This window comes from Aulonocara sp. 'chitande type north' Nkhata Bay, linkage group LG12 (assembly GCF_057382095.1).
Source record: "Aulonocara sp. 'chitande type north' Nkhata Bay isolate Kocher_YH1m ecotype deep benthic linkage group LG12, A_spYH_male_GT1.1, whole genome shotgun sequence".
Lineage (NCBI taxonomy): Eukaryota > Metazoa > Chordata > Actinopteri > Cichliformes > Cichlidae > Aulonocara > Aulonocara sp. 'chitande type north' Nkhata Bay.
Genome location: NC_141355.1, coordinates 4489987 through 4562075, shown reverse-complemented (window position 1 = coordinate 4562075; position 72089 = coordinate 4489987). Strand labels below are relative to the sequence as shown.

At 40.4% G+C, this 72089-nt stretch overlaps 1 protein-coding gene and 1 long non-coding RNA gene across 3 annotated transcripts; both read right to left on the bottom strand.

The window, feature by feature from the left end:
• Nucleotides 1-36203: 36203 nt before the first annotated feature.
• On the bottom strand, nt 36204-47008 carry atad1a (ATPase family AAA domain containing 1a). 2 transcript variants are annotated; one of them, XM_086313258.1, is made up of 10 exons: nt 46884-47008; nt 46273-46473; nt 45916-46014; nt 45726-45846; nt 43662-43862; nt 43172-43278; nt 42969-43058; nt 42280-42330; nt 41865-42037; nt 36204-39475 (listed from the first exon to the last, which is right to left on the bottom strand). In XM_086313258.1, the coding sequence occupies exons 2-10, from the start codon at nt 46444-46446 to the stop codon at nt 39346-39348; spliced, it is 1146 nt and encodes a 381-aa protein (XP_086169384.1). In that variant the 5' UTR covers nt 46447-46473; nt 46884-47008; the 3' UTR covers nt 36204-39345. The 2 variants fall into 2 exon arrangements, with proteins under 2 accessions (XP_086169384.1, XP_086169383.1); XM_086313257.1 differs by having other exon boundaries at nt 45726-46014.
• A 13604-nt stretch (nt 47009-60612) lies between these two features.
• LOC147316700 (uncharacterized) lies at nt 60613-62384 on the bottom strand. The gene is made up of 3 exons (XR_015131642.1): nt 61640-62384; nt 61443-61554; nt 60613-61362 (listed from the first exon to the last, which is right to left on the bottom strand). It is a non-coding gene; the product is annotated as an uncharacterized LOC147316700 (long non-coding RNA).
• Nucleotides 62385-72089: the final 9705 nt, after the last annotated feature.

Here is a 72089-nt window from a genome sequence, read left to right as displayed (position 1 = left end):
CTATTCTTGATAAACCCTACTTGATCTTGATGAATAATTTGTGGTATTACAACCTCCAACCTTGTTGCTAAAACTTTGGATAGAATTTTGCAATCCACATTGATTAAACTTATCGGTCTGTAATTACCTGGATCAGTTAAATCCTTGTCGCCTTTTGGAATTAGTGATATCACTGCCTGATTAAAACTTGCAGGGAGTCGTCCAAATGCAAAAGCTTCATGTACTTCATGTACAGTATTCCTTTCTTCTGCTTAGCGGTCATGAGAACTTTTTCTCGTGTAACGGAGAAATCTCACCAGCACGGTTCGAGGTGGCTGACCAGGTCCCAGGCGTGGTCTCGTACTTCTGTGGCATCTTTCCAGCTCATATTCCTCCCGTCGTAGACCTAGGCCATCCGCGAGTATCTTCATCACATAATCATTTATGCTGCCACCACTTTCCAGACCCTCTTCCAGATCGATAAGCCGAACATTCTTTCTGCGGTTTCTGTTTTCCTGGTCGTCTACTCGGCCCCATAGTTGTTCGAGCTTTTTAGCGTTTTTGCCATTATCTTCTGTTATGCTCCTCATTTTGTCTTCCACATCTGAGATGCGGCCCTCAGCTTCGGTCATCCGTATTTGGATTGCACTTATAGCATTTTTAAATTCCAAATTTTTAATTTATTTTAAAAAAGAGTTTTATTTTTATAAATAATATTGCAGTTATTCCAAATAAAACAGTTTTGTGGAGAGAAATTGTGTTTGTAAATCAGCGCCCATGCCAAAAGAATTTGTTGATGAAAGTGAGAAAGTTTCAGTGGTATTTGTGGAATACTATAATTACAGAGCAGTAGGAAGTTAAGGCGCCTAAATTAGAGAACACATGATGTGAGATAAAGTTCCAGATAGAAGTGGGATTTTTTAAATACTTTTTAATCCACTTTATTTTAAAAGTGCTGTTAAGAGCACTGAAATCAATAAAATTTATACCTCCTTTATCATATGAATTTAAAGCTACTGATTTATGCAAGTAGTGAGTTTTATTTTTCCATAAAAAATTGTATAATAATTTGTTAATTGACTTACAGGTTGTATTATCAACATGTAGTGACTGAGCAGCATAGGTTAGACGGGAGATACCTTCAGCCTTCGATAGCAGAACTATTCCCTTCAACGACAGGTCTCGCTGTAGCCAATAATTAAAGATTTTTTGGGTTTTATCTATAATAGGAGTGAAGTTTGTGGAGCATCTGGATTGCTCGTTTTTTATCATTTGAATTCCAAGGTATCTTACAGAGTTTCTTACAGGTATTCCATGAATTGAAGTTGCTAAACAACTTTTACCTGGTAGAAGTTCACATTTATGCAGGTTGAGTGAAAGTCCGGAGGCTTTAAAGAATGGCTATATTGTTAATGGCCACTGAAACTTGCGAGGCGTCTCTGAGGAAGAGAGCTGTATCGTCTGCCAGCTGACTTATGAGTATTTCTCTGTTAGCAATGACCAGGCCTTTTAAAGAACTGAGTTTAATGTGTGAATTAAGGAGTTGCACAGAAAGAAGGAATAAATATACGGATAGGGGGCAACCCTGCACACTCCACGCTTTAGAGAGACTCTCGGGGAAGTACCAGTGGCAAGCTTTATGGAGCTGTTACAGTACAGTGTCCAAACGGCATTACAGAAGGATTGACCAAACCCAAATTTATTTAAAGCAGTAAAAATAAACTCATGCTCTAAGGAGTCGAACGCCTTGTAGAAATCTAAAAAAAGAATAAGACTATCATCCTGTACAAGTTCTGGGTAATCTATTATGTCTAGAATTAATCTTATGTTGTTTGAGATATGACGATTCTGCATGAAACCAGACTGACTCTCATCAATAACTTTATCTAATGCAGGTTTCATTCTATTAGCCAGAATTTGTGCCAATATCTTATAATCATTATTCAGTAAAGAGATTGGTCGCCAATTGTCTAAGAGCAAAGGATCCTTTCCTGGTTTTGGAATGAGGGTGATCAAACCTTGACATAAAGTGGGAGGGAGTGCACCTCTATCCATACTTTCCTTAAAAACTTCTAAAAGAAACGGGGCTAAACTGTCAGCGAACTGTTTGTAAAACTCGGCAGTAAGGCCGTCAGTTCCAGGTGATTTGTTAATCTTTAGATGTTTTATAGCATCTGCAACCTCATCAAAGAAATTGATCTGTCGCAAAGCTGACTTTCCTCATCATTCAGCTGAGTAATTTTGTCTAAAGAATTTTTAAAAAGTCAGACAAGCTTCAGGGCAATAACTGGAAGAATAAAGTTTGCTATAGTAAATGGTCTGTATTTATATAGCGCTTTACTAGTCCCTAAGGACCCCAAAGCGCTTTACATATCCAGTCATCCACCCATTCACACACTGGTGATGGCAGCTACATTGTAGCCACAGCCACCCTGGGGCGCACTGACAGAGGCGAGGCTGCCGGACACTGGCGCCACCGGGCCCTCTGACCACCACCAGTAGGCAACGGGTGAAGTGTCTTGCCCAAGGACACAACGACCGAGACTGTCCAAGCCGGGGCTCGAACCGGCAACCTTCCGATTACAAGGCGAACTCCCAACTCTTGAGCCATGATCACCCATATATAAAAGTTTGAAAAATATTTTGCTATGGTATCCTTATCATTACAAATTGTCCCATTAATATTTAGTTGTAGGATAGAGTTGGTGTTAGATTGATGCTTTTCAAGTCTGAAAAAATAGGCTGAATTCTGCTCTCCTTCTTCGAGCCATTTTCTGCGAGACCGAATAAATGTGCCGTCAGCTTTGCGTTTGTAAATCTCATCCAACCTGTGCTGCAGGTCAACCAGTTCTATCTTATCAGATTCACTGAGGGTGTCTATTGGTTTGGAAGTAAGGCATGTGATCTTTTGTATCACTTGCGTCTCATCAGATCTTCTTTTTTTTTTTTGCCAAATCACTGCTATATTTTCTAAAGAATTTTCCAATTTCATATTTCAAAAGCTAAAATGTATCAGTTTAACTCTGATCGTTTTATGAGTTCAACAAAAAGAAAAAAGAACGGCAGTGAAACCAAGTTAATCTTAAGATACTTCAGTTTTCACCTCAAAATACCTTGGGTCAAATTATAGTCTCAGACTTCTGTTTAATCAGTTTTCTGTTTAACGTTTATTCAGCTGTGTGAAAATCCCGGATGAACCCACCCGATGTATTAATAAAGTTTTATTTAATCTAATAACTTTGATCTCAGCCAAACCGATTTACTCCGGAACAAATAAAACACAGAAAAAAGGCAAACAATTACATTTTTATGTCATCCGAGTGACTTATATATCATGTTTAACCTGAGTAGCGAAAGACAGCGGGATTCTGAAAACAATGAAGCCGGGAGTCCACTGCTCTCGCCGGCTCGAGTGACCATTGAACCCCCCGGTTTGCTATCAAGCAGGTGGGTAACAGACGTCTCCGAAAACACTTTTGCAAATATACGATGTCTTGATAAACCAAGCAGATATTTGTAATTCACACCGCTACTTTCTCGCCTGAAAATATGTTAAAAGTTTATTTTGCGACCCAGAAAGATTAACAAGAGTAATTTTAAAACTCAGTAGCGGCCGCCATTGTTGGAAACTGGAATTTGGCTCGGCCGCGCTCTGAATTCTGGGATATGGTGGGCCACGAAGGACACACCCAACCCATCCTTCAAATTCGGGGAAATGAAGGACGCATCTGTCGGCCGCATTTGAAGGAGTCGACGAATTGGGACCGCCTTCGTCGCCTGGCTGTGACGTAATCGGCCTTCAAATGCGGCCTCCGGAGGATGCAGCCGACGTTTTGGGACACAGCTACAATCCTTTGTTGATCTGCACACAGCTGTTGCCACTAACGTCGCACTCGCTTACATCATTGTCATGAGACACTCTCGCCAAAAAAAAAATCCAAAAAAAAAATCACGGTTTTAGTAACGCAGCGTGCTTACGGGAAAGTAACAGTAATTTAATTACCTGTTTTGCAATAGTAATCCCTTACATTCCCTGTTACTTAAAAAGTAATCTGATTACAGTTACTGCCCATCTCTGGTTGTGAATTTTAATCAGTGACAAATTTTGGCGTGTACTTACTTTTTGACTTCTACTTGTTTTTAAATTTAAAACAATGAGAGAAAGCATACGACTTTCACATGACTGTATTTTTAGAAGAGACCCAGTGTAGGCCGTGTCCGAGCCTATGCAGCTGAATTTGTGAATGTAAAATTGTCATGTTTCGGCTGTGTGGCAGGCAAGAAATAGGACCCAAACGCAAACTCACGGGAAAACAGGACTGAACTCAAAATACAGCTTTATTGCTGACAAAAGATGACAAAAGATAACAGCGATACAAAATAACATGAAACTAAACTGGGAAGTACTAAGGAACGGACTTACGAGGAAACACACGGAGGGGCACACAGTCATGAGGGAGAACGCGACACCGAACTGAGGGAGACGCAGACATAAATACACAGAGGGTTAACGAGGGAAGTGGGAACACACGGGGAACACAGCTGACACAGATAACCATAACGAGACAGGGCAGGAGTGAACACAACATGACGCATACTGACGAGAGACTGTCAAAGTAAAACAGGAAGTACACGGAGGTTCAGACAGGAGGAGAGAGAGCACGGGGAGAACACAGACATAACGGGCTGGGGAGAACATGGAATAAAACACAAGGAGAGACGAGGGCTCACAGATATACAGGGGCACACAGGAGGTAACCAAATAAGGAACATCTTAACTAAATAACCCAGGAACCAAGGCATAAATAGGGAACAAAATACAAAACAAACAAAAACTAAGAATACTGGGCCAACATGGCCCAGGACCATGACAAAAATACGTCATTTCGTGTGCATTTATTCCTAAGATAATTAGGGCTCCTCATGTGATGCAACTTGGAATAAAGCTTAATGTCTGTGGGTGAAACAGAGTAATAAAAGTAACATTTATTAATAAGCAAAAATGTGCAATTAACACTTTGAAAGAAGGCGCTACAAACCTTGGCCCTTCACTACTAACTGACTGATCCTGGTTCCATTGATTTGGAGCGAATGCAATACACACAATTATCACACAATTTCATGAAAAAAAACAACAACAAAAAACCCAACACCTCTCCGTTTGACACCCTCAGTTTTCACACTTTGTTGTTTGTAAGATTTGAAAGCAGCATAAAAGCCTCACAGTTGATTTTCTCATTTGTGCATGAAAATGTTTTCTTCCTCTCACATCCAACAGATATGGATATTGAAAATGTAAAGATCTTAAAACACACGAAGAAGCCGTCATGGAGAAAAGAAATCCAGTTACAATGAAGAGTGTAGTGGAAAATACTTAATTATGTTCAAAACACATATGCTAATAATTGATGAATATGAAAAAAAATGTGTATAAATGCAATTCAGCTCAGCAGACTATCACAATACAAATACGTGTTAGTTCTAAAAAACGAATTAAATGGAGCTAAACTGATGAATTGAACTGAAATTTGTTAATTTCTATGAAAAAAATAGTTCATCCTGAGAAGAACTAACTACTGGTTAATACATTTATTCAGGCCTTAAAATGAAAATGAAACACACACCACTACTTGACCAAACAAACCAGTTATTACACTCTTACCAAATCACGAATGCGGATGACCCACCACCTAAAAAAAGACTTGTGTACATACTCTTCTACTCTACAATACGCCTTATATGTTCTTGTGGACAGCTTCCAGCAGCAGGAGCGTACATATTTTTTATGATTGCAATATTAACAATGTAATTTTTGTTATTTTGACATCAGACACCATTTTAACATTGTGTATGATAAGGTTTTCTGTATTTAACAAATCTTAAATTGTTATTTATTATTTAGATTATATGTGAGAATGAATTTTAAGTCCTGGTTAATCATGTCAACCATTCCGTTCATTACTCTCTAACTACTCTATGTGCTGTACTGTTGCTGGAAATAGTGGGCTGAAAAATGCCACCACATCCTCACTGCCCTGCCAGATGTTTCTTCATGCTGTTTCCACATCTGTTCGTGGAATTCTTAGGCTCAGCAAGATCATGTTGTTTCCCACCAGTACACCAGATGCTTCTCAAGATAACAGCTCAAGATTAGGTTAAAAAGCTCTGTCACAACATGTTTCTTCTTCCTCCTTGTCCTCCAGTCAGATTTAATGCAGTGACTCTTTGAATGTATGAATAGAGCTAGACTATGACCTCACTTAGTTCTACAACATATTTTCATTGGTCAGCACAACTAAACACTTGTAAGTACTCTGTGTACATGAATGCCTTGAAGATATAAACATAGTGCACATACCATCATACAGCTTGCCTCTGAACATTTACCAGTTAAACCATTTCCTTGGTATAAGTAATAATAATTCATAATGGGATAAATTTGGAGAAACTAATCATTAATCATTATTTGTCCAGCGATTTGTTTGTCCTAAAAAAACAAACAAAACAAACAAATACATTTTAAAAAAGCAGTTAATTAAAACCCGGTGGCAGGGTCTATTATAATAGCAGGGGGCTTAGGAAACACAAATAACTAAGGCCCTTAATTACATGCCAGAGAAAAACAATCCCGTGTAGCTGTTGGGCTTGCCAAAGCGGCGAGACTTTCTGATTTCAAACAATCTTTTGTTTGGTTAATTTGATTTAGAATAAGCAATCCAATAACAAGAACTGCTGTAGTTTCCTGCTTCATCCCTTACTAGAAAAAAGTTTTAAGAATTCAAAAAAGTCGTGACTGCATTAGTTAATCAAACCTAACAATCCTGATTATTTCCATTTCCAGCTGCAGTTGGCTGCTGCAGCCTGTAAGTTGCCATCTGTGCAGTGACGCCTCAAATTCCTCCTGCAGTCAGTGTCTAAGAAGCATTTTGATGAGACGTTTGAAAGGGGAACAAACTAAAAAATGCTCTTATTAAAAATCTGAAATCCCACCGATTTGAAAAGACAACACAACACTCATAGTTTCCACGGATCTTTTCCCCATAACCAATAGTGCTACTTTAAGCCCACTGAAAAGCTTAATTATTGTAAACAAAGAATGCTTTCAGAAATATAAATGATTGTTTATTGGCCCCAAAGGTATTCTTGCAGCAGGACAATGGCCCCACATGTCACAGGCCGCGTCTCTGACCCAGCGTTTTGAGTTTTATTTTGTAATTTTGAAGTTTTCATGTAAGTTTGGTGTTTATAAGTTTGTATGTTATTTTTATTTAGGGTTTAGTGGAGGTTTAGGCCAGCAAATATGTATGATCTGTCTCCTTGGTTTCTGTGTTTGGTTCCTTGTCTAGCCTGTCATGTGTTTTAGGTCTGTTAAGCTTGTGTTATGTCCAAGTCTCCATGTTTCCTGTTTTATTTAGAAAGAGTCTGGTGTTCTTTGCTCATTGTATTCAGTTTCACTTCCCCTGTCCCGTCATTAGGTTCATGTGTGTCAGCTGTTTCCCCAGGTGCCTCCACTTCCCCTGATCACCTCATGTGTATTTAAGTCCTCTGTCTCCCTCTGTCACGTCGTCTGTGTATCTTCCTCTTGTCATAGAGATCATAGTCAGTTCATACCTGTCATAGTGTCTTAGTTGATTTATAGTTTTCTTTGTTAGGTCATGGTTTCACAGTCTAGTTTGTTTTGATTTATGTTCCACGTATATCAGCCATAATAAAGGCTTGTCTTTTGTTTAAAGTTCAGTGCCTGTGTCTGCTCCTGGGTCCACCTCACTCACCCCACCCGGGCTGCCCTGCAGACCACAGTCATTAAGAACTATCTTCAGCATAAAGAAGAACAAGCAGTACTGGAAGTGATGGTATGGTCCCCACAGAGTCCTGATCCCGACAACATTGAGTGTGTCTGGGATTACATGAAGAGGCCAAAGGTTGTGAGGAAGCCACATAAGCTCTGTGGTTAGTTCTCCAAGATGTTTGGAACAACCACCAGCCGAGTTCCTTTAAAAACGGTGTGCAAGTGTACCTAGAAGAATTGATGCTGTTTTGAAGGCAAAGAGTGATCACACCAAATTTAGATTTCTTTTGTTCATTCCCTGCATTTTTATGATTGATGAAAATAAATGAGTAACACTTCTATTTCTGAAAGCATTCTTTGTTTCCAGCATTTGCTCAGTACTGTAAACCGTACGGTACATGACCACAAACTGGCATAAATCCCAGATCTGATGAGGACATCAAATCTTTCTTTTAGTGTTTACGTTTTAACATGCAGCTGACAAGTCTAGGTCACAGAACGCTTTATTTCAACATTTTTCTGACAACAGTGATTCTGCTGTAGAAACAGGCGCGTGTAGAAATAGAGGCTACAATGACACGAGGCTGACTGCTTTCCTCTGGTTTTGTTACTAGTTGAAAATCAAGCTTTGGCTACTCGGTTGGTCTGAATACACTCGGCTTTAGTGCGTGTCTGGGTCGCAGGCTATATGCAGCTAGCTTTGTGTTAGCATCTTCTTTGTAGATGGTTTGAAAGAGATGCTGCTGTGTTAGCGGTAATGTTTGCAGCTGCACTCTTGTCCACTTCTCTACTCCTCAAAAGCTGTAGAGCTCTCGACACATTTTTTTCTTCGCAGGAACTAAATTGAGCTGATTTTAATGCAACTGTGCAGGAAAAGTGAATAAGTGAATAACTTAAGTAATGCAAGGAATGACATAACTGTTTGATTACTTACTGTAATATTATTAGTGAATTTATCACAGTAAAGGTATAGAAAAATATGTAGGTGATACTTTGGAGCACTTAACATTTACAACAAATTTTGTGAGAATTTGCATTGTTAGACAACGAGCTGAGGGAGCTGTAAGTAAGTTATACTTACACGATTTAGCTGGAGCTTGAAATTTTATCTACAGTAAGTGGGTTTCAGATCACAACAATTTACTGCATTGTAGAGAAACACTGAACTTCACCAGCCAAATAGATGTACAGTGAAATGTATTGGAAACAAGCATGTCTGTTCCATTTCAGGAGAGAAGCTTTCTCAGTATCTTTAGTCCTCTTGTCGGCATCCTCAACATTGACACTAATTCACACTTACGTCTTAGTCATTTGGCAAGGTTCTTATGCAAAGCAACTTATAATCAGTGCTACTCAACTAGGAGAGCAGCTGTAATCATAATCACTGAAAGCAGTCATTAAAAGATGGGTCCAGGAAAATAATAAAATAACCGTATGGTTAGTGGTTATGATACTACATTTGCAGTAACAGCTGATAGAGCATGTGTGTCAAAAAAATGCAAAGTAGGATCATGCATTAAACAGATAATTCCCTTCAGGGTCCATGCGGCTTTTGTTGCAAAAATTCACATTATTTCCTGACTTAATAAGGGTTAACATCTGAGCGGCGAGATATGCAAATCCTTGCCCCAATTGTCCTATTCATTTCCCAGGCACAATTATATTCAACTTGCACATGAATATTCCGCTAAAGTCCCGAAGCCTAATAAGAAAACATGATTGAGGTGGCCAGGCAAGGTGGCACAAGTGATTGGAGGAACAGCTACTCTGTCACCAATTCAGTTCTGTAATCACTGCTGGATGATGCATTTCAATGCTTCGGGTATTATTTTGTGTAGGCAGAAAATATCAAACGGTGCACACCCAATAGAGGCATGGATTAAGTCTTGATTTGTGAGACAAAAATATCAGTACACTGCATCTCTGTGCGTTTTAGAAAATCAGGGGATTTATATTTAGTCAACAAACTCGTGTAGCTGCTGATTGGTTATGTCCGCTTCACCTTATGCTGTGACACTGTAGCAAACAGGTCACAGGGAGGTGGTAGGGGTTGATGGTGGGTTGTTGGCCCTGCATGCAGTTAGGTTTACGCTCATAGTGACACCATGTTGTTGAGTTTTGAGGTGTGAGTGACACAGTTCACTCATGGGCCTTTGACATGCAACATCACACATTATTAGCCAGTGACCATAGCCTGGCTAGTCCTGGTTTATACAGTACAACTCCATGCCGAATCCAGTGTAACCTGAAACTATACACTGAGGCTGTAAACATATTAGATAAGAGTTGCAACCAAAGTCACAGAAGAAGTGAGCCGAGGGCAGTTTTCCCATAAACTTCTACACAACCAGAATTGTGTGATACTGTCAGTGATACACCTTCATGCTTCTCTATCCTGTGCTCCATCTTGGCCTAACGAGAACCCATGAAACCTGAAATTCTTCACTTGCTCTAAAGAAATATCCTCTTTGGCAGCTTCCTTCCTTCCTTCCCTCCCGTGTTATTTTGTAAAACTACCTGAAACACGTTGTCACATAATTACCATTTAACAACATAAACCTACAGGCTGCAGTCACACACACCAACACAAATCCCCATCCTAATGGTGACACACATATGACTTTTCTCTTAATAGTTAAGTATGAACACAAAGTCAGCAACACAGAGCAAAGATGAAAACCAGCAGAAAGAGACTTCAAAGCGATCGCTGCAGTGATTCTACTTTAGCAACATGAACAGGTAGAATCGGAGGCTGCAGCTGGACTGCTCATTGCTGCTTTTGTTATTTGGTGAAGTTCAGGGTCTGGCGGCTGTGCTTGGGTCGGCATTCACTCAGCTAACATCACTGTGGGTTCTTGGCGACCTTTGAGTTAGGTTGTATAATGCAGTTGTCTCTGCCCTGGATGCAGTTTCCACTTTACCATCACAGTTTTGTTCTTTTGTGCAGTAAAAATAAAAGTAATGTCCATATCAATGCTGTAGACTGTGACACTATTTTCCTACTCCAAAACACGAACTGAAATCAGCTGATTGTAGTGGCAGTGGAACCTTTAAGCAGAATCGACAGGCAGGTGTGAATAACAAGTGTTGAGACAGTAGCACAAAAAGTGGCTTTAAAAATGCAAAGAAAGATTTGCACATGTACAAATAATCTTTCAAGCATGGAGCCAGTGTTTAATGCTCAGGGATTTACCTATCTGTACAGAAAAAGATTAAATAATTATATTGTAAGAAAATAGGTTCATTTTTCATTCACTAATTCACTAATATCATTTATTTCAGAAGGATATATACAACATTAACGTTGGGTATTCCCCAAAAGGAAAGCTTAAACACACTATAAGCAAATTCATTCATACTGCAGAGTGCATTGGTTGTCAAATGAGCTTAAACATGGTCACAGACTGCTTGAAGGCTCCACATAGCTGAGACTGTAATAAAAGTGTAGAAATGTCTCCGTAGCGTTTGAGTGCTCCATTTACAACGGTCCTACTAGTCCTTAAGGAAGATCAAGTGTTGCATTGGAGTGACAAGAGAGCCAAGACCCGGGAAGGGGAAGGATTTTTAGCTGCGTGCACATCATTTGCTCTACCTGACCATGAATGAAAACAATTCATGTGCAGGAAGAGTGCTAGCAGTAGAAGAATAAATCCATGCTCTTACAGCTGGTCACATTTGGGTACTGGAATGTTTCCTAAATATTGGATTAAATGCTTTTCCTGATACTGTTTTCATCATACTGTGTTCAGTGACAACTGCTGTCTGATCTAGGCTGAGAGTTTCCCATCTGTTGTATCATGTACTACTTCTAAGCACTCAGCAATGGCAGTGGAGGGGTCAGCAGAAAACTGCTTTATGCTTTATGCTCAACAAGGGAAGAGTCATAGTCGACTTTCCCCACGCAGATTCTCTCAGCTGGTGTGGCAGTTCAGTTTTGACTGCCAACATCATCACAAAGCAGCAGAAAAACAAGATTTTAATGGCAGAACATCACATTTTTGCCATAATACAGAATGAGGGTTTTTCAATAAATAAAGAATAAAGTGTCAAGATTTAGCTAGAACAATGGTTTAACTAGCAAGCACAAACAAAGCTCCATTTAACCCAATCACACTGAAAAAAGCATAGCAAAAATGATCCATATTGCACTCGTGTGGACACGAAGGTCTATTTAACTGTTAACAAGTTGAGTATACAGTGAGTTGTCAGTTCTGATTTGCAGAAATTCATGCAAAAAGACCACTGAAGAAACCAATGTGACCAGCACTTATTGTTTTTAGCTACAAAAACATGATTGGACCAGCATTAAACCCGGACGTCAGTGTGACAAATAAAAATAAAAGGTATGTTTAAACTAAATATTCATTCTTTATATTAAACTCTGTTGTGCAAAAAGCAGCCAGGCAAGTGTAATTTTGATAGCACTTGCATGCAGTTCACTGACGTCAATTATGACATATTCTCTTGTTTCGGCTGCGTCAAGGACATTTTATTTGTTGTGTTCTAGGTGTTGACTGTGATTACGCTTTCACAACGGCTGTGAGCAAGTCTTAAAATGCAGAAGTAATATTCATGCAGTGCGTCTATATTAAAGTGGGGAAAGGAAAGTTCTGTTTTTCCCGTAGTTGAAATGCGAGAAATGTATTTGCATTCTCAGTTCCTTTTTCTATCAGAGTATAATTGTGTGCTCACCTGGACTTCGCGCAGGGAAGTGGCTTTTATCCAAAAGGTTGCCTCTGCAGTGGCACAATCCTCCACCCACACCTCTCGCCAAGGGGCCTCGCCTCAGGTTTTATCTGGGATGCCAGCCCCACTCTTCACACTTTACCGTACAAACAAGCACCGGCACACATACACTCACTCAGGGCTGTAATTACTGTCAGGGCAGCCAGTGCAGAGAAAACGGGCTGCAGCCAACTTGCTATAAAGTCTTTCCAGCTGGCTCGTTGTCCATGTGGATTCACTTTATTCCGGCTATTTTAAGAACAACAGGAATGCGCCTGATTGGAGATCTGTTCAGGGATTGGATTGTTGTCACAGAAAAGCCTGTTATGACGTTAACATCCTCATTTATTTGTCTCATTTATGTTTCCTGCCATTATTAGGAAGTTGTTTTGCAACAGAGACATTATGTCACATCTCCAACTCCTGCATCAATCAGCCCTCTGTTTCTTTTCTGAGCACATCAGAAGAAAAACTTGCCAAAACACAGAATTCTGATTGGTGAATGAATGAGGAAAAAAATACTGGTTAATCTTTTTCAAGCTCACATGTCCAGTGGTACCTAATGGACAGGTAATGATGAAGTAATGCTTTAGTACTGAGTAAGCACTCAGTACAATGAACCACTCTGCTTCACAGTAATGATGAGATGACGACGATGAAGTGACGAGGGTCCATTTCATTTTATATCTCACTGAACGGGATGCTCGAAAACATTAACACAAAAAAAGCAGTAGACATAGAGGCTTCACAGATAACGATGAACTGATCATTGGAAAGGTACTTATTAATAAGTCATCAATTCTCAAGGAGCTCTGATTAATTCCTAAGCAAATTTTGAATGAACTTATCTTTAAATAACCATGAATGTTTAATTTGAAGATACTTATTAACTAACAATAATTATCATTTGCCACTGGTTCCATGCAAATAATCATGATTTTGTCACTTTGATCACATAAAATTTTATTATTACACACTGCATGACCTGGTGTGTTCTCCCATCTTATAATGTCTCCCAGTATAAACCAGGACAGGAAACTCTTTTCTTAGAGAGATGACTGGGTATCACATTTGTGTTATCACCTGGAGCACACAGAGAACGTGGCTGTCACAACTTCTTTCATCTTCATATTTCAGGTGATGGTCACTTTGCTTCTACTAGCAAAAAAAAGGCCTGTCTGTCTTTGTGTGACAGCATAAATGACAGTCATAGGTTGCATGATGTGCATGGAGTCATAAGCTGCATGCATTCTAAGTTGCATACATTTTAACTACAAATTTTCATACTGACATCTTTACAGTTAATGAAATCACAAATAAGCAGTCTGAAACTAGGATGCCAGCTTACAGCAGTTGGTTGTCATAGTTACACAACAGTCCCTCAGCAGTTATAAATAGTTACTGTCTAAGCAAGTGAAGAAAAGATTTGTCACTGTAAACAGACCTCAATGAAATGCTGACACACATCAGCCCTGATCGTAGTTTGACACACCTGAGTAACAGCAAGCCAAAAGGAATCAAACCAGATCTGGGTTACAGAATTTCCTGAAGAGTAGAAAACTTGCAGTCCCACACCAGAGTAACTCATCCTCAACACAGCATCCCTTTACTCCAGCTACTCGTCCACATTTCTTATTAAATGAATAAATCCATAACCACTAACTGCAGATGTGCTGATAATAACTCTGGAGTTAACATCAGCACAAAAACTGATTGAGTCTCCTTGTCTCCTGTGGGTGTAATGTGTACATTGCTCAGTACTTTTGCCCATGTAGTGTACATTTTGTTCACTCTGTGGAAATCCTCTGTCTGACCACTTACACGAACAAATCTGTGATTACTCCATGCACATCAAACCTTATAAAGAAAGCATGTATGAGCTTCTTTGTGAAACTCACCTCACTTTTTTGTTCTCGATGAGTCGAGGCCAGAGCCCATACACCACACAGCAGAGTTTGTAGTGGAAGAGGAATTTAACTGACCAGGCTTTTTAGTAGTTTAATAAGTTAGATTAGTAAAAAGGTCCATACAGGAAGAATATTGAGGTGAAGGCAGAACCTGTTTTTAAGTGAATTTTATCCATTTGATCATATTTTGGCCTTTTTGCCACTATGAGAAAAACAGGCCACTCTATTAATTACACAGTATGCTGTATTGAAATATCATATAATCTCCTGGTTTTGGTTAAAGAATTCATCTATCTCTGAGTTCATCTGAAAGGGCCAAGAAAAGTAATTCATTGATGATGTTACAGCTTACACTGAATAGATGAGAGTATTTGCCGTGCAGTAAATTATATATGCTCTAAGCTGAACAACATTCCCTTGACAGCTTTGTAGAGCTGCAGGGCAGTGCACACTAAACCAATCAAAGTAATAACAAGAAAGAAAGGGAGGATATAAGAGGGAGGGAAGAAAGGAGATAGATACAAGCAGCTTTTGCTGATGAGGGTGAGCCAGTGGGCCGCTGGCTGTTTGTTCCACATCAGAATGTCAAGCAGGGCAGCAGCAGCCTGAGCTGAGTCACAGAAGTGAACATAATGTTGAGCGTTGGAGAAGTTTGAGTCTTTTAAGATTCCCAGGACCCACAAGTCAGCCACAACTCAAAAGGAGTGCAGATAAGGCTGAGTACTGCCCACACTGAATCGTCACAGCTAGGATTTCCTCCTCCAGGAAATGCGTGTGTGCTTAGTTGAAATAACCTTGAGTAAACAGAGCTCGATGCATTCAGTTCTTGCTTTCTGTGAATGTAGCCCAGTAGGCTACGGACGAGAGGCTGCAATAATGCTTTGGTGTTTTCACACCATAAACCATAGGTTGAACCAGCTGTCAGGTGTCATTTCAACGAGCACAGACACATTTACTGGTATATGATACTCACCTTGTGGGAAAGTTGTAAAACTAAAGTTGAGCAGAGCAATGAATAGGAGCAATTATGTATCTGTTATTACTGCAAATCCTGCTCATTGCTACACCACCACTGGCACTAGCTTACAGCTGGCTCAGATCAGCCACCCAACAGCACGTACCGTTGCTGCTGTGGGTGGTGTGAAGATTGTCACTCCTCAAGGAGTCCAGAAACCTGGATTGGATCATTTTTGTGTGAGAGTATCGAGTCTCTCAGCAATCCATGACAAAAGTGCCTAATCCAATCAGTCATTGTCAGCTCATATTGAGGCCTGCATTTGTAGTGTGGCTCCCAAGAACACCAAGTGAAAAAATCAGGCGACAGGGTGCATGAATCTGCATTTGTTGACACTGATGCAGTCTGAGTGCAGGGCTAAGGTCCTGCTGCTGGCTAAGCAAGGTATATGAAAAATAACAGGCATTTTTATGTTTTATATTTTAACAATCATGCTTACAGTATATTTAAACATGTAAGACACAATAGATGTTTTAATCCAGGATAAAACTGCACGCTAGCAACTTATGCTAACACTTTCCCAAAGAAAATGAGCATGCTGTCTTAACAAATTTAGCATGTATGTTTAGTACAATGCTAACATTAGCTAATTACTCCTTAAAGATATTACAGTTGAACCTTCTACTAACATACATGCTAAACACAAGACAAAGTTTGAAACAATGTGTGTTATTGTTCCATGCACAGTACCAGATGTTGTGTTTTAAAGCATGAGTGCTTTCTCCAAATCTTCTCAAGGATAGCTTTCAGTTTTCAGCCTCAAGCTTAGTATTTGACAACGCTACCTCAACAAAGGTCATGGTTAAGTCTAATATATTTTCCTCTGCAATGTCATTAAGTTAACTCAATGACAGGTTTGCATTGGTATGGTAAAATGCAGAAGCTATAAAGCAATACATTAATTTCTGTGTTGGTTCCACCCTTGGGCTTACATGCACCTGTGCAACCTAAAGAGCTTCACATTCAGGTTTTGTGATAGTTTTATGGGTAAGTTCAATAAGGAAGATCTACAGTCTCACAGAAGCACAGGCCGAGGGGGCCGTGTGGCAGCAATTTTTCACACCAGCCTATTAATCAACAAAAGACCAAGACAGACTTTTAATTCATTTGAAAGCCTGATGCTTAGCCTCGTCCACCCCAGCTGTAAAACTCAGAAACCAGTCTTACTTGTTATCATCTATCGTCCACCTGGGCCTTACACAGAGTTTCTGTCTGATTTCTCAGACTTTATATCTGATTTAGTTCTCAGCTCAGATAAAATAATTATTGTGGGTGATTTTAACATCCATGTAGATGCTAAAAATGTCTCAACATGGCATTTAATCTGTTATTTGGCTTCTCTCAAAATGTAATGTGTAAATGTGTACATTTACAATAATTGATTACACAGCGGTGGAGAGTAGACTTTATCAAAGTAGATGTCTTTTTGAAAGCGCTGTAACTACGTTTAAGAATATAATCCACCCACTGTTATCATCTTCAATGCCCTGTACCAACATAGAGCAGAGCCGCTATCTGAACGCTACCCCAACAGAGGTCGATTATCTTGTTAATAATTTCACCTCCTCACTACGTACGACTCTGGATACTGTAGCTCCTGTGAAAACTAAGGTCTCTAATCAGAAGTACCTGACTCCGTGGTATAATTCTCAAACACGTACCCTAAAGCAGATGACTCGTAAGCTGGAGAGGAAATGCCGTGTCACAAATTTAGAAGATAATCATTTAGCCTGGAGAAATAGTTTGTTGCTTTATAAGAAAGTCCTCCGCAAAGCCAGAACATCTTACTATTCATCACTGATTGCAGAAAAGAAGAACAACCCCAGGTTTCTCTTCAGCACTGTAGCCAGGCTGACAAACAGTCAGAGCTCGTTTGAGCCAACAATCCCTTTAACGTTAACTAGTAATGACTTCATGAACTTCTTCACAAATAAAATTTTAATCATTAGAGAAAAAATTACCAATAATCATCCCACAGATGTAATATTATCTACAGCTACTCTTAGTACCATTGATATTCATTTAGACTCTTTTTCTCCAATTGATCTTTCTGAGTTAACTTCAATAATTACTTCCTCCAAACCATCAACGTGTCTTTTAGACCCCATTCCTACAAAACTGCTCAAAGAAGTCCTGCCATTAATTAATGCGTCAATCTTAAATATGATCAACCTATCTCTAATAATCAGCTATGTACCACAGGCCTTCAAGCTGGCTGTAGTTAAACCTTTACTTAAAAAGCAGATTACAGAAATGACAATAATGGGGGTCGGTATCAAAGCAGGGTCTGTTTGGACTTCATTTATGGAAATGGACTGGCTTCTGTATAATGCTTTTCTAGTCTTACTCACCGTAGAGTGAAAACCAACAGAATCATAAATTCACACAGTGCTTTATTTTATGCAGTTTAAGGATTTTATCTACCCGACACTTAACATAACATGCATTTCTTTGTTGCTCCAAAACCCTTAGTTTTAGAGCAACATAATGTCTCCTTAGTGTCCTCGACCTTTTCCATGATCTCTTGATGTGTCCAGAAAACCTCACCTGGGATACATCCAGGACGCATCCTAGTCAAATTCTAGTAACCGCTTCCTTTAGATGTGGAGGAGCACCAGTTCTACTCTGAACTCCTTACCCAGCACCTATGTTTAGTTCAGACATCCTTAAGAGGAAACTTATTTTTCCCCACTCCTTGTATAAGTCATCCTAATCTTTCAGTCAATACCCACACCTTGTGGGCAGAGGTGAGGTTAGGAAAATGAATCAACCAGTAAATGGATAACTTTACATCAGCAAAGCATCTCTTGCTGCACATTAGAGCACCACAGTCTCAGCATCCCTGCTTATATTACACCTATCCATCTATTATTCCCCTACTCCATTCTTTCTCCCGCCGATGAGCAGACCCCTAAGATACATGAAGTACTTAAGGCAGGGGTCAGCAACCTTTAAGACCCAAAGAGCCATTTGGACCCTGTTTCCACAGAAAAAACACTGGGAGCCACAAATACTTTTTGACATCTAAAATGAAGATAACACTGCATACATTTTTTTTACCGTTATGCTTTGTATAAACAACTACAGTGTGTTGCTTATGAAATTCATGAAGTGCTAGAAAGAAAATGAAATTTTATTGATGTAATGAACACATTTTGAACTAAAATTGAAAAAAATTATAACAAAAAAGAAAAACATCCAGTTGAAGGTCACTTTTAAATGAATTAAAAGCTGAACTTAAATTATCCATATAGTCAACAGAAACTGAGCCGTCATCCTTATATCACCTTTGGGCTTTCGGAGCCTGAATTTTAAAAATAATTGGAAAAAAGCACTATGCTCTTAAAAAACCATTCTATCATTTTATTTTTATATTTCATCATGATAATCTTCCAATTTAGAACTACAAGTTAAAAAAGAACTAACACAAATAAAATACAGTTCAGCTAAATACTTTTACAATTTCCAAACCACGGAGCCGCAGGTTGCCGACCCCTGCCTTAAGGCAATAACTTAATTCCAACTTAAACTGGGTGATCCACTCTTTTTGGCTGAAGACTTGGAGGCTCTTAACCAACCATTTCACACTCTGCGTCAAACTGATCCGGTGGCCACTGGTGACTTGCTTGATGAAACCAACAGGACCACATCATCCTTGGAAAAAAGAATAAGCAGTTTTTGAGGCCACTCATTCCTCTGGCTACACAAAAAAACATATGAACAATGGTAAGACATGGACAGTCAGATTGAAAATGTCTCCATGAGGAAACTTTAACGAATTCAAGGTGAATCTCATCCATCCCTGGATTCCTGCCATCAAGGAATTGTATTAAATACCTCTGTAATCATAACCCAATGATGAGCCAGTTGTTTCCCCAGATTCAGTTGTGTCTTCTCTTTTTAGGCCATCAACTGGATTTAGTAGATCCAGTAGATGTACCAGTAGAATACTTGATCGAGTAGATCAAGTATTCTTTCCACCACTATGTCCCAAGTTAGCAGCACTACCAAAGCTGCACTCTGCTTTGCCTGTCGGTACCTGTCAGCTGCCTTCAGAGGCTTGACAGGACTCTTCATCTCAATCATTCCCCATCTGTCTCACTGCTTGCTGATGCAACATGCACCAACAGCCTCACAGCTCAGTGCAGCCTCCTTAGCAAAAAAGGTACACATTATGTATTTGTGTGCACCAGACCTGGTACCACGTTTCAAATAGGCCACTTCATTTTCAGAGTGCAGGCTTACTTGTTGTTCGTAGACTCAGAATGGGACACAGCATTTTTAAATAGAAGGCTTTTCTCCCGTGTTACTAGATCTACTAGGGCTAAAGCTTAAATCTTTAACAAGCTCATAGTTAGAGCTGGCTCATGTGACTCTGAGGTAGCATAGTCATTTGCACATGTATTTCAATAGATGTAAAGATCCTTACAATAATCCTTTGTTTTGTTATACATGATGTGTTTATTCAAAATTCTAATAGCCAGATCTTTGATTTGACATCAATATAGGAAACAAAAGAGAATAAAAAATGGGCATTTTAAAATGATATAAATCACTGTTATTACCTTTAAGGTAGCAAAAGATCTTCCATTTACAATCATCAAAGAAAAGAGCCCTTACCTTAATAACACAGATTGTGCATATGCCTATTAATAATCATCTATAAGTGCAATTAAATGCTAGACTGACTCTGGAGGTCACACACTCAGTGACGCACCATAGACCTTCTTTGAAAGCATACAAATGTTTAAGTATATACACGTTGCTGTATAATTACAAACATTTGCAAATGATGGAAATACATATTCAGCAACCAGTGTCATTAACAACTGGAGCTGCTTTTACAGCCCCATCCTTTAAAATCCCTTTCAAGTACCCACTTGAATATTGATTAGTGAACCTAACTACTTAAAGTTGTTTGAGAAATCCCCTTCTTGTATTCATCTAGTTAAATGACTGCATACATGCGTAATCAACAGCGCCTTTGAATGTTACTGCTAAAGAAGACATGCAAAGCAGCTTATGCATACTGGGATTCAGTGCTTTTCCTGACAGCCCATTCTCATGCTTTGGACACAGAGCCTTGTTTGCTAAAAGCTTTTGAGGAGTCATTACACAAAGCTTTTGCTATAATTTATCTCTAAGTGCAGTGCCATTAAGTCAAAACGTTGTGATATGCAAAGCCAACCAGGCCTGCAAGTCTATTTATATCTTACTATTGTCTTTTTTATTATTGCTATTTTACTTGCGAAGGTGTAGACCACAGAGCCTGTCAAACTGTCAGCAGTTATAAAAGCAACTCACAGCAATCAAATGTCAGGCTACCAGTTGGATAGCATAGAGGGAGCAGAAAAAAAAAAGAAAAAAAAAAGGTAATTACAGTGCTGAACAATGCAAGATAAAAGTTTAATGCATTATGTCAAGAACAAAGCTGGTTTTTCTTAAGTTTTGTAGTTTCTTGTGCAGCAAAATAGGAAGAAATTCTTCTAATGCATTATTTTTTATTGGGTTTGCAAAAGTGAAACCACAGTAAAGTTCTACCATGCAAAACAAAAGGAAGGCCACTGTCAATTTTTTAATGCTGATATCTTGAGATCAAGATCAAGCTTGGAAAAACGTAACGCTAACTGTCATATCCTTATTAAAGTAAATTAGCAAAGGATAACCCTAATGCATGAATCATATATTAATACTTGCTACATTTTGAACCTGATCCACAAAATGCACAGAAAAAAGCATGTGTCCATATTTCAGGGGATTTCTCCTTGGCTGCTATTTAGTTCTCATCTTTCTGAGATATAACTGCTAATGTCTGATAACCTTTCTTTGATGAATGAATGAAATGTTGACATTAATTCTAACTTTAATGATTGCAAGTTCTATGGCTTCCGTACAACAACGTCCTTAAAAACATGTTATTGACCCAAGAGTGAAGTCAAAAGACAACAAGGTGGTATAGACTCATTTAAGCACTGCAGATCTGTCTGTTGCTGCTGGTACCGTGTACACACGTCTAACTTACTTATTGTGACAGTAGTACAAACACACACTTCATGATCTGAGCCTCATTCAGATAAAGGTCAAAAGTCTTTACTGAGCAATGATTTGGTACACAAAAATGTATTCTAAGGCTAAAGCAGAGCGAAGGAAGAGTCAAAAACATAAAAGCTTGATTCGGTACCCCAAGGAATACACAAGTAATGGCTGGACCACCAGACTCAGAAGTAATAAGTTGACCTGGCACAGGGGAAGAGGAACAAAGAAGCTAAATATCACAAGGAGGAAAAAGTAATTAGAGTAGGGCAGAGATAAAATAAGGTGGGAAATACAAGAATAAGGCAAGGTATCTGAAACAAAAGTTGAGTAATTTAAAACAACCAAAAAAAGAATTAATGAAAAGCATAATCTTTTACAGCAGCATGCAAGAGCATGTAGCACAAATCCACTATATATAGTAATACACAGTGTTGGGAAGGTTACTTTTAAAATGTATTCCACTGCAGATTACAGATTACAGAATACATGCCCCAAAATGTATTTTGTAACGTATTCCGTTACGTTGCTCAATGAGAGTAACGTATTCTGAATACTTTGGATTACTTAATATATTATCATGTTTTTTTTACAACTACATGAATGTACTATTGCTGTGTGATTTATTACTATTACTGAAGGCTACTCGCCATACCAATACCAACTAGATTTTTAAATCTCCAAATGTTGATTCTGTTCATCTGGATGTAGCGTTTTGTGGGAGAAACGTTTCGTCACTCATCCAAGTGACTTCTTCAGTCTCAGCTGACTGCAGGTTTCAATCTTATAAACAGTACATTTGCATAATGACTGAAACCAGCCCACTGAAGGAACAATGGGCTGGGAGGTCAGTTCCTTAATCATAATTATGCAAATTCTCATGACCATTGATCAACAACCACTGACCAAAACCCGCTGATCAATGGCCATGAGTACCATTCACAGAGAGTTGGGGAATGGCTGCAATCACAGCATTGTAAGATGGCAAAAGATGTACCCTTAGGCCCCCTCCTCGATTCAGAGATGGTCTTTCCCTTTTCACGTAAATGGCCTCCCTGACTCTGCGCTCAAACCAGCGTTCCTCCCTGTCCAGGATGTGTGCATCCTCATCATTGAAAGAGTGTCCACTGGCCTGTAGGTGTAAATAGACTGCAGAGTCCTGGCCTGACGAGGTGGCTCTTCTGTGTTGTGCCATCCGCTTCGCCGGAGGTTGTTTGGTTCCCCCGATGTGTAAATCCTGGCAATCCTCCTGCACTTAACAGCGTACACTATGTTACTCTGTTTGCGTCGGGGGACCCGATCCTTGGGGTGGACCAGTTTTTGGCGCGGCGTGTTTTGGGGTTTAAAGGTCACAGAGACCCAGTGTTTAGAAAAAATGCGTCTCAACTGCTCCGATACTCCTGACACGTACGGGATCACTACAGGTTTTCACTTGGACAGCGGTTGTCCTTCTCTCCTGGATCGGCTGGAGCTTTCTCTAGGTGCCTTTCCCGCTTTGACAAAAGTCCAGCTTGGATAACCACATTTACTCAGGGCCTTCTTGACGTTCTTCTGCCTCCCTGGCTGCTGTGTCTGTGGGGATGGTGTTCGCTCTGTGTTGTAGCGTCCTGATGACACTCAGTTTATGCTTCAGTGGATGATGAGAGTCAAACCTTAGATACTGATCTGTATGTGTAGGTTTACGGTACACGTCAGCTTTTAGATGTCCCCCATTCCTGATGGAAATCTCACAGTCTAAGAAGGCTAACCTGCCACTTTTCATATCCTCCCTGGTGAATTTGATGTGTCGGTCCACCGAGTTAATGTGATCCGTGAAATGTAGTACGTCCTGAGATTTGATTTTCACCCAGGTGTCATCCACATATCTGAACCAATGGCTTGGTGGTGTTCCAGGGTAGGATACCAAAGGCCTCTTTTCCATTTCTTCCATGTACAAATTGGCCACGATGGGTGAAACTGGGGAGCCCATGGCACACCCATGTTTCTGCCTGTAGAACTGACCCTTGTATGTGAAGTAGGTTGAATGAAGACACAGTTCCAAAAGCAAACACACACGGTCGATGCTGAGAGTGGTCCTGTTGCTTTAGATTTTTAAATCTTAATAAAAAATGAGTAACAGTAGGTGGACATTAGGTAAGGCTGCACTTTTTGCAGTCATCTCGTATAGAAAACTATTCCGCGCGTATATAAAACAGGTCTGCGGCTCCGAACTATAAAGGGACCTCTGGCTAATACGTCGGGTTCGTGCCGGGCTCGTAGCTGAAAACTAGCTTTACTTTGTTGTCTGGGTCAACTTTGCTAGTGAGAGACAGAGAGAGGCGTTGAAAGGCTGCTCCAACGGAACTTATTGTTTTCGGAGGAAAACACGAACACGCTGTACAGTCGAGTCTTAACAGCTTACTTACAGCTGGGCTGGTCAGGCTCTCTTCTTGGCTGCAGTGGTTGTTATTATATTTACATGCTTCCAGCTCCCGTTTCTGCTCCGTGACAGCTCGTACTTTTCCTTTTTCTCCCTCCTTGCTCACAGACACATAACATGTATGGCAGTCCATTCTCCCTGCAGCACGTACTACACTGCCCATCAGGCTGCATTCTTTAGGGCGATGCCTGTAACACTCTGCTATTGCCTTCATATGAAATCATTTAAAAAAATATTTCTTTACGTCATTATGAGACGCGAGATTGAGACACAGGCATTTGAGCCTCTTAATGCGTGTTTTGTTTGGATTTCCACCGGCATGGAATTACCAAAAATAGAGAGACCATAGCCTAACATGTGAAACAGGAAAAGACTGCCGTGTAATCCCTTTACTTCAGCAAAGTAACTGTATTCTGAATACCACCTTTTTAAATGGTAACTGTAATGGAATACAGTTACTCATATTTTGTATTTTAAGTACGTAACGGCGGTGCATGTATTCTGTTACTCCCCAACACTGGTAATACATGAGTGTCAAACATAAGCCCCAGGGGCCAGAATCGACCTGGCAAAAACTGCAATATGCCCTGCTGCCTGTGTTTGGAAAATGTGTAGAACAGAAATTATGGACTTGTAATTGTATTGTCCTGCATTTTACAGATTTTCCTGCTAATAAACCTCTCCCCTATGGCCAGTCACGTTACACCAAAGTAATTAAGTTATAGTTTTAACATTGAATCCCAAAGAGTCATGCTGACGGATTTCTTTCTGTTGAAATAGCACTTCAGTTGTTAAGATATCTCAGGGATTAAAAGTGTAGTTAAACTCCTGTACACAGACAGAAAGGGCTGGCCCCGCCCACATAAACTCAATGTGGTGGTCCGTGATATTAAAGGAGTTTGAAATCCTTGAAATAATGAACCTATATCTTCTGTACTTTATGTCACGGTCTGGCTGGCAGACCGTGGGGATGTGAGAAATGAGGACCCAAAATGCAGGACTTGGCGCTGAAGGCAGTGCGTTTATTTACAGTGGTGACAATCCAAACAACAATAAATTCCCCGTGCAATCCCAACTCCCGTTCCGTGTCTTCTCCTTTATCCCGTGCTCCGTGCTCTGTCTCCGTTCCCTGTGTACTGTACGTGTGCTGCCTCCTGGTCGCCACAATTCCTCCTGGGGAAACACGCATACAAAAGGCAGTCGTGAGTACAAAACCTAACGGCAGACTTGCACTAACCTTGCACGATAAACTAAGACTGACGGGAAGTCACTCAACGATCCAGCGTCGAGGAGCTCTCAGCCACACTGTTTTGAAGCTCCTCTGACGAGGCTTGATCGGCGCCAGGTGTGTGTGGATTCCTGGGTGGGACCGGTCAGCTGGCAGGGCCACACCCACCAGGCCTAGAAGTGCCTGCCACGACCGCACCCTCACACACATGCACACACCCATAAACACATGACAGTACACCAACACGGAAAACAGGACAGCAGACACAACCATAATAACAATAACCACAATAATAATGATAATAACTACCATAGTAGTCCAGACTGCTCACGGACCCCGAATCCCTGGAACTGGGTCCGTGACACTTTAGTTTATATCTACACGTTATATGTGTTGTGCTTTCTGCAGATAGCAGAACTATACAGTTGTGCTCAGACAACCATGGGCATGAATGTCATGGTAATTTTGGACTTCTTCTTTGAAATGTTCCTTTGTCAAGAAGAAATGACTGCACAGCATACACCCTTAGTGACTTAAAAATGCAGTAGTTTGAATTCATATAGAACTTTATCAGATCCACACATGATCAAATACTAACATTCCTGCACATGATGAGTGCATGTGAGCTTTCTGCAGAGGTATGCTACAGGCTCTAGGATAAAATCTTGTGCATTAAACCAGACTACTCATGATCTAATACCTTATACTAAGGTATGCTACAATATTGAGCCATTACTAGATCTGCATTTGCATATCAGCAGCATCTGGTGGAATGAATTTAAAACAAAATCCACTGAATGTTGGGTAATTTAATGCCCACGAAGTCTTCGTGCAAAGCCTAGTAAATCCAGATCGAAACACAAAAGTTTCACCTGAAAAGCTGAGTTGATACAAGGAGCATAAAATGGAAATACTCTGCGCATTACTCGAGCTAATGCCATTGAAAGACACCGCGGTCTATCTTACATATAAGTAGAAGGTTATTTAGCATTGCGATATTCAACCTCACTTTTAGACACACTCTCCCTGACTGGGTTGTTGTGCCTACTGGTGCTGCAGAATTCAAAGGCTTCTCCCAACTCATGGCATGCTGTGTGAAAATCAGTACATTACTTACTAATGGATACTGCATGCACACCATTTGGGGACCATGCAGGCTTTTCTCTAATAAGTGAGAATTATTCAAAAGCATAAAAACTGGGAACAAGAATAATAATAGTTTGTTGCTTCCACTGCTTATTCATTTGTGTCTGAGTCTGTGGATTTTCGTGGGAACTTTTCTAACGGATAAACATGCTTTGCAATAACAGATGTTATTTTAGATATGCACAAGGGGTTAATTAATACAAGAGTTGCCCTGCTTAAATATTCCTTAAATACCTCTCTTTGAGTGGACCTCACTCGTTTGGATCACTGGCTCAGACTTTTAAAAGGAGTCACGCTGAGAAACCCGTGTCTCACTTCATCTAGCTGCCTACTATGTGGAGATTTCAGCGGGAAGTGAGTCATTCCCTCCTGTTTCTGTGCTGCTGGTGAAGAGATGAGCTACACGACCCCGGCGCATGATTAATTAGTGATCATTATCCCATCTCCGCTCCTCTCAGTGGGTGGTGTGCTTTTGTCCTTGCATTTATTAGTATAGCTAGCTACACAACCAGCCGCCTTTGGCGTGACTGTGGGGCATGGGAACGTGCGTGTCACAGAGGTCTGGCAGAAACTGTCCGATTTTGCGATCATGCGTCTTTCTTTTATTTTAGTGTTGCGCTTTTCTCTGCGAGATCAGGACAAAGAGGGGAAAATGAGGAAGGAAGGGAGGAAGGAAATGTTCAATGGGGTGACAGCCAGGGTGTCATTAGACTCCTTTCAGAGTGGGGTGAGCGGCAGTGTTAATGCGCTTGAGCTAAAAAGCAGCTCATTCATTAAAAAATAAAACTGAACAAAGTTTCAAATGAATGTTCATTCACCCCCCAAAAATAAAAAAATAAACATTGGCTTGGACATTTTGAAGAAATGTTGCTTGCCTTCAGTAAAGGTGTTGGATACGTGCGCAATCAGGTGCCTCTTCTTTCTGTGCTGATTATAGCGCAGTATAATTCAGACTACTACTGTAAGGTGACAACTCTCATGATTATTTCACCCAAATAGCTCATTTGAGTACAGGGTAATTACCCAGTGACATCATGGATACGGCACCCATATTCTGAAATGTATTCAGGATTTAAATGACTGGCTCACCTGGGACCAAGGCCTACAACGACGGCTATTACCTAAAAACAAATGTGAAAAGTAAAGCCTGGAATCAAATTAGAGATTAAAAAGATTCTAAAACATACCAATTATAATGTTTTCATTTTGTTTTGCCACCGTTGATCTGCTCTTGCGTGTATTCTTCCGCTGCATTCAGAGTTCGCTGAATGTGTGTGCGCGCCTCTGTGGATCTGCTTTAGAAGATTCGATTTCTTTAGCTGTCTCATGTTTTCCTCTAAGAAACAGTCTCGTTAGAGTAGATCTTTGAAATGGGAGAACAAACACAAGTAATTTTATAAATGATAGAGATTTAGTTGAGATTTAAAAGGATTAAAAGAGTGACTTCACTCCTGACTTTAGCTTTAACATTTTTAGGGCAGGGTTGGAGTAGTGCACCTTGGATGGATTTTTTACCTAACTGAAAATGATAAAGCGTAGTATAAAACATAGATATTCAAGTTACTGTGGTATTAACATTTATAGTGATTTTTGTACACTACGTCCTCTACAATTTCACTTATGGAAAAGATAAGCTGTGCCTCTAATTTTTGAGTGCTCTCAGTCCAGGGGGGGCTAATCCATAAAAGCAGCCCCGAGCCCTTAAAGCTGACCCTTCTCTTAACACCTACTCGGACAGACTGCACACCTTCTGATTACCTCTCATCTGGTGTGCTGCGGCCATCAGACTCTTCAATTACATCTGCTAATGGAGCAGCCTCTCTTCTAACCTGGCCTTCCATCTAGTTACGTGTGAGGGAGCAAATGTGAGACAAGAAAAAGCAAGATTGCTAGAACTCAGGAGAGAGGTACTTGTTGCTTTATAATACTCCTTTCCCCCGAAAAGGGAAGAAAAAAAGTGAATTTGCAATGAAAAATCAGTTCACACAGTTTGGAAGAACAAATAAAAAAATGTAGATGCATTTAAACCCCTAATAGGAGTTTTGGTTTCCTGTTTGCAACTTCATGACCCTAAAAAAGCCAAAATATTTAAAAACAACATATTTAAAGATGTGAAAGGATATTAACCTGGTAATAATACTGAAATCATTCTTTTTCAGCTGTGGCAGGTCTCAGCAAAACAAATCCAAGTGACTTACTTTCACAAATGATTCTGCAGTGACTCACCAGCATTTTCTGGTTACTCACTGGTAACCAGATTCACGCTGTTGGCCTTTTGCAATATGCCTTGTGACTCTAAGTTGCTGCACTTGACCACAGAGGGCACTCTGAGTAAACAAATAAAGGCTGTGGTGATATTGAATCATATGCAGCAGTATCTGCTGTCATTGCTTCGACTGTACGTTTTGAACTGTCAAGTAATCCACACACGCTGAAGCTTGACATGATGTGAACACACAAATTGCTTTATTTGCTGCCACTGCTTTACAGCATATTGGGTTAGAGGTGAGTGAGGCCCCTCCGAATAATGTCAGTGGCTTTTAACATGACACTGTAGCAGCACTCACGCAAATAATGAAACAGCCTTGCTCTGGGAGCTTAATATAGGGCCAAAGCTCTCGATGCGGCAGAGACAAATAACATGCAATATGCAGTTAAATCTTAAAGATCTTCTGAGTGTGTTCTGTAGACTCTGTGGATGCAGGAGCTCTACATACACTATTCAAAAACTAAATAAATAAAGGAATAGTTTGAAAACATATCAGATCTTAATGGGAAAAAACCATGCTGGAAATCTACACTGATATGGACTGACGAATGTGTTAGGAACGAAAGGATGTTACATCATTTGACAGAAATTAAAATTATCAACCTACAGGGGGCTAAATTTAAAGACCCCCCCCCCGAAAAGCAGGTTTTATCCATTTTGCAATTTTTGTTTGCAGCAACTCGAAATGTCACTCAGTAGTCTGTATGGCCCTGACGTACTTGTATGCCTGACAACTTCAGGACACACTCCTAATGAGATGATAGTCTGTGTTCTGGATCTCCTCCCAGATCTGGATCAGGACATCACTGAGCTCCTGGAGAGTCTGAGGTGCAACCTGGCAGGATGGACGTGCATAATGTTGCAGAGGTGTTCTGTTGGATTTAGGTCAGGTGAGCGTGCAATCCAGTCAGTGTTATCAATTCCTTCATCGCCCAGGAACTGCCTGCATACTCTCGTCACATGAGGTCGGGCATTGTCGTACACCAGGAAGACCCCAGGACCAGTGTGGGGTCTGACAGTGGGTCCAAGGATTTCATCCTGATACCTAATGGCGGTCAGGGTGTCATTGCCTAGCCTGTAGAGGTCTGTGCGTGCCTCCATGGATATGCTTCCCTAGACCATCACCGACCCACCACAAAAACCAATGATGTTGAATGGTGTCACAGTGAGATTAATGCTCTCCATAGCTTCTCCAGACCTCTTTATATCTGTCACATGCACTCAGGCTGAAACTGCTGCCATCAATGAAAAACACAGGATACAAATAATTCTGTTTTCTATGGCAAATGCCTTTAATTTGTTTGAGCTACCATCTAACAATGACATCATGAATGTGAGCATAGTTGATCCTTCAATCAGGCATTTTTATTTTAAAGGAATAGTCTGATATGCTGAAAAATACATGCATTTGGTTTCTTACCAACAGTGTGATGAGACAATAAATACCACTTTTCCTGTCTGAAGGATAAATATAAAGCTATTTCACATGTTCAAAACTAACCAGTTGATGGTTTATTTAATGTGTGCTAAATATGCTGTGCACCATACGCAGCGTATACTGTTCACTGCTCGCTCATTTAACTCGACACGATGTGCTTTCAGTAGATACTGTGAGATAGGGCTGCACGATTAATTGTTAGAAAATCGCGATCTCAATTCTAAGCAAAAAAATCGTGATTCTCATTTTATGCAAAATCGTGCAGCCCTACTGTGAGATAGATACTCTGAGATAGATACTGTGTAAAACTGCTTGAAAATGTACGTGTTCTTTACATTACAATGACAGTCTTTTGCCTGTTTGCTAAAATGTCACAAGATCTTTGATATATGACTGCAGGCTACTCTTTGACGCACTATGACAGGGGTGCTCACACTTTTTCCGCATGTGAGCTACTTATAAAATGACCAAGTCAAAATGATCTACCCACTACAAAAATCCAAAACATATACTTATTTATAAATATATTGAGGATTCTTTATATCTACAATGTATACATGCATAACCGCAATATCCAATATTTCACAACACAATTAACTATGTAAATTTTTTGTCATTACCTGAGTTTACTCTGATGACTTGCACTGAATTGAATCAGCCAGGGATGCATAGTCCGGACAGTAGCTGCTGACGGCCAGGTTTAAGAGAAAAAACCGAGAGCTAAAAATTGGAGTTAACTCGCTGACTAGCTTGTCAGTTTTACTACACTTCGCGCCGCTGTTTGCGCATGCGCAGCGACCTAAGCGTCAGAAAAAATCTGATGTCATCTGACTGGCTTCCCTGTATCAATCAAGTGACGGGATGGATGATAGGCTGGCATCTATTTTTTTAATGCCATGCGATCTACCAATACTACCTTTGCGATCGACTGGTCGATCGCGATCGACGTATTGAGCACCCCTGCACTATGACATCACTGGCTAAAGAAAACCTGGTAAAACTTTGGAATACAGCAGGAAACAAATAAATAATTATATTTTAAGTAAGCAGCATAAATTATGGAGTGTTCTAATCCTTGTTGTTTTACATCTTTATTTAACAGTAATTTGATGTGGATGGATGTTCTACTCAGGTGTTCTTTTATTACACCAATATAAATGTGATAAAGGCTGTTATTACAATCAAAATTTGCAGGACTATGTGACCTTATAATGACGAAGCCAAGTCGGACACAATTGTCTGTCTCTCACAATCACTGTTTAAACATAACTTTCAAAAACATGTGCAGGAAAGGAGTATCTCATTTCCTGTAAAATACCTGGAAGTCAGGCAAGGTTAAGCTACTACATAAAACGGCCTGTGCCCCAAAATGTATCGTGTTGTTACAATGTATTGTGGGGAAATATTGTGTGCTTACACAAACTGTAATTTTCCCTGTAATTTGTCATAAAATTTACGAAGTTATGTGAAATTACTTCCACAATACTTAAATTTAATTAAATTATGATTATTTATTTGTTTCCCCCTTAATCCAGTCTTCCTATCTTGAAGTACTGGTAGGCAAATCTAATTACATTATAATTTCAAATAAAATACATTGAAATTCCTTTTAAAAACAGGGGAATTGTGCCCATTTGTTGGACGTCTATATTATGAAGTTTCCCCAAAACCCCAAATTAACAAAAATCAGCACTGCACTGCTACCTTCTAGCCTCCCTTCAGTGCCTGTGTGGAGCTGCTCTTCATATGCTTACACAGTTTGGCTTTGTGAGTTATCTACTCCAGCTTTAAAACCCTGTGCATCTGCAGGCAACAGGATATCCTGCTGAGAAATGCGGCAGGATAACAGCTGCTTCTGATTTCTCTGGGCTTGCTCGATCATGTCCGATGGCAGTGAAGCTTTTAGAGGACTGTCACGGAGCAGAGTGGGGCCATTATACACTCTCTCCACCACTCTGATGGAAAAAGGGTTGAGCCCATCAGAGCGGTGCTGAGAGCCTCTATGCTGACAGACCGTGGCCAGACAAAGGGGAATCTATCTGCGTCCGAGCTCTCCACGGGAAGTCTTTGACACCCCCAGCCAGCTGTGCTGCAGTGGAGAGCTTCTTCCATCGTGTTTATCGACTGAGAGCTGTCCTCTAATTGAAAAGAGCTGGAATGGAGACTGTCACTTTGACTCCCTCTTCATGAATAACTCATCGATAGCTTTATGAATAACTAATCAATGATCCCGAATCAAAGATCAGACGCGCGTCCCTGCAGAACTTAGTCGGAGGAAAACACTCCCGACTTTGCCTCATTAGACTGAAGTGTAAATATCATCTTACCATCTGTCCATACAAGAGGCTGCAATTATCTACACTTAAAAATAGAGACCTACATAAAATGGGTTCCATCCAGCCACAGCACCCATTAACCTGAACCATGCATTTTCAGTAATACATGAGATTGCATGTTGGACGCCTGTGGCTGCGTATCTTGGAGATGCAAGGTGAAAACACCAGCAGCCATTGCTATTGGTTAAAATCTACATTCCTTTAGATAAATAAACTTCACTCACTCGATTGTGTCAGGAGTTCCCAAATAATAGTCAGAGTTTAGGAGTTAAATACTACAGACGGGCTTGGCGTGACCTTTGCTGAACACTGCTTTGATATCATACATTCTGGTGAGTGAGTCTGCAATTGGCGTGAGCCGAGCAGAAAAAGGTCAAAGCAGCATTCAGCTATACCTTATATTTAGGAAAGTGGATTGTTTCTTGGAAGTGAAAGGCTACTTCATCCAGCAGGACTACTCCACTACATATACACACACAAAAAGGTTGAACCCTATAGTTTTTAGAAAGAACATTTCCCTGTTTTCAATATACGTTAACAACTATTTTAAAGGTTACTGGAATAAAAGGAGAATACATGAGAGTCTGTTATCTATAGACTAAACTTGAGCTTCCTTTTATGCTTATTGTGTTTGGTTAGTGAAGAGTCTGGGAAGGTCACATTTAAATAAAAGATGTTCTTGCTAAATACTTCGCAGCATGTTGGCCCACATGTAGTTTGCTGGGATCTACCCTGGGTGGAGGGTATTTTGAGCACTGAAGGATGGATAGAGTCTGAGATTGTTCATGTCTTAAGCTGCAGCTTTGTGTTGTAATCACTTGTTTTTCAGTTCAGGTGCGTCCGCTCACTGACACATCCTTTCTTGAGCTGCAGGTCTCTTATGACACTGAAATAGCAATGTCTTTAATTTTTATCTTATTCAATGTGATATGTGGAGTTACTTTATTATCTTGCTCTCAGGCAGTTCTGATGGCATCTGTTGGCCTTACACTGTTACACAACCACCAGGAGCCGGAGCTGTTGATACAAGGCAGGATGGACATTTACACGCACATTTAATCGTATTGAATAGCATTCTTTCAAAGCAATTAATGATGAGAAATTAAAGAAATGTACATTTGTAGATTGATTCCAAACGGTTTTCGGAATGCATAACATACAGACTGGTTGGGTGGCCTACGCTTTGGGATGAGAACGTGTTGGAAATGATCAGCTGAAAACCAGCTGTTTCCCCTATGGTGGCCCTGAGGGGCAAAACAGACCGCACCTTAAGAAAACATGAGCAGCAGAAAAACACAACGGAAATAGAAAATACAAACAAATAAGAAAACAAAGAAAACTGAAATAGAAAACAAAAACTGGATTGTTTCTGGGGGATATAATGACTTGAAGAACTAGATCCGGATGTGACAAGCTAATGCTAAACAGCTGATAGCAAGCATCTATTATATGTGATTAAAATACACATTGAATTGATTTCCCTCACAACAGTAATGAACCCTGTCTGTGAAGGTTCTCAGTCATCCAGGTCATCATAGTCTAAGGAGCTTGGAAAGAAAAGCGTCTGGACTTCTTTAAGTTGCTTGAAAAGCAACTTAAAGAAGTAAACATAGGTGTGCCGTGGGAAATTATTTAATGAACTACATAATTTTGTGATTTGTAATTACGTCCATGTTTAACCTCCTAAGACCCGAGCTCTTCCATGGCATGCATTTTTAATTTCTCTTTGATATTTGGGTATATTAGAGCCCGATGGATGTAAAAACAAAGAATTACCAGATTTTTTTAAATCTTATTTTTGTTTTTAAGAAAAATAAGAGCCACATATGAGGATATTCGTTTAAAATTTCGATAGAACAGTAGCAGTATAATGTCCTCGTAAGTGGATATCAGGCCCTTGTAGAGCAAAATTGAGTATTTTGGTCTAAATAACCCAAAATGTGATGTCCACATATGTGGACGCCAGGTCCTAGGAGGTTAAGTAACTTGACTGAAAATTCTATGGTCCCAGTTTCCTGCACATGGAGGAAAAACCAGCTACACGTAGCCTGATTTCAGGTAAAACTTTAATCAAACTGTGTTTAATGGCTGAAGCCAGGAAAACCTCGACCAATCTATACGGTCTTTTCAGTTATAAAAATAATACATAAAAACTGCATGCTAGCTTTAAATTGTTTTTTTTTTTTTTATAAATCTCGTGACAGCCTCAGTAAGGTTGATGGTAATGTCATTACATTTGCAGGAAAAAAAGAAAGAAAGAAATGATAGTAGTGTCACGGACCCGGTTCCAGGGACTCGGGGTCCGTGAGCAGTGTGGACTACTATTGTAGTTATTATTATTATGGTTGTGTCTGCTGTCCTGTGTTCCGTGTTGGTGTACTGTCAGGTGTTTATGGGTGTGTGCGTGTGTGTGAGGGTGCGGTCGTGGCAGGCACTTTTAGGCCTGCTGGGTGTGGCCCTGCCAGCTGACCGGTCACACCCAGGAATCCACACACACCTGGTGCCGATCAAGCCTCGTCAGAGGAGCTTCAAAACAGTGTGGCTGAGAGCTCCTCGACGCTGGATCGTTGAGTGACTTCCCGTCAGTCTTAGTTTAATGTGCAAGGTTAGTGCAAGTCTGCCGTTAGGTTTTGTACTCACGGCTGCCTTTTGTATGCGTGTTTCCCCAGGAGGAATTGTGGCGACCAGGAGGCAGCACACGTACAGTACACAGGGAACGGAGACAGAGCACGGGATAAGGGAGAAGACACGGAACGGGAGTCGGGATCGCACGGGGGATTTACTGTTGTTTGGATTGTCACCACTGTAAATAAACGCACTGCCTTCATCGTCAAGTCCTGCATTTTGGGTCCTCATTCCTCACATCCCCACACAGACCGTGACAAGTAGATAAAGATGTACAGGAGTATCAGTATTTTTAGGAATCATCTGAGGTATGTCCAGTATCTGCAGTAAAGTTTAGCAATCCATCAATAAGTGTCAAGAGATTTCACTCAAAACACAAAATGCCAGCCTCATGGTGCTGCTAAAAAAAGGCCAGGGCTAAATTTTAGGGTTATAATCCGGATGCCTCGTCTGGGAATGTGGCAAAGCATCCATCCACTTCAACTCTGTGTGTGTGTGTGCAGTCTGAGTTCTGAGGGTGTCTAGCAGTGGGTTATTATGCACTAGGCTACAGTTAGTGTAGCGCTTAACACAATCACTTGACAAGCTAAAGGCTGTCAACACAAATCCCGTTTGGGATTGTGTCAGGAAGAGCATCCAGTGTAAAACTCTGCCAAATCAAACATGCTGTGCTCCCTGCTGTGGTGACCCCTTGAGATGAGAGGGCAGCTGAAAGTAGGATAATTATTATGTACTAGCAGCCATATGGAAACTTTGAAAACCTTTTATTCACTCACTGGATAAGATTTTGCATCGTACTCATATGTGGATAATTCCAGTTTCGTGACCTTTCAGAAACTGTCTGGACATCCATTAAAACTCAGATGTAATTTTAAAACTGTTTGGCTGTCAAAGTCCTGAAAAGTAGACATAAGAGATGCAAGGCTTTTGTTAGATGATGGCAATAAAGTAAACAGCAACAGAGTGAAAAGAGCAGGAGCTTGATTATGGCCAACAATGGCTTATTATTGCATGCCTAAAGGGTACAGACTGACTGGAACAGCCACAGAATTACAAACAGTTTATGATAAATTCAGACTTCCAGTGAAGTACCTGACAAAATGTTATGCTTTTCTGCTCTTTGGACCATAAGAAAAAAAGAATATAAACAGTCCTCACTGATAGATCTACGTCACCCTTATATAAATTGTCTAAACACTAAATCAGGGTTTCCGGTAGGTTGACTGCTTTTTTGCCACCAGATTCAAGTTGGGATGTTTGTCTGTATGTGAAAGAGACACACAACAAGATGAAGTAGACTCACACTGAGGTGAAAAGCAGCATTTATTTTATATGCTTATGTTAAAAGAGAAACACAATGGAACTGCTGGTCGACAACAGATATTATTTATGTTCAGGGTAACTAAAGATATTTTTCATATTCGGCATACACACATATGCACGTTTCTGCAACATGACTGACGAAGGATCTGCTGTGATATTGCACTAACGGAAAGAATTTGGATCGGTGCCACCTTTCTCCCCGAAAGGCAACTAAGATGCTCAAGCAGCACTGACACAATAACTGGTTCACATGGCAACATTTTGACCTTTAACTGTCACCTGAGGCGCTCCAAGCAAAAGCAACACATATCCAACTATCACTAGATAAACCAATGAGGGAGAAACAAACCACTTTCTCCGTTTCATTGTACTACCATGTTATAAAACTGTTCTAAATAAAAATAAGTCGGTAACAACTGCTTCAGTAACAACATGGTGAAGATACTGTGCCACCATGTGGCTTAGTGGCAAATATACCCTGGCCTACTCAGACTGTGTGGGAAGGAGGTCTGTACGAGACCCACAGATAGATCAATAAACACATGCTGTGAGCATACGGCAAAAAAACGAGTTTGATACAAAGGGGAGTCAGAATAGCTTGACACAACTTCCTACTGACAGCTGATGGGAAGCATTTGGATGTGAAAACCATGCTCTCCATAAAGTAACTGACAACAGAAAACCTGGATGTGTTGTTCAGTGGATGAAAACTGCTGTCACTGCTTGATTAAATAATGCGCAGAACAGGACATGAAAATGATCACCATAATAGGATCTCACTAATGATAGTCCGACAAGTCTCACATTACCAGCACGAATGGCTAAATTAACCAGGAGAAATCATCGTGGCCTTTTTTCTGGGTTGAAGAGGAAACGATAAAAAGACATTAAAGCAGCATAAAAACAGCACTGAAGGGGAATACATCACATTCAGCTTTATTCAATCTTGGCCTCAACTCCAACCCAACATTTTGCTTCCAGTTTTACAAACCACAGATCTACTGAAAAGGACGGACTGTTGATCCAACAATTAAATACATTCCTACTTTTATTTACAAGATGATGATTATGGTCATTATTCTTCTTTTATTGCTGCTCCTGGATCACATCACTCGTCACTACAGCTGTATTTTCTATTACAGTGACCCTCGTTCCACATGAAAAGTAAGTGCTTTGCAATTTGCATTCAGACATGTCAGAGTCCCTTGTAAATAACAACACACAGACAAAGATTGCTTTTAGAGAAGAGTGAAGGTTGTGTTTGGGGTCAGGAGCTCCAGTTGCTGGCGCTTTCTCAAAAGCTTGACAAAGTTTTGGTTTTTAAAACAACGCGATAACTGTGCCACTTGCCCTCAGCTACTCTTTGGACTGGCAGATCCAAAAGAAGCAAAAGTCTGTTTACTGAGGTAATATTGTCCACTTGTAGGACTGCTCTAACAGTGCCACGAGAGATCTTTGTTGTCTTAGACTCACGTTTCGTTTAGTCGTCCTCCTCAGTGAGCAGGCTAAGGTTACCTAATTCACAAGAAAAGAGGGCAGGTAAGAGGAGTGGAGAAAGGACTGAAAAACAGAAGTTAAGAGTGTGATGTTGGCGAGAAATAGTGAGGCCATGAGTGTGCTTTTAAAGAGGACCTATTATTTGTTATAATGCCACAGTACTGGATGAAAACATCAAACATGGCCATAATTTCAAGTAATGAGGTCAGTGTGTGTAGAAGCAATCCCCACGACCAAATGCTCAGGCATTTTCTTCACAAGAATAAAAAGGTTTCTTTTAGGCTTGAGTTTAAAAATGTGCAATAACTGTTGTAAATGAAAGAAAAAATATCCCAGCTACTCCTACTTTTTGGAAATGAACACATTAAAATGGCTTTAAAATAGTTTTGCAACACTGTTGCACAACTCTCAGTTAAACCTGAAATTCTACAATTCTAATCACATCACCAGTGCTTTCAAACCCACTGTGGTGGTGCGCAGCGGCCAAATTACAAAATTATATTCCATCACCAAATGCCTGTGAACCTTACAGTTACACCATGATTTGTTGCCATTTACAGAAGAGCTGATTTTACATCTAAAAACATGCAGTAGACATTTATATCTTAAATAATTTCAAATGAAATATTCTTCAAAATGCTCCTTGGGAGCAACAACTGTACATGAGTAATACATAACTACAGGATCAAATGAGGTATATGCATTCTCGTCTTACTTTCCAAGGTAAGGATGCAACCAACCACCTAAAACAAACAAAAACAAAACCCCCAAAACAACAACCACAACAAAAAAAGTTAATTCGCCATTGGAAAATAAAATGTGAAATATGAGTACATCAACCAAAACAAAGTGACAGTTACTTCCATTATCATCTGACAGGGATCAATAAAGACGACACAGGTTGCAAAATGGAAGTGGAATTGATTTCCAATAGTAAAACGTAAATCTTCTGTTTTAAAGAGTAATGCAGTAGAGCGTGCACAACTGTCTGACCCTGCCTCTTTCTCTGGACACTGCTACTCCTGAGGCTAAAATTCCTAGTGTTTGCTGGACACTTTGCTATCATATAAGAACTTTTGCAGAGCATGCGCTGTGTGTGACTCAACAGCATCAAAGTGAAGCTGAAATGTTCCTTCCAGAGTGTTGGGATAATATGACTGTACAGTGATTTAGATGGTTGCTCTTTTTAACTCCCCCAAAGATCAAAGATTGGTGTAAAAGCTGATTTGGAACTCGAAGGATTACCTTCATCTGAAAACACACAGTGAAGTTCCCAAACATCATCATTATATCATCATCATTTGGTGATTTTAAAATGGTCTTTGCTTTGTATTCTTCTGAAACAAGCTGTCACAGTGCCCTTGCGTGCTTTTCAAAGGAGACTGACCTCATGACTCTAAATATGTTGTAACTGTACACATGACGTGTGTCCTTTAAGATAAGCATGCTCAGAATAACTCCCTGTCTGGGAAACTAGGTTTAAGAAAAGCATGTCTGTCTGCTGCCTTTTTCAACTACACCTCTAACACTCTCAGAGTCTCAGCTTGGCAAGTTGGAACACACTGCGGACAGAGCTTGGAAGAATTCGCTTTTCCTCAGTGGTCCAGAGATGGTGTTTAATCCAGAGCAACCTCTGATACGATGGGTAGCATGAAGGTTGTGGCTTTCTTTGATTCCTTCATCTTGTCCAGGCCGAAGAGGAGGTCCAGCTGAGTGACTGGTCGCAACCGCTCCTCATCCACAGGTCTGGAGCCAAGGACACAAGAGATCAGAGGTCAGGCACAGAGGCCTAATAGCAGGTTTATACTTCTATACTGCACACAGCGTACGACATGTACTAGAGTCGCAGGAGAAATTTTATGGATTTCCACATGAATATGACCTAAAGCATCAGATTTCCACACTAAATCCTAAAAGTAGAAAATTGATCTCTCACATTGGCACCATCAGGGAAAACCCAGCAACAATGGTGTGCATGGCAGGGCTGCAAAGAGAACATTGCTGCCCGTCAGCAGTTTGCTAAAGATCACACAGACATGCCAGAAGGCTTTTGGAACAATGTTTTGTTGACAGATGAGCCCAAAATAGCATCTTTTGGGGCTCAAATAAAAAACCCATCTCTTCTGTCAGAAGAGAGGAAAACACTGCATTCCAACATAATAACCTAATTCCATCTGTGCACTGCATAATCATAATCATCCTGTCATGGTTTGTGTCTGTTTTGCAGCATCTGGGCCATGATGGAGCAACACATTTTGAATTTCAATGTCAGATTGTAATGGAAAATGTCAGGACATCTGTCTGAGGTCTGAAGAAAAAGTGGGCCGCGCAGTACGTCACCAACTCTTAGCACGAATGTACTTCAACCACAGACTGGTGAAAGAAGTATAAAGTTTTGGGACGGCCCGAATCCAACTGCATTCAACTTAAAAGACGTGGAAGGCGTCTGAGCAGCTGTGAGAAAACCTCAACCCCGAGATGAAGCTATTTTGGGCGTTTGAATCGGTTCAATTTCCTCCAAGTGGAAGTGCAGGACTGACCGACCGTTACCAGAAATGGTTTGCTGCAGCTATTTTGAAGAATGGCGTCACACCAAATACTGAAAGCACGCATACTTTCACCCCTCACAGATCTGCAACAGTGGATCATTTTCCTTAATAAATACAAAAATAATTTGAAATGTGTTATGTTTTTCTAATTTTGTGACTTTTGTTCAAATCTCATGTTTTAGGTCATGGAAAATTCCAAAGGTTTCACAAACGAAATGTAGACACTTACATATGCTCTCTTTGCTATAAAATAAAAAATAACTATAAAATGTTTTTGTTTGGTTTTTTTACAATACACACAGCTCAGTTTGAGCTGAAGTGGGCTCCTTCCTGTCAGTGTAAAGACGTTTACCTGCACCTTTATTCCCAGAGATATCTTTATAAAGGGAAAAAAGGAAAAACCTAAACCCCAGTTTAACAGTATAGCTCTGTTTTTCTACATAATACAGAAACACTGCTGCGGAAGGTTAATGAAAGAGCACAACTCTTTGGGCTTAAACTGTATGAAATACATGTGTAAAATCACACTAAAATTCCTGATAGCTTTAATTATGAAGCAGAAAGTTTTTGTTAATTTACAGAAAATTCCCTTTTATTATTATTTATTTATATATTTATACTGTGGATCCAGTGTAAGCCCCCCACTCCCATCTAAATTCAATTAAAATTCAATTTAAAGTCCAAAATGTATGCTCTCCTTTACATTTCCCAAAGCCTTCCAGTGGGCTGGATTCTGCACCCCAAGGCCTGATGTTTCACTCTCTTGTTTCACAAAATCTGTCACTGATTGTAAAAGATTTATCTTACAGGATGCAAACTGTCTGAATGAGATAAGATATAAACTTCTGTTGCAAACACACTGCATACTCCACGTACTAAGAATTAATGTGCACACTGAAACTGGAAGACCCCTACCATCCTGTGTGAAATATGTGATTTCACTATCGCAATGATTACCGAGAACTACAGTGATTTAGTTCAGAGCCTTCACTTCACCATCACCTTCAGATTCTTTTTCCTTGGTTTTATAATTGGAAAGAGCCTATCCATGAATGCTTTTGAGTTCTCAACACTTAAAAGTTAAAAATACTCTTTCAGCAACAATGGCTTGCACCAACAGTGGTTTCAGTAGTCGCTTAGCAACAGCTGAACAAAGGCTTACCCAGATCAGACATTTTCACAAATCTTTTCTATAAGTCTTTTATATATGCTCAGATAATAAAAACCAGTCATCCATTTCTAACAGTGCCTAGTTTAATAACAGTACTGTGCGATGCTGACAGTTGTGTATGTAAGGAATCAGGATGTAATCATTTTAATTAAGATCATCCTTCCTTTTATGTCGTATTATAATCACTACTATTGAGCGGTCTTGAAGTGTGAATATCTGTGAAGAAAACTGGATGTAATGGTATAGTTGTGGGAATATGAAGTTGAATGTGAGGCTGTGTACCAGTACAAATATCACTTAATGTAATATGTGCTTTAAAAACAAACAAACAGCCTGGTCTAGTCACAAACTGTCACTGAAGCTCAGTGAACACAAGTGCTATGAAATCTTGTGGGTGTCTGAATATGAGTCATACCTTTCCTCCTCCTGGCAGTCCTGCAGCTGCTGAGCGATCTGCCTCATCTGCTCCTTGCGGACATAGTCCCGTACTCGGTACATGGCAGCGTCGCGGCAGAGCTCCCGGAGGTCACTCCCAGAGTAGCCTTCTGTCTTCTCAGCAATCTCCTTCAGATTTATTGCGTTGCTCAGCTGAGCAGAAAAGACGTCAAGCAATGTGAGATGATTATACAGAATTGAGCTGTCACTAATCTTTGAACTGTGCTTGTTGCTGCCAATCAAATGCCAACTAATCATGGGTGATCTGATTCATTGTAACGTGAAGTGACAGTGGAAATACAGGTGTGAAATGAGTCTATGATAATGGAACAAGATAACAGCAGAGCTGAACAATTTCTTCTGCTGTTGATAAAGATAAAAAGAAACCATCTTACGTTTTCTCCTGCCAAGATGAGTCTCAGGATGTCTTCTCTCTGCCTTGTGTTCTGCAAAGGAGAGGACAGTCGTTCATATTAGGAAAGTAAATTGCTGTCTAGCCTATCATCATACATCTCCTGCATAAATTCAGGAATGCTTGCATGTGCCTCCTCTGCTGTTCTCCAACTTTGAAAAGTGTTCATCGGATCCATTTCAAACCTGGCAGAGGTACAGCTGGAAAGCCGAGTAAGTGTAGTGTTGAGTTTGAGGTCTCTAAGATGAGGGGTGAACTCATTTTCAGGGATTTTTTTTGGTTATCAGAAGCCAGTGAATCCCTAGTGGATATTACATGCGCTGGTTTTTTAGGTACTACCCCTCAGGCTCCTAGTAGATTCTCCTATGGTGTTCACAAGATTATCAGAAAGCTTGGCCTCTGGTCTTGATCTTGAGGTCACTGAAATTCAAACTTGTCTGAGATTTGTAGTAGATGGACCTAAAGTTTGAATTTCAAAATCCTACGTTGCCTTATTCAGAAATTATTGCACTCACAAACTTGGGTGTCCACCCTGCCTGCTTACCTGTTGGGGTGACAATAATCCCCTATCAGCCTTTTATGGTTGAGGGGTAAAAACTGTCAGTGACCAGAAATATATGGACACAACTGTAGACAGAATAAAGCCTCCTTGTGTATTTGCACACATCTTACCGGCAAGCCGATATGAAAAGTTGTGGGCATCCTGCGGAGAATGGCTGGATCCAGGTCCTGCGGCCTGTTCGTGGCTCCCATCACCATAACCTAAATTTTGAGAATCACAGTTTTAATACATTATTTCACAGGAACTACCTGCTGCATTGCAATGTTTTCTGGCAATTGCATTACAGTATAAGAAAGCATTCTGGTTGTGTTACCTGGGTGGTTGATGAGGTGTCCAGGCCATCCCATAGGCTCATGAACTGGGCTTTCATCATGGCTGTGGCCTCGTGGTCCATGCTGGAGCGATTCCTTAGAAATGATTCTAACATGCAGCACATAGAAAACATTTACACAAGACTAATCTTGCTAACTTGGCCAGCTCTGCAGCAGTGACTATGACACAGTATGTGGGGCCAATGAGTGCCTAGGACTCGGCTAACGTATTTATATTGAACTCATATAATTTAAAGACAAGATTAACAAAAAGGCAAGATACATTTTAGATTCTGTTTAAATTACAGCTATTGTGGGCACTGCAATATCGATCACAAGGTCAAATCCACTTAGAAACCATGGAAAGAATGTAATGCAAATTAAACAATATCTGTCATATCTGAATGAATGAAAATGAAGCTAGCTCACATCCACTAGTGCAATAAACTAACATTCTACACTTTTGACATGCGTCCTGCAAATGAAGCTTACCAATCTCATCGATGAAGATAATACAAGGCTGAATTTTGACAGCTAACGAGAAGACTGCCGCAGTCAGCTTTTGTGACTCGCCGTACCACATGTCAGTCAGCGTGGAGGCCTGAAGGTTGATAAACCTGCATCCCGACGCTCTGGCAGTTGCCTTGGCAATCATAGTCTTACCACAGCCCGGAGGACCGAATAATAAAACACCTGAGAGGACGAAAAGTAAAGAATTAAAATACAGTGATTCTCATCACATCTTGTAATATCTGAACAAAAACAAAACAGATTTTTACTCTCACTTCTGCAGTTTATAGACTTTGTAATTTTAACCTGACTCGTTTTAACCTTCACTGGCAACTGCACTGACATTTGCAACACGTGTATCAAATCTGGCTCGATCTCGTCCCAGAAGCATTTTTTTCCTTTTGGTTTGTTTTAAATGATGCGATACAAACAAAGCCTGAAGTCTAGAGACTGAACTTGATTCCCAAAGCAGCTCATTTTGGAGGTTGACTCATCCTGAAGCTATGTGTAAAGACTATCCACAGAAAGCAAAACATTCCTCTTAGTGATCTTTCACTGTCACGCTGCCAAGTGGATAAATCCTGCTTTTTTTGGCAGATTAAAATCGCAGTGCTATTCACTGGGTAGATATTTTGACAGTGATTAGGCAGAGGATGGCAAAAATACAAACTTAGAAAATTATAACCACAGTTTCAGAAGGTAATTTCATGTTAGCTAGTTTTTGATGCAAATCCACATTAATGTTCATGATGGGGAAAAAGGACATTTAAAATCTAACAGTAACTTTGTTCTCAGTCTTACAGAGCTACAGATTCTGATTTTTCACGATGAATTCAAGGGTAATTTGAAGGTTTTTAAACTTGAGTTCATGATCCTGAACATGCACAAATCTTCACTGGGCAACTGACTAATCTCAACTTAACACAGCTCACTAGAAACAAAGTAAAATACACAAAGAACAAGGTTATAGAAAGCTAGACTGCATTTACAGTAAGATTTCTGAATGACTAGAAAAACCAAATCCCATTCACACAATAGCTCAGTCACACCAGAGTAGAAATGGGATGGCAACCTCCTTGCAACTAAGAAAGCTTGGTGTTTGCTTAATGACTACAGTGATTTTTTTAGCATTTGGGGATCAATTGCAAGTACTTACAGTGACTGCTCTTGATTGCAAGGCTTTGCTCAGGTCGCTTGGTGGCCGATTTCCAAATAATCGCAGTCTGACTGCAATCACTCTCCGAAAGATTGGCAGAAATGTGCAAATAACTGTGTTTTCATTTAGGCTATAAAACTAGATAGACTGCCAATAATTTGAAACCAGTCTTCACTGATGAACTCAACTTGTCTGAGATGTGTCTCTCTGCATTAGGGGGTTTTGACTCAACTGCTTGCCAAATTGTCATTTTCTTCAACTCACACAGCAAAACTGAAAACTCAAGAGTAAAAATCCATTATACTTTGGAAAATATCAATCCTCCACAGAGAGTTAAATTTGGTTTTACCTGAAAACAAAAATATAGCTCTATGGGCTCTTTTATTAGTGACTGTCAGTCCTCTGGCTACAGCAAAACTGAATGTCAGGAGGTGGAGCTCGACTCTGTTAGTTAGCATTAACCAATGAATTACATAATGAACTAGCTTTCCACTCCCAAAAACTAATTTAAAAATGTATCTAATTTTAACTGTTTCAACCTTGTTATATTTTATCTCTGTATGTCAAATTTGAACCTTCTATGTTCCTTAAAGGGAACATGAAGATTAAATGTCTCTGCAGCTGGATCACAGACACTACTACAGTAGCACTGTATGACACAGTTAAAAATAAGCCTTATTTATCTTATACAGAATCTTGGTGCAGCCCCTCAGTTCATCCTTTGTCAGCACTTATAGCAGTATTTAGAGAAGTCTGAAGGAATGCTTGCATGTACACTGTCCTTATCGTCAACATGAGAGGAAATAAAAAAAAGCATAAGAGTTCCTGTTTAAAGAGTCAGCGTAAAATCTGATCAGTTCCAGATTAGATTAGATTTCATGCTGTGGTACCTTTGGGGGGCTGAAATAGTTTGGAATTCGCCATAAGGTGTCTCTTCTGAAAGGGCAGGATGACTGTATCTTGAAGCTCATTGATAACTTCATCCAGACCTGCAATATCTCTCCAGGATACCTGCAGGAAGGTGAAGTTATTCATAAATCTCTGAGCAACATAAAAAAGACTGATGATTACAACCGTTACCTTCATAGTTTGTGGATCAACTAGATGAGATGCAATGTTCATCTCATATTCTGTAAGTCTGATCCCCTCAACACCAATCCTCTTCATCAGCTGCTCTGCCTGAGGGGTCAAGAAACACTTCTTAGCTGAAGACACAAAACGATAACAGACATTGTGCACAATCTTTCTTTTTATCTCAAAGCATCTTTACATCATGCTTTGAATGTACAAGAACAGATAGTGCTTGCTGCATTGTGAGCCAGGAAAAACGCCTGACCTTGGCAGCATTTCTGGAACACTGTTCAATAACAGCATCAACCTTGAGCTTACGGTATTTTACAGATGCGTGTTTATAATGTGTGCTGATGCATGACATACCCTCTTCTTGGCTTGGTTTTTCTGTTTGGAGGTAGGATCCATTGCATCTAAGACCCATTTGATGCTGTAGTACGTGGCGGCACCAAAGACGGTCAACCTGAACAACATGCCAACCACTTCATTCCTAGACAACGGCCGCATCAGGGCCTCCCTGGGCAGATCTTTCAGCAGCATCTCTGATGGCTGATGTCAATCCATTGGCTGGATAACGAGGTGGAAATATACAAACGAAGTTATTACAACCACATAAGGTCAATTACAGCTCTCGCCTTTTATAAGGCTAAACAAGCTCTCACTTGTATTAGGTTTATGATGCCTAAGCTAGGACTGCGGGTCATGTTTATGCAAACGCAATGTCGCTATTTCAGTAAATAAATTACATTCGTGGTTCACATTTTTATTGGAATAAATGAACTCAATTCGCAGGTTAGCTTCTCCGGGGAAGCTAAAGCTAACAGGCTAGAGCTTCAACTTGAAAGCAGCAAACTGTGTTTGTAACATCGTGAAATTTTGACCTCACGCGAAATAAAACGTCTCACCCTTGCTACGTGTGCTGCTACGCTTAAACGTAACCTCTACTATGATATAAAAGACAAAATAGTGACACTTACAAAACGGGAACGTAACGAAAATGTATTCACTGTGCAACAACCTTTGACGTCCGGGTAGGAACAAACACTTTAGTTCCAGAAAGCACGATGAGGAGTTCACAGAGTTAGCCACTGGATGGCAGAACGTCCACACAGTTATTTCACGCATCAGTAGCATGGACAGCATTTACAGTGCTGCAGAAATAGTAGTTCTTATTACTCCCCAAGGGAAAGGTAAGAGCCTTGAAATAACATTTATAGTTTTGGCAAGTCAGTTGTGGACATGTTGATTGAACTGAGTAAAAGCTTACATTTATAAAAGGAATAGCTTTACATATATTTTGTACAAAAATGTCAGCAGCATCATGGAACACTGTAGCTAACATAATTTATAATAACCAATCACATAATCTCTATTTTTTTTCACGATTTTAAAATGATTTTCTTTGTTTTTTTATGTTTTAAAGTCAAAGGCTCTACAGTATTTTTTGCTCTTGGGTGAAATGCTTTTCTGTGGGTGTCTGGGATCTGTTAGAAAACACTGTGATTGGACACCCAAACATGTCCTGGGGTATGCTTCATGCAAATGTACCCTAGTAAAAGATAGGACAAATCTCAAGCCGTAATCTGTGTTTGGTCTCCACTCATCTTCAGCACGGTCTGATAATGGATAATTCAGTCTTCTAAACAGCAGTCTCAAAGATAAGGCTGTAACAAATGGCCTTCTCCTACAAGCAATTTATCACACATGTGCCTGAGGGATTGTTAATTGTCACGGAGTCCAAGTTAAATTTGATGATGCTTTTGGAGCTTTTGTGCAAACGAATCCCTGTTTTTCATCACTGTATTACAACTAAGAAAAATATAAAGTATAAAAGTGTAAAAAACTGTTTTAATTATGTAAGAACTGCTTAATTTACAAAATTTTACATCAAATGATTTAATGAACACCCAGATTTCTGCAAGACACACAGCTCCTGCTTTAACCTGAGATCCAAATAAACAACAGCCTGGCACAGCTTACCACACCATTTGGGCATGATTAGTTACATTTTGTATAATGCTCCAGAAAATGAGAATTTGTCCTTTAAAATTTTACTTTTTTTAATTCCCCATTTGAGTTAAGTAAAATCTTACAAAGCTTCTACCCTGTGTAGACCAATTAGTTGCCCAAATTGGATGCAGAATTAAATTCTGCACGGTTACAGCTTTAACCATCCAGTGAAGTTAAGTCCACCTTTGTTGTGGAAAATGGCGCACAGGCTGCTATTCTGCACACCTTTGGCTGTGAAAATGTTTCATGAAAAGCTTCAATCCCCCTGTACTGCAGCAGCAAGTCCCAGGAGATAGCAGCCTGACTCGGCCATTTTGATGGGTCTGGGCATAAAAGCGCAGGCTTGTGTATCTGCAAAGTGCAGCCGGGGCTCTACATTCCCACAACGCCTTGCACCTTGCCCAAACAACCGCTCTCAAGCGGGTGGGAGTACAACAAAAGAAGAAAAAAAAGAAAGAAAGAAAAAACATATTCAGCTCCCTGTCAAACCTCCACGATGCGGAGGCTGAAGTAAAACCTAAAGCTAGCTGCTTGGAGCTTTCACATGCCAAAATTGCATTCTTTGGAGAAAACAGTCTGGCAAGTGATTGTTTTGCTGTTAGAGATATAAATCCTTGCCGAGTAATAATAGTTCTGTCATTATGCTCCACCGCACCACTCTTTTTCCCTCAGTTTATATTAGTTGATTTTTTTTATGTGTGTGACAAAAGGATAATGGGATTAGTCTAGTTTTTTTTTAAGTGCACAAGGTAAAGTGTTAAACACTTAAGTAAATGCTGGTCACACACAGTATTTAATTACCCTTTTGGTCTCAGAGGAAGAGAAATTACCTGGAGCTGCACAGGATAAGGAATCATTGGGGAGTGAGTTATTTGCTTGCCAGTGCAAGGTTTTACTTTTAAATAACATCTATCTATCTATCTATCTATCTATCTATCTATCTATCTATCTATCTATCTATCTATCTATCTATCTATCTATCTATCTATCTATCTATCTATCTATCTATCTATCTATCTATCTATCTATCTATCTGTGATTTTTGTTATGATTTTAGTTTTTAAAAAAAAAAGACATTCTGGCATTTGTGGTCATAAAGAAACGAGATCAGCAGCCTGCTTCCTATGCGTAACCTTCATTTATTCTCTTTAATTGCAGTGCTTCTCTGGCTTCTGCTTGCCCTTTTTTGGCACCTACCCGTTGATAACTGTTCAGGGACGTAGTATAAATGATTCATGTCTGTCATATGACAAATAAGCCGATCATAGTCATTTGGCATGGATGAAAAGCAGAGGGATGAACAGACAAGAGACACATGAAAGAATGGATGTCTGGGTGAGACTCGGTTCGATACTGCTCAACAAAAGGATTTCACATGAGGCTGAGGCTTCCTCAGGCATCCCGCACTCTTTGTTCATTTTGCCAAGTTAACTCACACAAGTCGACAACCTGCCGACATTGCCAGAGAAGGATGATAACAGCTGTAGTTCCAGACAGACAACCCTCTACTGTTTCCTCAAATCTGCAGGCCTCAGTGTGGTTACTCCAGCACTGGCGACACATAGAAAATACCCCCCAAAAGCCAAGAGATAATTTGTTTTTACCTTCTCTTCCATCACCTGAGGCAGGTGAGAAGACGTTCCCAATGGCACATCAATCCATGCATTTAGATTAGGTATTTAGATTCTGTCAGACATTCTGATGTGAAAATAACGTTGTTTAATGGATCAATGCAGCCAGGAATTCAGGGTAAATATTCCATACATAATCTGCCAGTCAAAGGTTTGGACACACCTTCTCATTTAATGGATTTTCTTTATTTTTAATACTTTCTACATTGTAGAGACATATTGAAGACATTATGAAGCAAGATATATGGAATTATGGAGTTAGCAATGAAAAAATTGATAAATAACTCTAAATATGTTTTATATTTTAGATTCCTCAAAGCAGCCACCCTTTGCTTTGTTGACAGTGCTGCAAACCGTTGGTCTTCTCTCAATGAGCTTCATGATCAAGTCACTTGAAATGGTTTTCACTTCACAGTTGTGCCTTTTCCAGGTTCATTTGTGGAATTTCTTGCCTTCTTAATGGGACTGGGACCCTCAGTTGTGTTGTGCAGGTCAGGTTGGTACACAGCTGACAGCCCTATTTGACAACTGTTAGAATTCCTATTATGGCAAGAACCAATCAGCTAAGTAAAGAGAAACAAGAGTCCATCATTATTTTAATAACTGAAGGTCAGCAAGTCCAGAAAACCGGCAAAACTTTGAATGTGTTCCCAACTGCAGTTGCCAAAACCATCAAGCGCTACATTGAAAGTGGCTCACATGAGAACCGCCCCGGGAAAGGAAGACCAAGAGTCACCTCTGCTGCTGAAGATAAATTCATCCGAGTCACCAGCCTCAGAAATCGCAAGTTAACAGCGCCGCAGACTAGAGGCCAGATAAATGCCACACAGAGTTCCAGTAACAGACACATCTCTACTGTTCAGAGGAGACTGTGTGAATCAGGCCTTTATGGTCAAATAGCTGCTAAGAAACCACCACTAAGGAAAAGCAACAAGCAGAAGAGATTTGTTTGGGCCAAGAAACACAAGGAATGGACATTAGACTAGTGGAAATCCAATTTTGAGATCTTTGGTTCCACCCAACGTGGAAAAGGTGAACAGATGGTCTCTACATGTATGGTTCCAACTGTGAAGCATGGAGGAGGAGGTGTGATGGTGTGGGGGTGCTTTGCTGTTGACACTGTTGGGGATTTGAACCAGCATGGCTGCCACAGCATCCAGCAGTGACATGCTATCCCATTCAGTTCAGATCTATCGATCTATCTATCTATCTATCTATCTATCTATCTATCTATCTATCTATCTATCTATCTATCTATCTATCTATCTATCTATCTATCTATCTATATACCAAAATAACAGTAGTGACAAGATTAAAAAGACAAATAATAATAGTGTAACCGAATAAAACATTTAGGTATATTAACTGACATGTGAAAGCTTGACACAGTGTCTTATTAAAGGGAAGTTTTCCAGAGATGGCTAGCAGAACGACTGTAAGTTACTGTCATGGAGTGAAAGTTTGAAAATGGTAACATAAGCTGATTTCTGTCACCCGGAGACACAGATCGCAGATACAGCGCTATCACATGAGATGGATTTTCAACACTTTTTTTCTTTCCGTAAACGCAGACTTATAATGTGTTATCACCTGTCATCGTTGACAGGCTGTTGGGCCTGATTATCTCTTTCTAAAATGACATGCAGCGGCAGTGTTTGTGGAGACCTCCGGGAGAATGTCACGCCTGCACGGGAATTACAAAGGGCAACATGCAACACTTTATACAAAACACACTGAACTGGTTTGGGTATTATTTTATGTCAACTTGAATTAACGCCTGTGTCAAATGTTTGCACATATATGTGCTAAACAGGGCTCTGTACACTGTGCACACTGTAGTTTGGTGGGATACGTCTTTATTGTTGAGGTGCTGAATACTTTTCTGTGTACTGCTGTCATACTGACTTGACACCTAATTTAACGATGACATAAAACCTGACAGTCATAAACTTAACTTCACTTTTATTTATTATATATTCCTCTTCTTCCTTTGCCTCTGACATTTGTGATATTTTCACCTGAACATCCTGAGAAGGAATAAAGGCTACAGTTCAGGAAGAGAAGTTCAGACTGATTTATCATAGTGAACTGGAATCCAGTTTAAAGGGTGGGGGTGGGGGTTGATTAGCAAATGTTCCCAGAAAACCTCACCACTTCAACAGGATGACATCCTCACAGGAGAAGCTGGACCTGCTGGGTCCATAATCTCCACGTGACATAAAGCGGTGTGAACGCAGGAGATGAAATTGAAATGAGCACCTCAAATTCCTCAGGAAAACTCGAATAAGAAACACCCCAGGGAAGTTAGATAGTGGGGGCTGGTGTCTGCGTACGTGTGCAAACGGTGGCAGCCCTTATGTGGGCTTCGAAAAAGCACAGAAGTGGCAAAGCTACTCTGACAAGGAGGACGTTTAAGTTCAGAGCATGTGAGACTTGTCCCGTCGAGTGAAAACAATTGGCCAGCCCCAGCTCCAATTCATCAAAGTGACAGCACTTGGCCACATGGAAATGAATGAATAAATAAAGGAGAACGCATTCAGTGTGCAGATAAAGAGTAGCCTGCTGGGTAGACACTGCCAGAGAGGACTGTCAGTATATATACCATTCAGCCCTTGTTGGCAAAATGACATCCTCCAAGAATGAAACACTTGCATGAGGTTTCCTGCTCCCTGCTACACATGACATGCAAATGATTTGTGACAGTGGGAATAAAATTTAATCTCTACAATCCCCGTTTTGCTGTTCATCCGCTGATACCATAACCCCTGCAGCATGGCTGCTGCTTGTTGTCATGTGGAGTAGTTGACCTCGGAAACTCAAGCATCAGCATCCTCTCCTTGACTTTGACTATTAAAAAAAAGGGGTTACCTCACCCTATGTCTCCTGCTCTTGAGCTATGACCTGCCACATATCCATTATTGATTATCACTTTCTGTTACTGCAGAGTTTCGACGGTTACCTATAGGCTTCTGTGATGCAATATGAAGCTCCCTTTGTGTGCAAGTCAAAAGAAATAGGAGTGTCTTTGAAGGGGGAGTAGAAACACAGGGTTCTCCTCACAGGAGAAATATGCGTATTTTTTCTTGTTTATGGTTAGATAAGAAAATAGTTTTCATAGCTTTAGGCTAAATCTCAAAGTATAGGCAGCAGACTCTCAGCACATGTGCCAGCATTACTTAGGACGTTCTGCTCAGTACGCTGCGTGCAGGTGTGTGGCTGCTGTAGCGTACTGATGCCAGGATGCATCACGGTATCAATCTTCTCTGCTAACACTTTCCCATTTTCCCCATATTGCCAAACTATCCCCTTGTATAAGTATGAATGAAAACTCCATTTTGCAACGGAGGCCTGAGAACGTTTCTTCTGTGTCATTTGTCACTCAAAGCCACTTTAAATGCATCACTCAGTTCGAACTTTTTATGGGATTTCTTGGATCAATCCATCATCGCTCGAACAAAACAGATTTGAACAGCACAAGCAACTTTTTCCCCTCCTCCCCCCACCCTTGTGCGGACAAAAAGGCTCTTATTTTCCCAATGAGCTGGGCTCCCTCAGCTGTGGCATATCATTCTGAGTGACACCTTCATCATAAATTACATACAGGCAGCACGATGGCACCCAACTTTACCCTGGGGTAAGCAGTGGGTGGTGCGCGAGTTGTGGGGGGAGTCTTGTGTTGCTTGGCTGCACAGGGAACAATATTGATTAACACTCATGTTTCTTTTGAATCAATCTCCATCACCTATCGGCCATTTTCTCCATTATATTTCATCTGGGGGAAGACGGATGGTGGAGATGGGTGGATGTGTGCAGGGAGCCTATCTGTTGCACTGCAGAGATTCCATCAGCAGATTTAGTGTTGTCTCCATCACCACCAGAATTGCCTAATGGAGGGCGGGCACATCACTGTCACTACCTGCATCCCCCCCCACACACACACTTCCATCTTCCCCATTCTCACCCCCCCCCCCCCCCCCCCCCCCCCTTAACCTCCACCCTTGGGGATCCAGAGGCAACATTTACTTTGGCTGATTAAAACTCCTGCCACATAGGACCTGGAGGCACAGCGAGACGCCCTCCCTGACAGGTGGATGTGTGGTTTTTGTCTCTAAATGTACCCAAAAACAATACATGTGTTACTCTCTGCATGTGTATTTGAAGTGAAGGAATAATTTCTAGCTTGCTGTTGCTGTCTCCGTGAAGCACAAATAAAGTGGCTGGTGTGGATGCTTCGCCATTAATTTTTTAGTTGATGCATCAATTCTTACCCCAGGCAGATCCGAAATAATGGAACATTTTTCACGTCAATCAAAGTCCAAAGATAATGAATATCCTTCCATATTTCTTTATTTATTATTTGACACGATATTAAATCAGAAGCCATATTTTGTACCGCCCGACCCCCGCTAACCCCCACCCGAGACCACCGCCACATGGCATATTTATCCTCAAAAACAATCTAAGTTTTGATTGTTCCCCGATAAGCCCTGAGCTGCTGGATGGAGCCTCTGCATGGAGCGGATCTCACTCAGCTGGTGTCAGCCAGATTTATTTTTCCTCCCAGCACTGGAGCTTGGTTGGCGCTCAGCTCAGCAAAGACCCCCTGGCACTCTAACCAATCTATCAAGTCCATCAGTGTTTCATGTAGCCTAGGGGACACTGGCTGGCAGCCCAAATGAGCTCACTCTTCCTCTTCCTGCTCTTGCCATTGCCTGCTCTCCCTGCTAAACATATCTGAGCTGTAGATGCCTGCTTAACTGCTGGCTGTCTGGATTTTACTCCTTGGCTTGGTTGTGACAGCACCAAGTAAAGTTTACCAACTGCAACACTGCCCTCTTTTAAAAATAGAATGGAAATAGGTAAGGCTCCCTTTCTTGGTGATTACACCGATCCTAGTGCATCCACAGTTGTGGACATTGGTCGCATATTAAATCTTTTTGTCTCAATGTGTCCATGTTGCCCTTTTAAGAGAAAATAAGGCCAATGAGAGAGAAATGCAAATGACTGAAATTGTTTTTATAAAAACATTTTAAACTCTGTTTTGCTTCTTAACAAATTCTGGTGGCTGTTGAACTGCTATATATTTTTGCTACAGTGTAAGCTCACCAGCTAGCTGCTAACCCTGCCCTGAGGTGCAAAACACAACAGCATTTCACAAAACACAACAGTTCACTCCAATGTGATGTCGCTACCAGCCACTCATCAACAATAGCTCTTTCAAATTATTCCCCACTCTCCTGGTATTTTTGAGGCTGCACTATTGTGGAAAATTAAATTGTAGGATTGACTCTAAAAAAATAAATAAAACCCAAAACAATAAGCATGGTGCACTCCACTTCACTGAGAAATATTCTGTGTTGTGTACTAAAATAACCTTGTAGCTAGAATTGCTTTCAAAAGGCATCCAGCAAGGCGTCATGTGCATTTGGCTTTGTTGAGGAATATGGGCCGATGTGAACACATTGACTTGCCAGCTGAAAATTGTGTGTCGTAACTTTTTGTGTGGCTGTGAATTACCTGGAGTCTAAATGTATTATTTAGCAAAACCAAGTTGTTTATTGTTACTTCTTGTGCGTCATCTGTGTATCCATATTAGCATCGCAGGGGCCTATCCCAACTGCCATATGGCAAGAAGCAGAGTACCCTGCTAACACACAGAGATAGACAAGCATTTACACTCATAAGAAATGGCCAAGAATCACCACTTAACCTAACCACATATCGTTGGACACGTGCATGGGGATGCAATGGGATGCACGTTGCTATTTACTACTGCATCATTTACTACTGTTCACTGCATCATTCCATGTTTGGCACTGATCACCACCTGCACTCATGTATATATCATGTATATATCTATCTATCTACTTAGCACTTTTAATTCTTATTCTCATTTTTATTTTCATGTCTATTTAAGCTTAATTTATAACAGTATGTTTGCACTGAAGCACCGCAGCAATTTCCTAATGTTGTAAACCCGCTCAACATTTGGCAATAAAACCCTTTCTGATTCTGATTCTGATTCTTCTACATGTATCTCTTCTTCAAAACATTAATATAGTAACTGCTCGCTGTTTTCTGAAGGCATATTTAAAATGTGCAGGTTTCTTGCATATAGTGTATGACATAACAGCCATTTGTTCTGAAGACTGAATAAAGTCTTGATAATCTTCGCTCAACTCTTCATGCCTGGATGACAGATGCGGAAAACGGTTAACTGACTGAAGTTGGGCCAGACTGTGTGCCTCATTTTAGACTGTAGAAAATTAAATCACAGGAGAATACGCAGATATGAGAGCACGATGATCATCAGGCAAAAAAAAGCAGTGGCCATTAAGCTGCCTGCTGCCTCTGGGAATCACAGTATTTTTGACAATTTTCCCCCAGATGAAATTGTCACTGCCAGGCTCAAGGCGGGTAGATGAGGTACGTCTGATCACGCTGACCTTGTTCACAATATTTTTCACCTCAACCTCCAGGGACTCAGAGCACAGACAGGAAGTTTTCAGTTTTTGTTCGGTCGGTTGTCTGGACACAATTGTTTTATTTTTGTTTCTGTAGGACTCATATAGGTTGGACATTTACAGGCAGTGCTTTAAAGCAGTGGTATCCAGTATTAGCTCATCATACCATCCCTGGGCAACAAGAGAACTAATAACTTACAGCCGTACAACTATATACACACATCAACAGAGTCGTGGGCTAAACAGTCTTCTACATTAAACAAGAACATCAATCTGCTTTTGGTCCGTTGCTACTTGCTGCTCCAGGTTCCTGGATGAGAGGTGAGACATCCTTCAAACTACTTTTTTAAAGCTCTTAAGATTTAGCTCTGTAAACCAGTTATCAATTACTTTGCATTGGAAAAGTGTGTTATTAAGTTCCAGGTGGAGCATGATCTCTCTATCTATATGAAGGACATCGAAAGAAACGTGTGCTTTTTTTTAAAGGATTGGATTAGGGGCCTTTGGTCAGCCTCCACGTCCAAGAGAACACATTTACACAGACTGTGATTATACTCTCAGAAGGTCATCACAGTGAAAAGTACTTCTAATCGTAGTTTAAAATCAGTGAGAAGTGGATTAGGACTATTTTAAGAGGTCCTGGCTCTCTCCATCATGCTCTTGTTGCTAAGTGACGGGGTTGCTGTGGAGTTTGTGAAGGAATGCTGACCTCTCATACTGTCATGCCAACAATATGTTTATGTTCTGTGACTCTCTAAAGATATTTAAGACACGGCTCAGAATTAAGATGTAACAATCACACTGATTTGTGTCAAATGATCTATATTGTAATTTTCAATTCATTTTAAGATTTCAAGTTTTCTGTTATCCGTGTAACAAGAATAATGAAGTTTATTCATTTTCATAGTCACTGGAAGTGCATGAACTTCAGATATATGACTTCACACTTTGATGTAGCAGAAATAAGAAAACCGCACAACAACAGTGTCCTCAGATATCTCATACATCAAAATATTGTAACATAAAAAAAAATTAATTAGTCATAAATTCTGTATAAATTAAAAACAGTGTGAGACTGGATTATAAAGTGAGTGGAAAATGCTCCCTTTGCCCGACTACTGTATTGTTTACATCCCCACAAAGTTATAAAGTTATGAAGAGATACAAAGACTTTACGAAATTGTAGTGGTAGATGCAGTGGTAATAAATGACAGTAGAAACACAGTTTGATTTGATGACATACTCACAAGGTGAAATCAATGTCATCTACACTGTTGTGAATGTTAACAAAATAAACTGAACGAAGAGGCCAGTGGAATAAATTTGCACCCAAAAAGATGTGAATAAGCATCAACATTTCCAAACCAAAACTGGTAATGCATTTTATAAACCTTATTTCACTTTCAGTAATGTGTTAGAGCAGGAACTTGCGTTGACATTCTTTATTAAATTCTCAGTTAAATCAAAAAACGGGCCCAGACCTGTCCAACATCAGTGAGGTTTTGAACTAAAGTGCTTCCAGGGCTGTTTTACAGAGGGATTGTGGATCAGATTTACACTGCATCCCAAAAGTCTTGAGCCACCCCTCGTTCTTTAGATTTTGCTTCCAATGAGCCCAACTTTCTTGCAATTTTCTTAAAATGGTCTTGAGTAATCGTTCTCCAGGCTTCCTGAATGTTTTTCAAAGTATTTCTTTGGACGTTGGCTTCTTGAACATGTTCAGAGGAATATTTGATAGTGACCTCTGATTTTGGCATAACAAAGGCATATAGCTCAAGACCTACTAACAACTTAACAAAGAACAGGCACTTTGTTACTAAGGGCCAACTGCAAAAACACACTGCTTCTTCTCATTTCTTTAGCAATGAGAAATGCAAAAGATAACACATTTGACAGGCATCACTTGGTATTCCTGCACCAACAAGGCGATTCCCAAAGTGCTATTAGGTGAAAATTTAACATATCTTGGCATGTGTGTGTGCAGTGTAACCTTAACAATTCTGTGTGCACATTTTGAAAACCTGATGGAGTCCTGAAATCACGCTTTAAACAAAAAAGTTTAATGAGGTAAGTCTGGACAAAACTTCAGCAAGTCAGTGCGCCAATATCTCACATTGTTACACACAGCAAACTAGATAGTGTACGAGTACTTCCTGTCTTCCTTTCCTTTTTTAGCCTTTGTACGTAGATAGCTAGTTGTTTACCCATTTTTTTCTATATGCTATGCTAACTCTCCGCTGGCATATTTAGCCCCACAGACATGAGAGCAGTTTCAACTTTCACATTAAGAAAACTAATGTGTGCATTTTGCAAAATGTTTATCTAATCCTATAATGTTTCCGGCATCCCACAATAAGGTGCGAACAATCACACTCTTTTATCGTTACAAAAACGCTAATGGGCCAACACATCATTAAATTCACATCATCATGAAATATATTAAAACTCCATAAGTAAGAAGCTAAATGGTTCTCACTCAGGGTTATTTTTTGATAATGCCCAACTGCCCCCATGGCTGAAATTAAACAAAAACATTAATCTCTCATAAATAGCGAGGGAAAGCCGAGCTCATGCCTCAAGGCCTTGGGCATGCAGATGAAAAGCAGGACTACAGTAAACTAAAGGAGTACTCACAAATAAAAGTAGGAGGCAGAATTCATAATTCTGCATTACAGTTAATCAAACAGCATAGAAGCAGTTTATGGATTATGGAAAAAAATCACAGTATTTCTAGTAAAAAGAAAAAGACAATTAGCACAGCACAGCCTTCATAAATTAAGTGAGCTATAAATATGCATATGTCCCCAGGTAAAGTGTAAAATTAAACCTTAGATGCTTTGAAAAGTAAACTTGCATTAACTATTAACTATTGTTACTTGTTGCTGTTCATTGTGTGTGTGTGTGTGTGTGCGTGCGTGTGTGTGTGGTGGTGGTGGTGGGGGGGATGATGTTATGGTCCTGAATCACTGCCATGTATTTAATTCTGGTAAAGTTTCTTTGCTGATTGCACTTGAAATGCATACAGTGGAAGCAAAAATGCAAAGATTAATGGTCATCAGTTGTGGCATATAGGCATACAGCATGTCTCCCCCTCCTCCCATTAGTCAACACCTATAGCATGGTTACCTATCAAAAGGTAAAGTTTTAAGCCTAAAACAAAACAAACCCTTTTTTACTCTGCATCAGTTTTGGTACGATTTGTAAACAGACAGCAGTTCTGCAGATGAAGAACAGCAGGGAGCAGGCCGACGCTCTGATAAAAAAGCATCAAAGCAGCTCTGAATTGAAGTGACAGGTGTTAGATCCACGTAACCATACGCACAACTAATCATGTGATCCCAGGTTCAACCAAATCTGCTGAAAGAATCAAAATTTTGGATCAGGAAAGACTGAGATAGGCCGTATTGGCAAGTGTGCCCGCCACTATACCACAGGCTTGCTCATATAAACAAAGTCTGAGGATGAGCTTGGTTTAATGGATCAGAGAGCTGGGCCCTGTTTCAGGAAGCCGGTTTGGAAAACTCAGAGTGAAAAACGACACTCACGGTTGAGTAACCCCGAACTGTCCAACTCGGAATATTCCGTTTCAGAAAGGCTGATAACAATTAGTTCAATCAACGCGGAGTTGCTTTAACCCCAAGTGAAGCGCGCGGACGAGGATACATAAAGCCCTGATAAGCGGAGCACAGATTAAGCGAGTCACCATGGAGACGGAGGGAAAGAAGGCGCGGTCAATGTATTTCACAGCGCTTGAGGCCGAAATTCTGATGGCAGCATATGCCGATAACATGCAAATTCCGCGGAAAAAAGTAACACAGCCACAGCTGCAAAAGCATGCATGGCAAAACATAGCCGACAGAGTCAATGCGTGAGTGTTAATTTAAACATTGATCGAGGGATTTCCACCCATTTAACACGTTATTTTATCATATGTTATTTTATTTGTTATTTTATACATTTTATTTTGTGATGTGATGTGAGCGCAGGTGCAACCCAACAGGCCCCAAACGTGCCTGGCAGCAAGTAAAAATGAAATATAAAAATATAGTCCAAACAGGTGAGGTGTAATTGTATTATGAGCCATAGTGCTTGGTCTGTTTGTCCCATGTAAATCAATTGCAGTTAGAGGCTACATTAATTTTCTTTCTGTAAGCACTTATTGAAATTATCTGAGCACATTACAAGTACATATTTGCTTACTCTGTATGCTCAAATGTGACCCGTTATAGCCAACAGAAAAAAAGCGGAGGCCCGAAAAACAGGTGGGGGTCCTCCACCACCACCACTCACAGAGGCTGAGCAGTTGGCCCTCAGCCAAAACAGTGGGCGCCCTGTGGCCGAAGGCATCTCTGCGGGGACATCCTCTGAGTCAATAACCCCGCAAGACACAAGTGCCTACATAAGGGGTAAATTCAAAATAATACATGATGTGCATACATCCTTTCTTCACAGTCACCTTTGCAGTGCGACACATTCATTTGATAAACTCTTTACCATAATGAATTATTTTGTAGTGAAGTTATTTTCCGACTGATTTTGCCTTCCCTCAGCCTTGGTTGTCTTTGAGAGCATAATGACAATGAAGTGTAAGGTGATTGGTATGTTTGTTAATTGCCATTTGGTCCCTTGTAAGTTATAAGTGACCTGTATAAACCTCATATTCTATCAGTTGATGGTGATGGTGTACTGCATCTGGTGCAGCCTCCTGTTGAGCCAGACCAACATGCAGTTGTGAGTAATACTCCACAGATTATATGAGTTTACAGTAGAACAGCAATGTTGTCTATTTCTTTACTACAGGAAAATAATGAAGAAACATTGACAGCTGTTACAGAGGAGGAAGCAACAGAGACACTTTATGAGGTTTACATCTTTTAATACTTTGTGTACAGGAAACACAGGCGACCAATAAAGCCAGTTGAACAAAAAAATCTGTTTATTCTTCTTTCAACATGTTGAGGTGATGGGTCAAAAGAAATGATTGTGACATATGGTGTCTCTGACTGCTCTTCCATCTTGTATGTCCGTGGGAGGGTCAGGATGTTCATGGTTTGGATCACTGCTGATGTTTGGTTCAGAAGGACAGTGTTCTCCTCTAATTGTGGCAATGTTGTGAAGAATCACACATGCCACAATAATGTCACATGCCCTTTCTGGGGTGACCCTGAGTCTTTGCAGGCACTGGAACCGGGCCTTAAGCATTCCGATAGTCATTTCAATTCTGGCTCTTGTCCTGCAATTAGCCAGATTATATCGCTGCTGTGGGCCCGGTTCAGGGTCAGGGTAAGGGGTAAGCAAATAGGGTAAACATGGATACCCCCTATCACCAAGCAAGTAGCCAGTGAACTCTCCTAAGACAGAAGGGTACACTTCAGTTCAAATGTCCCTGAAGCAATTGGTCTTTATATATTTTAAAGTATTCTCAACTCACCATGTCCAAATTTTGTGCTCAGTGTACATTCACGGAATATTTGTGAGTCATGGACAGAGCCTGGCCGCTTGGCTTCCACATTTGTGATAATGTTGGCAGCATCACATATGATCTTCACAGTGCAGAGAACACAAATTAGCATCCATTACTATGATGAAATAATTTGTTAGTTTGACATGCTACAGGGAACTATGTACCTGTACATTAATGCTGTGGAAAGACTTCCTGTTCACATAGTCTCCTTCATTTACTGAAGGAGCAATGATTGGAATGTGAGTGCCATCTGTACAGCCAATCACGCCTGGGAACCCTGAAAATAAATGTGCAATTTAAGTAGTAGTCCAAGTATCACCACATCATACATTAAGTTTTGGTCATCCTGATACCTGCAATTTTGTGGCATCCCTCTTTGATAAATCTTGTGGGTCTATGACCGGGGAACACCACAGACGAGTACAGGAGACGTTTCAGTGCAACTGTAACATTCCTGACTGCCCGACAGACGGTAGCCTTGGAAACGTGCTCAGCGTCACCAATATTATACAGAAAGCTCCCGTTTGCAAGAAACCGAAGTGCAATACAAATAATATGTAATGAACTGAGAGCATGTCCGCGATGTGTCACATGCGTAATATATGGCCTGAGGATGTTATCCAAATAAATTATAGATTGTGCTGAGAAACGGTAACGTTCGCACAGAAAATCATCAGGAAATGATAAAATGTCCAAACGCGCTCTAATCACTCTCTCCCGGCGGAGAGCTCTGCGGAGAATTTGGGCTTCACGATCTACTGGCTCTTCAAGGAAGTGGCACGCCATGTCCGACACTTCCTACTGTCAGGTTTCCGACAAAGGGGCGGAGACAGTCAGGGTTAGTTGTAGTAAACCTGCTAGGGGGCAGGTTAGCTTCACGGAGTGTGTCGTCATAGTGACTCACTCAGGCTGCAGCTGAACTCGCTTTGTGAAACCGAAAACCCAGAGTTTTCGTTAACTCAGGGTATACTTACTCAGTTTTTCCACTAAACCGGCTTCCTGAAACAGGGCCCTGAGATGGGATGCTAGCTTAAAATGGCACAAACATTCCTCCCCTCAGGCAGTTATTTTCCAAACAGCGGCATGCTGCTCTCTCTTCCCTTTTAAGTGGTAGACGTTCTCTCTATCCATCAAGGGCATAATTTTAGAGCCAAACATCTCTGAGACAGTCACACAGCCAGTCAAAAGTGGATTTCCTTCATCTGGTGTATATATATATATATATATATATATATATATATTAGGGGTGCAACAATACTCGTATGGATATTGAACCTTTTGATACAGTGCTTTCGGTTCGGTACGCATATGTATCGTCATGTGAAGTATGACCCTGAAGGTAAGCGCATCATGGACAAAAGTAAAACAGTATGTTGGATGTGCCACGCAATACTCAATTGGTGGGAACTAGTGCGTTAGCGCAGTTAGCTTGTTAACGTGTTGACGCCGTCCAGCCCCACGCACGGGGCGATCCGCGGTACCTTGTAGATTTGCCGTGTTGTGGCGTTAATATGATTTTAATGAGATTAACGCTGACAGCACTAGTGGGAACACAACGAATATGACTGCACATTTACTCCGACATCATCCTAGTGCAAAGAGAAGTGGAAGCAGAAAAAAAACAACAAGCACACATGCTACAAACTTTACCCGAGTCATTTAGACAGCCGTTAGCACAGGATTCTCCTTATGGGGACCTGATATATTTAATATGCTGCTGAGAATATAGCCCAGAAGAAGCGTATAGTATAGCTTTTATTTTTGGAAAGAGACATTTCTCTGTAATAAACTCTCTTTTCCAAAGATGAGTGATTTCTCCATCCGATAGATTTATTTTTTTATTACTTTGTTGTTTCAGCAACATTAAATTTAAAAACTGTACTTTTGAGTTAAAATATATATTTATAATTTTAATAAATGACAAATTAAAAAGGCATGAACATTTTTTTGTATCGAAAAAATATCGAACCGTGTCACCAAAGTATCGAACCGTGAATTTTGTGTATCGTTGCACCCCTAATATATATATATTTTATATACTGTAAAGATATTTAGCACAAGAAGCAGAGCTTCAGTACAATGGAAACAGGGTGCAGAACACTCAATATTCTCACTGTGTTTGTGTTTTTCTTTCATAATGTTCAGCTGTGCAGAGATGTAAACCACGATGTTCATTTTAGAGAGAGCTAACAAACTGCGGATGCTGTAACAGTTAACCACAGTAATCACGAAACTCCACTGCACAAATTATATTGCAGGCTTTTGCTTCCTCTATTCAGTGCAAACTAAGGTCCCTGCTTTCTGCAGTAAAGCACCACTTCTCTCTCTTTCCTTCAGTTAATCCCAAGCATGAATCTGAGTATGACTATCAGCAATTATATCAAGTAAAGCTGATATACAAAGACAAAATGTTTAATCTTCGTGAATGAGAAAGTTCAGTCAGAAATAAATACAGCATTGAAAATTGGCTTAGGAAACACTGGGCATGGCTTTTAAGCTTTTGTGTCCTTTCCCCCAGTTCTCACTGTGTACTGCACATTAAAAAAAAGATATTTTCTCAATATTAATTCCTGAAGGGAACACCGAAGCTTGCCCAGAATTAATGTTGTATTTAACTTGCATAATAAAGAAAGCCCTCATTACAGCTATACATAGTGGATAATTGATGATCAGATGTCCTTTTCACCCAAGAAGCAGCTCTACGTACGGTCAGTGTTCAAACGATATGAAACAAACCAGAAGCTTTCTTGAAGCTTTATGTCTGGGTTTCATTCATCATTCATTTCATTCTTTTTTTTGTATGAATTCTTTATTTCTCTCCCAAATCGCCATCCCCTTGTTTTACCAAATGTTCTTGTGAATGATGTTACTCTCTTTACCAACAGCAAAGCAAAACATTTACCATCAATATTGTATTTGGGTGAAAGTATTTCCTGTTCTCAGTATCAGCCGTAGCTGCACTAAGACACGTCAGTGTCTGTCCACTTTATATTTTTAGAATTTATTTCCACGGCCCTTTCAAATAACATTAGAAGTGTGCCGCAGTGGCTTTTAATATTTCATAGCAAATCTAATCAATCACTGACAGTACTGCGCACAAGTCATCCCTAGTTTATTATATTTTGCTTCCAGATTTTCCAGGCTTTGTTTTTTGTTTTTCTTTGGACATTGGCTGCTTTTTCACTCACTTTAGAGTGACTGACCACTTTCTGAGGATTGTTAAGCCACTTAACACTGAGCTGTGAATCAAACACAAAATGCCCAAAAAGATGACAGTTTGATAGCAAACAAACAGTATCTGAAGTTAAGCCCTTAAGAAACAGAGAAAAATCCAGCAAAGACCTGATACAGGACTGGAGAGATAAATGTGGCCTTTAGCAGATGGAGTTCATCCATCTGCTTCAGAAAAAGTCTTTGTGGAACGGTGGCTTAAAATAAAATATTTGTAAGAAAGGAAAACAGGGATCAAAGGCTGAGGTAAACCAGATTACACAAAAATGGTCTGAATATCAGTGGAACAAGGTGCTATGAAGTGATGAATCCAAATTTTACATTTTTAGTTCATATTGCTGTCAGTGTGGTCAAGACAGACATACAGGGAGTGCAGAATTATTAGGCAAATGAGTATTTTGTCCACATCATCCTCTTCATGCATGTTGTCTTACTCCAAGCTGTATAGGCTCGAAAGCCTACTACCAATTAAGTATATTAGGTGATGTGCATCTCTGTAATGAGAAGGGGTGTGGTCAAAAGAAGGACTTGAGGCAAAATAGGTCAAAAGAAGGACTTGACAGGCTCAGAAAAGTCAAAAATAGTGAGATATCTTGCAGTCTCAAAATTGCAAAGCTTCTGAAGCGTGATCATCGAACTATCAAGCGTTTCATTCAAAATAGTCAACAGGGTCGCAAGAAGCGTGTGGAAAAACCAAGGCGCAAAATAACTGCCCATGAACTGAGAAAAGTCAAGCGTGCAGCTGCCAAGATGCCACTTGCCACCAGTTTGGCCATATTTCAGAGCTGCAACATCACTGGAGTGCCCAAAAGCACAAGGTGTGCAATACTCAGAGACATGGCCAAGGTAAGAAAGGCTGAAAGACGACCACCACTGAACAAGACACACAAGCTGAAACGTCAAGACTGGGCCAAGAAATATCTCAAGACTGGTTTTTCTAAGGTTTTATGGACTGATGAAATGAGAGTGAGTCTTGATGGGCCAGATGGATGGGCCCGTGGCTGGATTGGTAAAGGGCAGAGAGCTCCAGTCCGACTCAGACGCCAGCAAGGTGGAGGTGGAGTACTGGTTTGGGCTGGTATCATCAAAGATGAGCTTGTGGGGCCTTTTCGGGTTGAGGATGGAGTCAAGCTCAACTCCCAGTCCTACTGCCAGTTTCTGGAAGACACCTTCTTCAAGCAGTGGTACAGGAAGAAGTCTGCATCCTTCAAGAAAAACATGATTTTCATGCAGGACAATGCTCCATCACACGCGTCCAAGTACTCCACAGCGTGGCTGGCAAGAAAGGGTATAAAAGAAGAAAAACTAATGACATGGCCTCCTTGTTCACCTGATCTGAACCCCATTGAGAACCTGTGGTCCATCATCAAATGTGAGATTTACAAGGAGGGAAAACAGTACACCTCTCTGAACAGTGTCTGGGAGGCTGTGGTTGCTGCTGCACGCAATGTTGATGGTGAACAGATCAAAACACTGACAGAATCCATGGATGGCAGGCTTTTGAGTGTCCTTGCAAAGAAAGGTGGCTATATTGGTCGCTGATTTGTTTTTGTTTTGTTTTTGAATGTCAGAAATGTCTATTTGTGAATGTGGAGATGTTATATTGGTTTCACTGGTAAAAATAAATAATTGAAATGGGTATATATTTGTTTTTTGTTAAGTTGCCTAATAATTATGCACAGTAATAGTCACCTGCACACACAGATATCCCCCTAAAATAGCTCAAACTAAAAACAAACTAAAAACTACTTCCAAAAACATTCAGCTTTGATATTAATGAGTTTTTTGGGTTCATTGAGAACATGGTTGTTGTTCAATAATAAAATTATTCCTCAAAAACACAACTTGCCTAATGTTTCTGCACTCCCTGTACAAGAGTGAGTCTACAGCTATCTGTAAAGCAGTGGAGGCTCCGCCAGGCACTGCTGTCAAAATGGATGAAATTATGAATGTTGAACAGCACCATCAGATTTTAATCCATCATTCAACATAATCTAGAAGGCTCTTGTTGGGAGTGGACGTTTTTTTTTTAGTTTTTTTTTTAGCATAACAGTGATCCCAAACAGACTGCTGTGCAGTTAAAACATACCTGGATAGGAAAACACACAGTGGGACACTACCAGTCATGGAGTGCCTCCCCAAAGCCCCAACCAGTACTGAAGCAGTGGGATCATCTTGACAGAGAAATGAACAAAAGGCAGAAACATCCAAAGAAGAGCTTTGAATGTCCTCGAAGAAGCCTGGAGAACTATTCCCGAAGACTACGTAAAGAAATGAGAAGAAAGCTTGTCTATGACAGTTCTCACTGTATTGAATAATAAAAGCTTATTCGATTTATACAGACTTTATTCTGTATTTCCATATATGTTTGCACAGGATTTCTATTTCTCAACACACTGTAAAGAAATGAGGGGTGACTCAGACTGCTGCAGCGCCGTATGTTTTATCCACACCAGTAGTGTTTATTTAAATTGGTTTCAATCAGCAGTCATCTCTGAATAACACAATCAGCACTGATAGACAAAGAGAAATCAACACACTGGCACACTGGAGACGTGCATCAGTATCTTCTGTGTAATTATGACTTAACAAATTATACTCAGTTACAACATGAATTTACAGAATTGGACAGTTCCAGTAAAGCACTGTTTTGTTTGCCAGCTTCACAAAACAAACTCTGATGATCTCATCCTGTCTCTGCATTAATTAAACAGTAAGTGGACTCTTTTCATCTTCTGGCACTGAAAATTCTTTTTTCATGCCAACTGTATTTGACCTTTGACACCGGGAAGCAAAGACAGGACAAACTCGGTGGTGCACTTAATGACTGCTCTGCTTGCCGTACTGCCAACACCTCTTTCTTTTTCTATTTTATGGCTCCTTTCATCATCATCCAAGGACTGCTTTGCTTTCACTATTTAACTGATGCACATTACTGACTGATTGCTGACTGTCCTTTACCAGCAGGATCTAGAAGTAATTCTTCTAGCCACGAAACATGACTTCACCATTACTAGAAATATCAGGTGGTCACCAAAGTCATGCAGACTCATAAATGACAATTTGTGGCAGATTACATTATTATCTAATGGTTGAGTAGGTATTTCAGAATAACATTGCTGGCTCAGAAGATAGATTTTATCCTTTTTTAATGCGTATTAAAAAAGTGGAACAATGCTTTAAACTAACCTTGTTTAAATAAATGTGCTCTGCAAGTTTTAACTGCCAAAAAATAACTTTTTGTTTTGCATCCAAAAAGCATTTAATTACAAGATATGGTTTTATTGATATTGTTATTCCCAACTAGCTGTGGCAAATACTGTATGACACACTGTAATAAAATGAAAAATCGCTTTCTATTGAAACAGCTGTATAAGAAACAACAAAACAGAGCGCCGGTGCTTTGGTCTTGTCTGGATTTATTAGAATGAATTGGGGCCACTTGGGAAGCGCAGTGAAATGCTCTCATTCCTCCCTGACGGTGCGTACAGTCTTTGCAATAGTGTTTGTTGGTATTCTGAGATCTGTAAAATGTTGGGCTGGTGTAAGAAGGAAAACACCAGGCTCGTTTCTGAGAGCAGCGGCTGATGCTCAGTCCCTTGGGCTCCTCAACACTGCTGCTGCCAAACCCCGTGGGCCCTTGCTTCGTCTTCTAGAGCCTACAGATCAAACACTCAAGCGCAGGACTGTCAAAACCCATCTTGTCAGGGAGAGAAGAGCACGCTGAGTGGCTGTGATAGTTTCCTGGTGAAAAAGGAAGACCAAAAATGACTTTGCTTTGACTTTTTGGACCAATGTGTTCAGTCAGCAGCTTCTTGTGACTTACTTACATCTCAGCATGTTTAGAAATGCGTCCTACTTACTGACCATACCCTTGCTGAAGAACGCTGAATCCTTTAGGAGGCTTGTTACGAAACAACTTATTTTATATCTCCGCGTGCCTCCGGCGGTTGGAAAAGCGAGTTCTGTATATGTTTTCTCGAAATCAAAGAGCAAAAACAAAAATATGGAGACAAAGCAGGAAAGCAGCATATAGTAAGTAATGCAGGGGGAAATAAACAGAAAACGTGGCCCTGGGCACTGAGCTGTATCTCGGAAAGATTAATGAGTGTTCCTGTGGAGCCTACATTTAAATAGCATTGCTTTAAATATAATGTTGATGGGGTATAATTAATTACCAGCACGCAAACCGTTGTTTTCATTGACATTACTGTACATGCATAGAAAGTTACAGCTCCCACTAATGAAAATCACAACCTTTCTAAAAGATGTCTTCATTGGTGATAAGCCAGCAGGTCAAGAGAGCATAATTTGGCATCCACAGAACTGCTGGCTCACTTACTCTCTTCTCAAACTAGAACATGGAAAATAGGACTTGTGGTCCCATTTCCAAAAGGCAGAACAGCACCTAGAGGGAGAAAATACACTCAAGAAGGCAACAAGGACAGTACTGCAGCTATTTAAGTCAGGGGGACTTATGCAACAGCACAGTTTCTGTAGAGTAACCTGAATAAATTATGGAGTGCCTCACACAAGAGATAGAGCTTCGCTAAGAGAGTGTATAGAGCGCACTTGTTTCACCTCGTCATCAATCAAGCATGGAAAGCAATCTAAATCTGTCGATACAGGATGGTGAATAACAATGAGAGCTCCTTTGTGAATGGAAAGAGAAAGCGTACGTAGGCATGCAGCCAAGATATAGGCACACATCGAGACAGAGCCGGATTTCAGCTGCTTGACATCAGCTGCTCGAGTCTTTCAAGATTCAGACTTGGCACGGTTTGTAGTAAAAACCGTATATAGATGTAAACAGCAAAAGTTTTCAAAGACTGCTCACATGTCGTCTTTCCTTAAACTCCTGGCATGTTATCAATATCCGTTTAGCACTAAGCACAATCCTGAAGGACATTACAGTCACTGTCATAAAATCGTGTCACCTTTGTTTTCATGACACACTTGCCCCACAGTGTGCTTTTCATTCACGACAAATAAATAACAGCAAAATACAGAAGTAAAAGCAACGAGGATGTTTTAAAATGTCTTGCTTCGAGGGTTATTTGGCCCATTACAGATGGAGGAAAAATGTTGTTTCTTTTTATGTTTCTGACATATGTGGTTGAGACCACAAATATTTCAGTATCTTTTAGCTGTATCAAAATGCTTTCTGCAAGTACTGGAGATGTCACAGAATTTCACGTAGTAGACACTCCAGTTACTGTTCACCATCACAACCAGTCACTCCTTTTACACACGTGTAAGCTTCCATTTTGAGTCAGTGATGACCTTTAAGTCTATTGTAGTTATCCTTTGAAAACGAGAGCTATGTCGTTGTCACAACTTTTGAATCATAATGACAACCAAAACACCAGCATCTACCGATATGCACAGTTCTCAGTGTTTGTCAAAGAAGAGCAAGTCGTCATTTGAGAAGTACATGGCAGTAATAGCTTCACACGTGATGTTTAAATGTGTCACAGAAACCATCTGCAAGTAAACTTTGCCAAAAAGTAGCAAATGAAAGAAAATAGTATATTACCTTGTCCTACAAATTCTCTAAAAATGATAAGGACACCACATATTTAATTGAAATAGCATCACATAACACATGAAAAAAGGTGGGTTACCCATAATATACGAATTACAATAGAGCACAAAAATTCATAGTTCTTCTTTTAAATCTTAAGGGTTTCATTTTGTAGTGCATGCTTCCCGGTTTCCATTTCATCATTTTTTAGGGGGACGTAACATTTTGATACATTCAAAAATGCATAATGAACAGCAGCATTAACACATCTAGGGACGGGAGATCTTTCATCTCTGTTCTTTGTTTTGGTTTCATGGTCAGAGATCCTGATTTCTAAATCTCATTTAGTTTTACCTTCATACACTACCTGGCACACTAGCAGGCACATCAGGTAAACCACAAATTACAAAACATTCTTTTATAAATTTGGATTTTCTTTCCAGTGTGGGGATACAAAAGCATATCGCTTTACTCATAGCACTGCAAACATTTCCTGGAGAAATTCCCACCTGGAATAACAGATGAAATATCTTGAGGAGGTTTATAGCAATCAGTCCTTCCCATGTCTGATTATTTATTAGCAAATATAGGTCTATTATAGGTATGTAGTTGAAATTAAAAACATGTTAAAGGATCACTGCTTAAATGTGCCAATGTGTAATTTATTTAGCTTTCCTTTTTTTAGATATGGGGGAAAATATTGTGGCAAAAACATCATTTATAAGAACCTGTAGATGTTGACTTCTGAATCAATCAAGAGTCAAGATTCAAAGTGTTTATTGTCATTTCTTTGTGCAATGAAATTCTTTCTTTGCTGTCCACCCACAGATGCCGATTAATATATACAATAGAAATAGAACATATAAATACAAATAGTACAAATAAATAGCTGAAGACAGAAAAGGAGACAAAACATGGAGATTTGAAACAGATGTGTGCAAAAGAGCTATAGCTCAATATGCTGGCTTAATATGTAAGATGACCAGACGTGGAAAAAAAAATTATTATTACTGTTCAAAATGGGTCAGCTGTTCAGGTGTCCGACAGCAGTGGGGAAGAAGGAGTTAGTGAGTCTGGATGTTCTGGATTTCACACTCCTAAACCTTCGTCTCGAGGGCAGAAGTGTGAACAGTTGGGGGTCTTTGAGGATGGAGGCAGCTCTCCTCTGGACTCTGCGATGGTAGATGCTCTGCAGAGAGGGCAGCGGGGTCCTGGTGATCTTCTCCGCAGTTGTTATCACTCTCTGCAGGCGTTTGCGGTCCATAGCAGTAGTGCTGCCGTACCATGCAGTGATGCAGCTAGTCAGGGTCTCCACAATGCAGCTGTAGAACCTGCTGAGGATCTTGGCCGACATACCAAATTTCCTCAGCGTCCTCAGGAAATACAGCCGCTGCTGAGCCTTCTTGACCAGCTGTGTGGTGTTCAGTGTCCAGGTGAGGTCCTCAGAGATGTAGACGCCCAGGTACCTAAAGCTGCTCACCCTCTCCACTTCAAGGCCCCAGATAGACAGCGGTGGGTGAGGCCTCCTCTTCTTCCTCGTGTCCACTATCATCTCCTTTGTTTTTCAGTGTTGAGGGTGAGGTTGTTGTCCTCACACCATGACACCAGAGCGGCCACCTCTCTCCTATAAGCCGCTTTGTCCCCTCCAGTGATGCGACCGATCACTGCAGTGTCATCTGTGAACTTCAAAATGATGTTGTCTTTGTTGGAGGCGACACAGTCGTGGGTGTACAGGGTGTAGAGGGTGGGGGTGAGGACGCAAACTTGTGGGACGCCAGTGTTTGTAATAATGCTGACTGAAGTCCTGTTGCCGATCCTGACAGAGGCCTGCCAGTCAAAAAGTCCTGTAGCCAGTCACA

What these genes read in the sequence shown, in the direction of transcription:
- atad1a (XM_086313257.1), bottom strand. Translation starts at nt 46,446, where the DNA reads ATGCTGCTGAAAGATCTGCCCAGGGAGGCCCTGATGCGGCCGTTGTCT. An exon ending in TATCTTCATCGATGAGATTG is followed by an intron (nt 43,279 to 43,661) that starts GTAAGCTTCATT and finishes GCTGCATGTTAG; the next exon opens with AATCATTTCTAAGGAATCGC. An exon ending in GACTGCCAGGAGGAGGAAAG is followed by an intron (nt 39,476 to 41,864) that starts GTATGACTCATA and finishes CCTTGGCTCCAG; the next exon opens with ACCTGTGGATGAGGAGCGGT.